The 72,089-nt window shown below is 38.0% G+C and overlaps 4 protein-coding genes and 1 pseudogene across 6 annotated transcripts; all 5 read right to left on the bottom strand.

Moving 5' to 3' along the window:
• Positions 1 to 26,620: 26,620 nt before the first annotated feature.
• Positions 26,621 to 28,500, bottom strand: LOC137734127 (UDP-glucuronate 4-epimerase 3-like). The gene has a single exon (XM_068473416.1). It carries the CDS (start codon positions 28,282 to 28,284, stop codon positions 26,986 to 26,988), a length of 1,299 nt encoding a protein of 432 aa, XP_068329517.1. The 5' UTR covers positions 28,285 to 28,500; the 3' UTR covers positions 26,621 to 26,985.
• Positions 28,501 to 36,549: 8,049 nt separating this feature from the next.
• On the bottom strand, positions 36,550 to 40,283 carry LOC137733951 (3-phosphoshikimate 1-carboxyvinyltransferase 2). 2 transcript variants are annotated; one of them, XM_068473172.1, is made up of 8 exons: positions 39,650 to 40,283; positions 38,905 to 39,149; positions 38,562 to 38,715; positions 38,253 to 38,461; positions 38,044 to 38,161; positions 37,619 to 37,829; positions 37,157 to 37,218; positions 36,550 to 37,071 (listed from the first exon to the last, which is right to left on the bottom strand). In XM_068473172.1, exons 1-8 carry the CDS (start codon positions 40,001 to 40,003, stop codon positions 36,853 to 36,855), a joined length of 1,572 nt encoding a protein of 523 aa, XP_068329273.1. In that variant the 5' UTR covers positions 40,004 to 40,283; the 3' UTR covers positions 36,550 to 36,852. The 2 variants fall into 2 exon arrangements, with proteins under 2 accessions (XP_068329273.1, XP_068329272.1); XM_068473171.1 differs by having other exon boundaries at positions 38,247 to 38,461; positions 39,650 to 40,280.
• Positions 40,284 to 42,064: 1,781 nt separating this feature from the next.
• On the bottom strand, positions 42,065 to 46,039 carry LOC137733312 (transketolase, chloroplastic-like; annotated as a pseudogene).
• Positions 46,040 to 47,535: 1,496 nt separating this feature from the next.
• LOC137735359 (DNA repair protein RAD51 homolog 3) lies at positions 47,536 to 53,052 on the bottom strand. Of its 2 annotated transcripts, XM_068474781.1 has the most exons (10): positions 52,881 to 53,052; positions 51,475 to 51,573; positions 50,438 to 50,560; positions 50,234 to 50,267; positions 50,079 to 50,149; positions 49,758 to 49,984; positions 49,359 to 49,490; positions 48,710 to 48,776; positions 48,351 to 48,522; positions 47,536 to 47,688 (listed from the first exon to the last, which is right to left on the bottom strand). In XM_068474781.1, exons 1-10 carry the CDS (start codon positions 52,990 to 52,992, stop codon positions 47,670 to 47,672), a joined length of 1,056 nt encoding a protein of 351 aa, XP_068330882.1. In that variant the 5' UTR covers positions 52,993 to 53,052; the 3' UTR covers positions 47,536 to 47,669. The 2 variants fall into 2 exon arrangements, with proteins under 2 accessions (XP_068330882.1, XP_068330884.1); XM_068474783.1 differs by lacking the exon at positions 47,536 to 47,688 and having other exon boundaries at positions 48,021 to 48,522.
• Positions 53,053 to 68,260: 15,208 nt separating this feature from the next.
• Positions 68,261 to 69,571, bottom strand: LOC137734271 (uncharacterized). Its single transcript, XM_068473565.1, has 2 exons — positions 69,131 to 69,571; positions 68,261 to 68,749 (listed from the first exon to the last, which is right to left on the bottom strand). The coding sequence occupies exons 1-2, from the start codon at positions 69,569 to 69,571 to the stop codon at positions 68,261 to 68,263; spliced, it is 930 nt and encodes a 309-aa protein (XP_068329666.1).
• Between the last annotated feature and the right edge of the window lie 2,518 nt (positions 69,572 to 72,089).

The raw sequence follows: 72,089 nt of genomic DNA, 5'->3' as shown, positions 1-72,089 counted from the left end.
CAGGATTTTATAGACGTTTTATCAAAGATTTCTCGAAGATTTTAGCACCCCTATGCTGACTCCTACAGAAGGATGTGCCATTTGTGTTCGATGAAGAATGTGAGACCTTCAATCACCTCAAGGAGATGCTCACTTCGGCACCCATCATAGTTCCACTAGATTGGAGTCTTCCTTTTAAGCTTATATGCGATGCCTCAGATTATGCGTTAGGCACTGTTTTGCGACAAAAGAAGGACAAACAGCCGCATTCATCTACTACGCTTCCCAGACCTTGAATGACGCTTTATTGAACTACTCCACCACTAAAAAAATACTCCTTGTTGTTGTGTTTGCTTTAGATAAGTTTATTTCTTATTTACTTGGAACTAAAGTCATCATTTATTCTAATCATGCAGGTTTGAAATATTTACTCACAAAGAAAGAGGCCAAACCAAGGCTTATTCGATGGATGCTTCTTCTCCAAGAGTTTGATATCGAAATCCGAGACAAGAAATGAAGTGAAAACGTGGTGGCTGACCACTTGAGCCGTTTGGTACATGATGAGGAGCCATTACCCATCCCAGAAGCATTCCCAGATGAGCAGCTACTGTCTATTGAGGTAAGTGACCCATGATATACCAATTTAGTGAATTATTTGGTGTCTAAACAAGTTCCAAGCACTCTAAACAAGCACCAACATGACAAACTTAAAAAGGATACACGATTTTATGTGTGGGATGACCCGTACTTGTGGAAATATTGCCTTGATCAGATTCTTCATAAGTGTGTGCATGAATCTGAGTTTAATTCAATTTTAACTTTCTGTCGCATTTATGCATGTGGGGATCATTTTGGCACTCAAAGAACAACACTTAAAGTTCTGGAATGTGGATTTTATTGGCCTACTGTATGTAAGGATGCTAGAACTTTTTGCATAACCTATGATTGTTGTCAAAGAACAGGGAATATAGGTCCAAGATACCAAATGTCGTAGGCCCCAATCTATTCTGTTGAAATTTTTGATGTTTGGGGTATCGATTTCATGGGTCATTTTCCTTCATCTCATGGTTTCAATTATATTTTACTTGCAGTTGATTATGTATCAAAATGGATGAAGCAAAGGCCACCCGTACTAATGATTCCAAAGTGGTTGCAGATTTTGTCAAAACTAACATATTAGCCAGATTTGGAATGCCAATAGTACTTATAAGTGATGGGGGTTCTCATTTTTGCAATCGAACCATCGAGTTCCTGCTTAAGAAGTATAACATCACGCATAAGGTTTCAACACCTTATCATCCTCAAACAAGTGGGTAAGCGGAGGTTTCTAATCGAGAAATCAAGCAGATTTTAGAAAAGACAGTTAGGCCAACTCGGAAAGATTGGAGCTTGCATTTGAATGATGCACTGTGGGCATATCGTACAGCCTACAAAACACCAATTGGGATGTCTCCTTTTCGGCTCATCTATGGGAAACCATGCCATCTTCTAGTTGAGTTAGAACACCGGGCTCATTAGGCAATCAAGACGTTCAATATGGACATAGATGCAGCTGGTCTTCATAGGAAACTTTAATTGAATGAGCTTGAGGAGATTCGGAACGAGGCTTATAAGAACGCTTATATTTACAAGGAGAAAACGAAGGCATTCCATGACAAGATGATTCGTAGTAAGACGTTCTCTATAAGGTAGAAAGTGTTGCTTTTCAACTCCTACCTTCGATTGTTTCCAGGTAAGTTACGTTCTAAATGGGTTGGTCATTTTGTTGTTACTAATGGATTTCCTTATGGTGCAGTCCAAATTCAAAGTTTAAAGGCATGACATGAATTCAAAGTGAATGGACACCGTTTGAAGCCTTACTATAACTATTTTAAGAAGCATGTCGTGGAGGATGTACCCCTCCATGTCGTTGGCCCTAGTGAAGTTTGAATGGAGGTATCGTCCGGTTGAAAGACGTTAAAGCAAGCGCTTCTTGGGAGGCAACCCATGCGTTTAAATAAAGAAGACCTAAGAATCTCCGACTCCAAAACCAGATTTGCGTTCCTTAACCCTACTCTTTATTACTTTTACTTTGCCATAATTGTCATGTTTGTTAGTTGTGTTGTTTGATTGTTTGCGTGTGAGTTTACTTTTGAAACATTGAGGACACTGTTTGGTTTAAGTGTGAGAGGGGTAAACAGAATGCTTTCCATGACTTATTTTCGAATTTTATCACCTATCACTTCTAAAAGTTGTTACTCACTATTTTTAAGTGTTTTTATTGTGTTTTGAAGTGTTTTAATGTGTCTTATAACAGAAAATCCGAAAATTTTGAAAAAAAAATAAATTGAAAAAGCTTGAGAAAATACCAAAAAAGAGTCTTTTTTTTTTTGTTTGTTTGTGTCTTAGGGTACCTTCCAACACAACGATGAGGATTTGGTTTTTAATTGCATGACTGTTAAAGAAAGTTACAAACATGGGTGGAAGTTTGATATGCTATTTGGTATATGCTTAGATGTAGTTGTCATTTACAAATTCACATGTAATCACAAAGAAAAAAAAAAAAAATCAGTTTTTGTAACATGCTTAGAGGAAGAAACTCAAACTAACACTACAACCCTGAAAGACTTGATCCTATACCTTGTTTAGAGAGTTATTAATCTTGATATTTTTGTTTTCTAAAGTCATTGCATGATCTCATTATTTCTTTGCTTGGTTGCTACTTAGAAAGCGTTTTCATCATTATAGATCCAAATACTAGAAATCATGCTCGTTTCATTTAAAGCATAAAATTGATTGCATAACATATAACAAGATGAAGTTGTTTAGTTAAACCAGAGTCAAAAAGTCGTACCCTTCGCATATGTATTGTAGGTTTAATCCCGTTGAGCCTTATTTAGCATATTTTCTTTGTTAGCCACATTATCCTTACCTAGCCTAGAATAGGACTATTCATACCCTTGTTCTTAAAGGATAGTGAAGCATGAAAAAAAACATGAAAAAGAGAAGGAAGAAAAGAAGAAGAAGAAGAAGTTGAGAAAAGAAAGGAAAAGAGTTGAGAAATAAGTGAGAATAAACTCACAAGTATTGGTTGTTGAAGAAAGGGTCCAAAAAGTTGAATCTAGCCCTAAGTGTTGTGTGAATCTCCCATGGGTGTTTAAAGTTGATTTCTTCATTCAAAAGTGAATTCTAAGTATTGATTTCATTACTTTGCTTACTATCGCTTTAAGAACTTTTGTTTATCCTTACCTTTCGTTAGCCAATACCCTAACCCTGATTACAACCCTTAGACTTCTATCTTGATTGTTATGTGTTTCAATATGTGGAGTTTGAAATTGGTACAAGCATATGGTATCCCTGGTTCTCGTTTCTAAGTAATGACATTCCGTTCATGAGATCATATAGATGTTTATATTAATAATTCCAGAAAGTGCTTTCTTTGTTGTAACATATGTGAGTGCTAGTCTACATGTTTACATCAATCTTCTCACATATACTTAGTATAGGGAGTGTAGTCAGAAATCGGTGTGAAAATAGTGAGTAAATCCAGTGAGGAATTGAGGGATTCTTTAAGGCATATTACTACATTCAAAATGTTGTTTTAATTGATTAAATGCGAGCTAGTGAGTGGTGACTGCGATTAAGTATGAGCTCCAGGGTAAGGAGAACTAAAATCTATGTGAGTGGTGATTTTTAACATGTCATGTTTCATTGGAAATCCCTGAGGCAATTGTTGGAAGGTTTAGGTTGTGTTTAGTTAGGTTGTGTTTAGTTTTTTTTTTTTTTTTTTTTTTTTTTTTTTTTTTTTTTTTTTTTTTTTTGCTTAGGGACTAGCAAAAGCTAAGTGTGGGAGAATTTGATAGGAGCAAATTTATACGACTTTGTTAGCTTGTTTCTTTGCATTTAGTAAGTTAGTTTCTATTTATTAGAGTGTTTTAAGCCATTTTCGTGTGTTGGTAGGTCCAAATGGCAAAAGTGGCAAGAAAAGGCAATTTGGAGCATTTTGGAGCAGTTTTGGACTTGGAATAGATAGCATAAGTATGGAGCATGATGGATGGACGTTTTTGGTGACAAACTTTGCACCTTTGTGGGCTATTTTGTTTCTCCGAGTTGCATTGACCCTTCTTTCTTGCGTTTTATGCTTCACCTTTTATTCCTTACTATTTGTTGTGCTTCATTATCAATTTCTTCCTTTGTCTTACCATGACAAAATGGGGGAGAAAAATTTTAAAATTTAAATCACTTTCCACAAGAGTAACTTATGTTGACCATGCAATTTGTAGTGCCATTTTTAACACGAGCTTATGTTATAATAACCCATGATGAATCTCACTTGTCTCTTGCCAAGAAATGTATGTTTACTGCATGAGTTGTTACTTGCTCTTCTCTTGTCATTGCATGATTTATTGAGTGTGGGTAAAATGTGAATCTAGTTATAGGTTTGGGTTTATTTCGTCAAGGAAAGCCAAACGGGGAGATTGTTAAGTACTAGGTTTAATGTTTGGCTTTCCTTGTAAAAAAATTGTAAATGTTACTACATATGCTCATAATTTAGAGTTAAGGGTTCAATGTTGATCTGGGATTTCTGCTGGAATTAAATCGTCAAAGAACCAGCCATCTTTACTACAAAAAGGTTTGAATCATACATTTGCATATGCATGTCAAGCTTTTTTTTTTTCAAAATTCTTTTGTCTAGTGTAGTTGTCTAGTCAGAATTTTAGTCTATTTTCCAGCTGTCTAGGCATGCAAAATAAGACAATCCACATGGGCTATCTGACACATTTTCTTGTGCATGGATCTCTCACCCTTGATCTAGGAATGTCTCTTTGGCTCGTGACACGTGTCTCTTTGTTCCCTTTTTCTGAAACATTCATCTCCTCCATTATAAGGGTTTTCAAGGTTTCATTTGGTCCTTGGTTAGGATTTTCATATTTTCACAAAAAGAGTGCAGTTAGCCTAGGGCTACTTCTTAAGCTTTTAAACCGAAACCCTAGCCATAAAACCATCTCATGAACAAACACCCAATCACTGCATATTAGGGTTGCATTGTTTTAATGGTTTTGCATTAAGCTTTTGGTCCAAACCTAAGTTTTCATATCCTTCATAGACCAGTCTCTCGGATTCATATTAGGTTCTTCTTCAACTGTTTAATTAAAGAACCTGACTGGTCAGTTGAATCCAAATCTCTTGTGCATATCATAAAATCATATCACATCATTGATCGTGTTGATCACGGTACCACAAGGTGATGAGATTAGGATAAGCTACCACTTCGTGAAAACCGAAAGAATCTGTCTCGTGTAAGGCCAGATTGCACAAAGGTAAAGCTGTTCCATAGATAGGGATCTAGGAATTGAGCTTGTGTGGTCTTTGTATGAACCCTTGTTTACACTAGTGGATTGGACTCAGTGAAAAGTTCCCGGTTTTTTAACCCAGAGGTGGGTTTTTCTAGCCAAAAACTTGCTTATGTTCAATACTTTACAAAGCTTTATTTATAACCTTGTTGGAGCTAAACATTGTAGGGTTCGCTAGTGTGGACACTTTATTAATCAAGTGAACTTTACTCAAGTACTAAGACTAAAAATTAACTGAAGTTCACATTTGATAGGAGCATATTCATGCGACTTAAATGGCTTGTTCTCGTGCATTTACGTTATGTTTCTTTAGTTATTTTAGTACTTTAAGCTATTTTCGTGTGTTTGTAGGTCCAAAGGGCTAAAGGAGCAAAAAGATGCATTTTGGAGACTTTTGGAGCACTTTTGGGCTAAGGATGGATAGCTTATGCTTGGCGCCAAAGTGTTGGACGAAATTGAAGACCTAATTGAAGACCAAAGTGTTGGAACCTTGTTCCCTTTAGTTTTAGGACAGTTAAACCTTTCCAATTCCCTTATGCCGTGCATCTCCACAATCCCATTCATCAACACATGCATTCACATGCTTTCACAACCTAATCCACATGCACATTCATCCACCTTTCTCCCAAAACCGTACACATGCATTCATTATTCATTCACTTTGCATTCCCATCACTTATCATAACCACTTATCACTTATCATAATCACATATCAATCACTTATCATAACCACTTATCACTTATCATAATCACATATCATACACTTATCATCACCACTTATCACTTATCACTTAACATGCACCCTAGATTCTAATCAGCCACTCCACATGCATTTCCAACCTAATTCACATGCATTCCATCCCTTAAAACATTCCACATACACTCATAATCATTCACACATTGCAGCCACATGCATTTCCCTTTTCATTTCCAGATTGTCCCCTTGCACATGCAGCCATATATTCATTGCACATGCATTTCCACCCACATGCTCTCCCATTTCAGATTGCATTTCCATTCACACACCAACACATCCCTTTGTGCCGTGCAATAATCATTCAATTCAGCCATTCCACATGCTATTGCAGCCACATGCATTTCCCTTTTCATTTCCAGATTGTCCCCTTGCACATGCAGCCACATATTCATTGCACATGCATTTCCAACCCACATGCATCCTTTAATCATTCAAACATGCAGCCACATTCCCTCCTAGCTGTCATGTTCCCCCCATTTCACCTATAAATAAGCATCCATTGCAACCACAATTCACACACTCTTCCATACACATTTCAGTCACAAACACCAACCATTTCCTTATTGCCGTGCCTTCCCTATTAATCCAAACACCATCTCCATTCACACACCAAATCCATCCCTTATTGCCGTGGCCTCCCCCTTCCATTTTCACCACTCCCCAAACCATTCACACCATCAAACTCACCTTAGACCTTATGCCACAACGAAGAGGAAGAGAAGAGTGCCTAAACGTTCATACAATTCAAGTTTGAGTTGTTGGAATGTTTAGGTGTTTCTTTGATTTCAATGTTTAAATTCAATTCTCTTTGTTTTGTACGTATGAGGAATGGAAGAGAAGAATGCCTAAACGTTCATACAATTCAAGTTTGAGTTGTTGGAATGTTTAGGTGTTTCTTTGATTTCAAAGTTATGAGGAACTAAACCCCCCCCTTGGCTAGGGGGGGATTCGAAATATATGTTTATGCTTGCATTTTGATTTGATTACTTCTAATTGCGTTTCATAAGTTATGGATTCAATTTGTTTAACTGTTTGATTGATAACTTATTTATGTATGTTTATTGAGAGTGCACGCTTAATTTTCATGCATGAATATGACGCTAGAATATAAGTGAGTTTCACCTAATAGTTACGAACTTATATTCACAAGTAGTGGAGGTTGCTTATAAACAATCGCGTTAAACAAATTCTTGGCATAAGTTTCATGCAATCATAGTAACGAATGCCTCGTCAACACTTATAATTTTCATAGAGCGTAATGATTCTTGCTTGTACCTCTTCTATGCATTCATGTTGAGGACTTGTGGGGAATGTTTTGAATTGTCGCATGCATCATCCAATTCAATAACGTTAGGAAGATTTGAAGGTTAATTAGTGCATCACGGTTAACTTGGGGTGTTGAGAATTCATGGTTTATTGAAATGCAATTGGAAATCATTTTATTATGCAAGTGTAACATGTGTGGAGATGAACCCCTTAGCTAGCCTTCCATCCATATTTTCATCACATTCATCTTTACTATCTGTTTTTACTTACAATCTGTTCTTTTAGTTTAAATTCGTCAAAACCTAAATCCCCCTTTACTTTCTTGTCAAATTAGTTAGAAATCAATTTAGTTTGTATTTATAAGTGTTGTGATTCAATTTGTTACATAAATTCGTCCAAATTCACCAAAGTGCTCAAAACTGCCCAGAAAGTGATTTTAAGGCAGTTTTGAGTGTTTTGGGTGATGTTTGAGTCTTTTGGTTTGTTTTAGTGTTTTAAAGTTTAGTTTTGCATTCTTTGAGTCTAGTATAGTGTTTCATATTGTTATTTTACGTTTTTGAGTCAAATCCAAGTGGTTAACAATCCCTCCTAATCCCCGGTCTAGAACGATCCCTACTTATACTTATACTACAATTGTCAAAAAGAGGGTTTAATTTGTGCGCATATAAATCTCGCATCAACATTGTTAAGTTTTAACCTTTTAAGTTTGTTTGATTCTAAGAATCTGTATTCGGTTGACTAGTTGGTTGGCTAGTTAATATAGTTGCTTTTAAGTTTTTATTGTAGGGTATTCCACCAGGTACCAATTTCACATGACTTGCTTATGTTGTTTTGTTATATGAAAGTTTTACTATTTAAATAATTGCAGTATAACCTACTACTGGAGAGATTCTTCAGTGTGATTGGTACACAGGGTGGTATACTACGTGTCACTACACAAATAGTAGGATATGTGTGTTAAAAAGTTAATAATTTAAAAAATAAAATTTCTCACCACTTCTATAAAAACATGTAGTGTATCACTCACGTTCCGGTCACAATGAAAAATTTCTCTTACTACTGAACAACTGTTACATGTTTCAATACACATAAGGGGTGGCAGTACAAAGTATGTTCATTGCGACAAACAAAATGAGAACCACTTCTCATAGTGATCAACTTTTTCCAATCCATCCCACAGAGAATCAAACTCCTCTTCCTTGGTAATACAAAAAATGCTTGTTAGCCAAAATAGTTCATAAGATTTGCATAACACATCACTTTGGTCTCTGAGATTGAAAATCAATAGAAATTGTCATTGAGATTGTCCACCATCCATTATTTTGGTCATTCCATCAAAAACTTCATTAAGTGTCCCAAAGCTCTTGGCCGAAGGTTTGGGCAATTTTCAAAACATCGTAACTCAATCGTTTCTTAATCAAATTCGACCCATATATATTAAAATGAAGATAGGAAAGTGTACAACAAGATTATACCTATTTGGAAGCCCAATAGTTGCCATAGTTGGCCGGAAAATAGCCTGAAAGGTGACTGATTCACGGGAAAACTAGAAAAACTCGCTGGAAACTAGGTTAACTTTAAATGTTTATAACTTCTTCAATACTCAACAAAATTGAGTGCTTCAAAAAAAAAATCATACTTCTCGATGATAAAAAGAGAATAGCACCTTTTTCGATGGCTAACTCTCCGAGGTTCCACCGGAAAACGGCTCGAAAATGGTTGTCATGGTCTCAAGTTGGCCACTTTTGAGCCGTTTTCCGGCCAAACCATGATGAATTACTTGTCAAAAAATGTACCATTATCTTTTTATCGTTTAGAAGTATGATTTTTATTTTTGAATCACTCAATTTTGTTGAGTATTGAGGAAGTTATGAACGTTTAAAGTTTACCCAGTTTCCGACGAGTTTTCCAATTTTCCCGCGGACCAGTCACTTTTCAAACTATTTTCAGGCATCTCCGGCAACCATTGGGCTTCTAAATAGATATAATCTTGTTCTACACTTTCCTATCTTCATTTTGACATATTATGAGTCGAATTTGGTTAAAAAACGATTGAGTTACGAAGCTTTAAAAATTGCCCAAACTTCCATCCAAGAGCTTTGGGACACTTAACAGAGCTTTTAACAGAATGATTAAAATAATGGATGGTGGACAATCTGAGGTATCAAAGCGATGTGTTATACAAATCTCAGAGACCATTTTGGCTATAAAGCCTACAAAAAATCATGATCACTTTCATCTACAAGTTGCAAACGACTATTTCATAAACACCTCAGGTACTCTCTAGACCTATTGCATGTCATGATCGACTAAAAAGTTGTGATTTCCAATTTAAATTTGGGTTTTAGTAAGGAAGTCAAAAATCTTTTCTTGCTGTAGAAACAATTCGAGAGTTTTTCTTTGAACGAAAGGCAATGGCTGAACACGAACATAATGATGCGACTGCCCAAATGTTCATACAGACCACCACCTCTCTCAAAAGAAGCTACCGCCATACAACTCAGCTTGCCAAGCAGTTCTCCAAAAGACCGCTTTTGATTCCATAAAAAGAGCCCGACTCGCAGTGACAAAAGCTCTTTTCAGTAAAGAAGACAATTTAAAAGTTTAAGCTGCAGATAATAATTTACTCTTTATACTAATATTTTTGTATTATTCGATATTTACTGACCCTCTGCTTTGCACAACTTCCACTGCACAAACTCTACAGGAAACAACAACCACAGGCATTACATCCTCTTCCCTTGAAAGAGAGTACGCATTCTTCCATTTTCATATTATTCATTTCACTTTAGAGTAATCTTCAAATTGAATATTCCATCTCAATCTGCATCATTTAAACATGCACAATTTCTTTAATGCAATTAATCAAAACACATAATAATATCTAACACAAAAAAAACACAGACAGATATCAAAACATAAAAAACATCGTTGCGTATTACATTGATTCACAAGGTAATTATTAGGATTTTCTGAACATCATATGACTCACTTTAATCATACAAAATTAATATTACACAATGGGTTTTTTTATTAACACCCCACATGTTGTTGAATACACCCCACTTAAAAATGTAATACTAAAGAACTTGTAACTCTAATATGAAATGATTATTCGAGCCCTCATAGCTGCTCTTACTCTCAATTGTAGAACAAAACCCTAAAAATACAAATAAGTTGATGAAAATATATCTTTTGATGAATGGAACAAAAAATCAAGTTTTGCTCCTCGTTCATTCGTTGGTTTTCACATTCAAGAAATTATTTAAATAATGGAATAACAATTTGACTTTTTGCAAAGCCCTGCTCTAATTGGAATCCAAGAAATAGGAAGAAAACTGGAGAATGTTGAAAATTTTAAGATGTAATTAAATGTAATATTCTTGTGGCTATTTGATAATGAAGGAATTCAATGTTTTTTGGCTGGTTGGAACTTACATGACCTTATAAGAACAATTCCTACCATTTGTTCATCAGGCTTCTTAGAATCCAACGTGATTGTTCAAGAAAATTTGATGGATGTTTATAAATCAAACGGCAAGATAGAGATTTTATAACAATTTAATTCATCTTTCTTGTTTTTAAAATGTGGATTATTCCTTTTGTTTGAAAGAGATGAAGAGTTTGATGTGTGGTTAATTAGTTGATGATTGTCGGGGGTGTGTGAGATGTGAGGTGTAAGGGTAGTATTGGAAAATATGTGGGATGAAAAATTTAATTTAAAAAGTAAATGTGGGGTGTAGGGTGTAGTCAACAAAATGTGGGATGTTAATAAAACAAGCCTTGCACAATAATCTAAAATAATAAAAAAATGTGAGAACCACTTGAATAGAGGAATTAATTGTATTTCATTGTTGTTCTCCATAGCAACTGGGGATCAAAAAGCACCAAATTTGATGACTTATTTAAGGGAAAGACGAAATAAGAGCATGCTACTGAAGAAGTTGCAACATATGTGGAGGAGACCTCCGTTGATTGTGTACAAACAAAATAAGAGTCCAAGGGCAAGGTAAGGAAGGGTTTGGAGATATTAACTCTTCTGGAAAAATAACTCTTTACTAACCCATTCAACTCCTATATATATTTTGCATCATACGTCCAAAAAAAAAAAAATATATATATATATATATATATATATATATATATAACACACACATACATACATACGTATAGGAATAGGATCAAGGGACAAACATTTTGACAAATATTTTTACACTTTTTTTAAACCTTTAGATTACAAAACATCCAATGGTCCATATTCATTCATAAAATAACATGGATGCTTAAGTGGATTTTAACTAATATTAAACATAAAAATAAAATTCAAAAAGCATAAAATATGGAAGGTAATTAAAAGTAAAATTAAAAAGGAAGAAACCCTAGTTTTAAGTGTGCAAACAAGAAAGGACGTAGAACTCCCTTTATTCGAAGTATTGTAACCTCCATCTCCCTCTTAGCCGATGAAGACTACAACTTTCATAGGAATTGATATGAAATTTTGATGCCTTCTACAATGAATCAAGCTATTAGTCTCTTGAATCTTCATTACGTAAGTAAAACATACGAAACCCTAAATTGTATATTATTGTTCATATATGTAGGGTGATTAAATTAGGTTTTGCAAAATCTTTTTAGTTTTGTCGATTTAGGTCATTGATGATTTTTCTACTTTTCTTAGTTTTTCGAATCAAACAAACAACTTGATTTCATTGGTATGCAGTTTCAATTTTTTTATTTTTATTATAGCAATTTCGTTTCCGCTTGATTTCATTGGTATGCAGTTTCAATTTTTTTATTTTCAGTATAGCAATTTCGCTTCCGCTGAGTATTTGTGACATCCCGTCCCGGAAATATCGAAAACGTGCATGTGAAATGACCCTTTTACCCCTAGCTTGTTTTCGTATTATTGTTTGGTGGTTTGTGTGGTGTTGGCAGGTGTTGGGCCACACACACACACACCCTCTCACACTCACTCTCTCTCTGCCTTCCTCCCTGTCTCTCCCGTGTTCCCATTTCCCTTCCCCTTTCACTGTGTACGTACGGACAAACCCACAAACACCCTAAACACTAGCAAATCGAGGAAACTAAGAGCACAGTTGTGATCGTGAAGTTCGTGGAAGCAAAATCGTACCATTTTCAGTTAAGAAATCCGTCGTTTTCACGTCGATTCGACGATGTCCGTTTTGAGCACTGTTCATGCAAGATTAATCTAGCTCGTTTTTGGGTTTTTGAAGCTCGTAGGTGGCTTAGTGAGGTCCCAAGGAGTCTCGGAGTGCTTCGTTGGACGAGTTTGGACGTCGGAATCGTGGTTTTCGAAGTTGGCCGGTTTTTGGATTGTGTGGACAGGTATGATTGTGTGATTTTTAGCCCTTAAAACTTGTTTGGATGTGTTCTACTAGTTTAGGGCTTCAATTTGGTGCAAAAATCACGAAAAATGGTTGAAAAACGAGTGAGAAAACACGGTTTAAAGTTTTTCCAGTTTTTCGGCACTGGAGCCTCGCCGAAGGTTCGCCGGAGAAGGTGATGGAATATTCCTGACGCCGTTAACGGAATCTGTCAAAACTGACGGAATATTCCTAACGGCGTCAGTTGACGCCGTCAGTGTGCACCGCATGTGCCTGCGCGCGGCCGGCGCGTGTGGCCGTGCCTTGGCCGGCGCGTGTGGCCGTGCCTTGGCCGGCGCGTGGGGGCGCGTGCGGCGGAGGAAAATTTTTCTAAAAATATGGTTGTGATCCTGAGGTTGTGTAGAGCACGTTGGTATATTCATTTGTCCAATTTGAGCAATGTATGAGAAGTTATTACGAGAAGTTGGTTATGTACTTTTAAATTGACGTTTTTATAGTTATTTCGCATATAGGTGACACGTATCCTGAGGAAGAGCGTGGTCACTCGAGGCAGGGGGGCTACGACCCTTCCACATATCAGTGAGTGGGATTTTGGTTTTCCGTATATACCTATATACTATATTTTCCCAGAAATTTAATTAATGTTTATTACTTATGCCATGCATCACATCATCATTATTCATGCATCGATGGTTATGTTAGTAGTTGCATATATATATACATATGCATATTGGGTGCTGTGGACGCACAGGTAAGTGCCAGGTAAGTGGTATTCGTATTTATATTCAGTAGCAGTTTGAGATGCTTAGAGAGCTCATAACCTGCACCCCCGGTGTTAGTGCTCCCGCCCAGAGTAGGGCACAGTCCTTCACATGATGTTCACCTCCCGCACCACACGCTCAGCCTGGATCCAAGTTAGGTGCACAGTCCTGTCGTACAGACCACTTTAGGTGGTTCCGACTCGTAGGTAACCCGCGATTATTCGCACAGCCTTCACGTGATCGTAGCACTAGAGCGTATATATATATTACACCCAGGCCTGTCGTACAGACCACTTTAGGTGGTTCCGACTCGTGGGCAGGTTCAGATATTGAGATTGAGATTTGAGCTCTAGATACAGCCGTACAGGTCACGTTAGGTGACTCCGGCTGCCAGATTACATGATATTGATATGTTTATACCTGGGCACTTGCATATCATTATGAGATTTCGGCATGGCATATTATCGAGCACATGGCATATATTTGAGCATGTTTGGCATACCTATACATACGTATATATGGTTATTTTCTGGAAAGTATACAGGTTTTACGGCGAGGGGTTAGAAAGTATTTTTATAAATGGTTTTCGAAAGATTTGTTTTTGCCCACTCACGCTTTGTTTTGCGCCCCTCCAGGTTCTAGTTGCTTAGCTGTTTCGGTGGTTTCCCAGAGGACTCTTCATGCTTTTCTGACAGATACTCACCAGCGTAAGGTCACCTTCGGGTGTACTTTTGTCGCATCTTTTCTTTGGACTGCTGTAGACTTGCTCTGAAATTGTGTTTCACTTACGCTAGCACTTGTTTTAGTACTTTGTATGCTAGTTTTTTTTTTTATTATTCGTACTTTTATATTACTACTTTATTAGCTTCCGCACGTGCACATGGCTACGTCACCTTCGTGTGACGGCCAGCACGCCCTGATCTCGGTCGGGGTGTGTTAGTTTGGTATCAGAGCTTAGGTTTGGCAGTCCTGTGTCTGTGTGAGTATTCTAATGGTTTTGGTGTCTTCTGTCAAAATTATGCCGCCTCGTCGGGAACCAGGTCGCTCTTCTGAGTCTAGTTTCCCCGATGTTGCTCAGTTAAGGGAAGTTTTTGCTACAGCCCTTCAGTCAGTATTGCGCCCTCCCCAGAGGACTCCTCTGGAGACTATGTACAATCTAAAATTGGATAAGTTCAAGGGTAATGAGGGCCACGAGGGCGCAGAGCGATGGTTAGAGCATATCGAGAAGACTTTCCGTGTATTGCACAATCAGGGGAACCTTCCTATTGAGAGGTGGGTCGAGACGACCTCATGGTTTCTAGATACGGAGTCTGCAGCCTGGTGGGAATAGGAGCTTCGTCGTTTGACTCCAGTCGAGAAGACTGATTGGGACGTTTTCAAGGAATTGTTCAAGAGGAGATTTGTGCCCCCTGAGTACATTGACCGTAAGAAACAGGAGTTCACGGAACTGAGGCAGCGGAAGATGACAGCTAATGAGTACTATCGCAAGTTTACTGATTTGTCCCGTTACCATGCTGACGTTGCTGGTAACCCAGCAGAGATGCTTCGTCGTTTCCGCCTAGGTACTAAGAAGAAGTGGCGTTCGATGGTGACTACTGTCCACAGCGAGACCTACCAGGATTTCTACGAGATATTGTTGAGAATAAAGGACTCTGAGAACATGTCGAGCGACAGTGATGAAGAAAAAGACGGCAATCAGAAGAAGGATGACAAAGGAAAAGGTCAAGCGTCGCTCGGGCCCCGTCAGACTCAGAACTTCAAGAGGGGTGGAGCTAGTTCGAGTTCTTCTAGCGGTGGTTCAGTACCTCTGGACAGGGACGAGGAGGTAGATTTTCTGGTGGCGCTCGAGGCCAGAGGCAGGGCGATGGTGGTCGAGGCAGAGCCCCTGTTTGCCGCAGGTGTAACAACCGTCATTTCGGTGAGTGCAGGCGTGGCAGCAGTGGTTGCTTCACGTATGGGCAGATGGGACATAGGGCAGCGAATTGTCCCCAGGGTCAGCAGCAGAAACCGCAGCAGACTTTTATGCCACCACCTGCGCCGATCCAGCAGATCCAGGGTCCGAGTAGCTACGGCCAGACGGGTCGAGGTGGTGCTTACCACTATCAGGGTGATGCTGTCCCTTATGCTCCGGGGCAGTATCAGTATCCCCAGGATCCCTATTCCCAGGGTGGCTATCCTCAGTATTCTGGCGGTATATGCCGTATCCTCCAGCTCCAGCAGGTGGTTCTCAATGGTACCAGGGAGGACAGTATCAGCAGGGAGAGATTGCCACTAGTAGTGCAGGGTCTTCGAGACAGTCGGGTCAGCCCAGTCAGGGGTGTGGTGCTCAGGGACGCGGTGTTCAGGCAAGCAGAGGTCACCGCGGACGACAGCAGGGACAGGGGCGTCTTCATAATATTTCTCTGCAGGATGCTCAGAACAACCCAGACTTAATTATGGGTACGTTAAACATTCTTGGTTGTTTTGCTAGAGTCTTAATTGATTGCGGAGCTACACATTCCGTGATTTCTCATACATTTGCTAAAGTGACGCAACCTCGCCCCACACCTCTAGGGTATGATTTAGAGTTCGCTATGCCTAGAGGAGAGAGATGTGTCGTAGATTGTGTGTACCCAGGATGTCCAGTGATAGTTGAGGGTGTTGCTTTGTCAGCTGATCTTATCCCGTTAGATATTGTTGACATTGATGTGATTCTGGGCACGGATTAGTTGCACTTCTATCGTGCCAATATTGACTGTTACGGGAAAGTAGTTACATTTCATCGTCCTGGACTACCTGTGGTTACTTTTGTGGGTGAGCAGAGTGGGGTGAGACATGGCGTTATTTCGGCCTTGCGAGCGAAAAAGTTGTTGTCTAAGGGTTGCCAGGGGTACCTAGCTCATGTGGTGCTAGATGATGCCGCTCCCAGTAGAGTTGAGGATGTGAGAGTGGTCAGACACTTTCCTGATGTTTTTCCCGAGGATTTACCTGGGTTACCCACAGATCGAGACGTGGAGTTCACTATTGAGTTGCTTCCAGGTACTAATCCTATTTCTTTGACTCCTTATCGTATGGCTCCCGCGGAGTTAAGAGAGTTGAAAGTTCAGTTACAGGAATTGGTGGATAAGGGGTTTATTCAACCTAGTACTTCGCATTGGGGCGCTCCAGTATTGTTTGTGAGAAAGAAAGGCGGAACTTTAAGGCTGTGTATTGATTACAGGCAATTGAATCGGGTGACGATTAAAAACCGTTATTCGTTGCCACGTATCGATGATTTGTTTGACCAACTTCGAGGTGCCTGCGTCTTCTCCAAGATAGACTTGAGGTCTGGGTACTATCAGCTGAAGATTAGTAGGGATGATGTCCCTAAGACGGCATTCAGAACTCGTTACGGTCATTACGAGTATCTGGTTATGCCATTTGGGTTGACGAATGCACCAGCTGCTTTCATGCATTTAATGAATCGAGTGTTCCAGCCATACTTGGATAGATTTGGTATTGTCTTCATCGACGATATTCTGGTGTATTCTAAGTCGAAAGTGGAGCATGTTCGACATCTTACTTTGGTGTTGAAGAGATTGAGGGAACACCAATTGTATGCTAAGTTTAGCAAGTGCCAGTTCTGGTTAGACCAAGTTGCGTTCTTGGGGCACATCATTTCTGCTCAGGGTATTTTGGTGGACCCTCAGAAGGTTGCAGCTGTGGAGAGTTGGGAGCAACCGCGAACCGTCACTGAGGTGAGAAGTTTCCTTGGTTTGGCGGGGTATTATCGGAGATTCGTTAAGGATTTTTCGGTGATTGCCTTGCCACTGACGAGATTAACGAGGAAAGATGTTAAATTTGAGTGGGATGATAAGTGTGAACAGAGTTTTCAGCAGTTGAAGCATTGTCTCACTCATGCACCAGTTTTGGCACTCCCGGACGATAGTGGTGATTTCGAGGTTTATAGCGATGCTTCCTTGAATGGTCTGGGATGTGTATTGATGCAGCATGGTAGGGTGATTGCTTATGCTTCACGGCAGTTGAAACCCCATGAGTTGAATTACCCTACGCATGATTTAGAGTTGGCTGCCATCATCTTTGCGTTGAAGTTGTGGAGACACTATCTTTACGAAGAGAAGTGTAGGATCTTCACAGATCACAAGAGTCTTCAGTATCTCTTTACTCAGAAGGAACTTAATCTTCGTCAACGGAGGTGGATGAAGTTGCTCAGCGATTACGATTGCACGATTGATTATCATCCTGGTCGTGCAAACATAGTGGCTGATGCACTTAGCAGGAAGTCACAGGGCCGCATTAATGCGTTGTACGCTAGTCGTATTCCTCTTTTGGCGGACTTGCGTGCTACAGGAGTGAGGTTAGAAGCAGAGGATCGAGATGTGGCATTACTTGCTAATTTCCAAGTTAGACCAATTCTAGTTGATCGGGTGCTTGAAGCTCAGGTAGCGGATGGGAAGACTCAAGAATTAATTCAAGCTCGAGATCAAGGAAGGAGGCGAGACCTCAGAGTTCATGATTCGGATGGCATGTTGATGCTAGAGGGTAGAATGTTCGTGCCTAATAATGTGGAGTTGAAGAAGGAAATTCTTGATAAAGCGCATATCTCAGCTTACGCCATGCATCCAGGAGCTACTAAAATGTATCATACCATTCGACCATTTTATTATTGGCCGGGTATGAAGAGGGAGATAGCCGAGTATGTGAGCAGATGTGCTATTTGTCAGCAAGTTAAAGCGGAGAGGAAGAAGCCGTTTGGGTTGTTGCAGCCACTTCCTGTTCCAGAGTGGAAATGGGAAAATATCACTATGGATTTTGTGTACAAGCTGCCGCGTACACATAATGGCTTTGATGGCATTTGGATGATCGTTAATCGGCTCACTAAGTCGGCACATTTTATTCCAGTGAGGGAGAAGTTTTCTTTGGGCCGATTAGCGGAGTTGTTTATTTCGAAGATTGTGAAGTATCATGGTGTCCCTGTGAGTATTGTCTCGGATCGTGATCCACGATTTACATCGAAGTTTTGGGTGGCTTTTCAGGAAGCTTTGGGCACGAGACTACTTTACAGTACGGCGTATCATCCACAGATAGACGGACAGTCAGAGAGAACTATTCAGACTTTGGAGGATATGTTGAGAGCTTCGGTGTTACAATTTGGCGATGCTTGGCACCAGCGGTTGGATCTGATGGAATTTGCTTATAACAACAGTTTCCATTCGAGCATCGGCATGGCGCCATTTGAGGCCTTGTATGGTAGATCCTGTCGCACACCGTTGTGTTGGTCAGAGGTTAGAGAACGAGTTCTAGTGGGCCCAGAGATTGTCAAGGAGACTACTCAGAATGTTCAGGTGATTAAGTCTAACCTGAAAGCAGCTCAGGACAGGCAGAAAAGTTTAGCAGATCGGCATGCTACGGACAGAGTGTATGAGGTCGGAGATTGGGTATTTCTGAAGCTTTCACCGTGGAGAGGTGTCGTGCGGTTTGGAAAAAAGGGAAAGTTGAGTCCCAGGTACATCGGACCATACACGGTCACGGAGCGAGTTGGTGAGGTAGCTTACAGGTTGGAGTTGCCTCCGGAGTTGGCTAGAGTGCATAACGTTTTTCACGTGTCTATGCTCCGACATTATGTCGCTGATCCGTTTCACGTGATACCTCCTTAACCGTTAGAGATTAATCCAGATTTGACGTATGATAAGGAACCGGTGACGATCATCGATTGGAAAGAGAAGGTTCTGAGGAACAGATGGTGAACTTAGTGAAAGTTTTGTGGAGGAATCATTCAGTCGAGGAAGCTACGTGGGAGACAGAAGATCGGATAAGGGACTTGTATCCTCGGTTGTTCTTTGATCACTAGGGGTGGTAATTTGGTTGTTTTGAATTTCAGGACGGAATTCTATTAAGGTGGGTAGGTTGTGACATCCCGTCCCGGAAATATCGAAAACGTGCATGTGAAATGACCCTTTTACCCCTAGCTTGTTTTCGTATTATTGTTTGGTGGTTTATGTGGTGTTGGCAGGTGTTGGGCCACACACACACACACCCTCTCACACTCCCTCTCTCTCTGCCTTCCTCCCTGTCTCTCCCGTGTTCCCATTTCCCTTCCTCTTTCACTGTGTACGTACGGACAAACCCACAAACACCCTAAACACTAGCAGATCGAGGAAACTAAGAGCACAGTTATGATCGTGAAGTTCGTGGAAGCACAATCATACCATTTTCAGGTAAGAAATCCGTCGTTTTCACGTTGATTCGACGATGTCCGTTTTGAGCACTGTTCATGCAAGATTAATCTAGCTCGTTTTTGGGTTTTTGAAGCTCGTAGGTGGCTTAGTGAGGTCCCAAGGAGTCTCGAAGTGCTTCGTTGGATGAGTTTGGACGTCGGAATCGTGGTTTTCGAAGTTGGCCGGTTTTTGGATTGTGTGGACAGGTATGATTGTGTGATTTTTAGCCCTTAAAACTTGTTTGGATGTGTTCTACTAGTTTAGGGCTTCAATTTGGTGCAAAAATCACGAAAAATGGTTGAAAAACGAGTGAGAAAACACGGTTTGAAGTTTTTCCAGTTTTTCGGCGCCGGCGACGACGCCGGAGCCTCGCCGGAGGTTCGCCGGAGAAGGTGACGGAATATTCCTGACGCCGTTAACGGAATCTGTCAAAACTGACGAAATATTCCTAACGGCGTCAGTTGACGCCGTCAGTGTGCACCGCACGTGCCTGCGCGTGGCCGGCGCGTGTGGCCGTGCCTTGGCCGGCGCGTGGGGGCGCGTGCGGCGGAGGAAAATTTTTCTAAAAATATGGTTGTGATCCTGAGGTTATGTAGAGCACGTTGGTATATTCATTTGTCCAATTTGAGCAATGTATGAGAAGTTATTACGAGAAGTTGGTTATGTGCTTTTAAATTGACGTTTTTATAGTTATTTCGCATATAGGTGACACGTATCCCGAGGACGAGCGTGGTCACTCGAGGCAGGGGGGCTACGACCCTTCCACATATCAGTGAGTGGGCTTTTGGTTTTCCGTATATACCTATATACTATATTTTCCTAGAAATTTAATTAATGTTTATTACTTATGCCATGCGTCACATCATCATTATTCATGCATCGATGGTTATGTTAGTAATTGCATATATATATATATATATACATATGCATATTGGGTGCTGTGGACGCACAGGTAAGTGCCAGGTAAGTGGTATTCGTATTTATATTCAGTAGCAGTTTGAGATGCTTAGAGAGCTCATAACCTGCACCCCCGGTGTTAGTGCTCCCGCCGAGAGTAGGGCACAGTCCTTCATGTGATGTTCACCTCCCGCACCACATGCTCAGCCTGGATCCAAGTTAGGTGCACAGTCCTGTCGTACAGACCACTTTAGGTGGTTCCGACTCGTAGGTAACCCGCGATTATTCGCACAGCCTTCACGTGATCGTAGCACTAGAGCGTATATATATATTACACTCAGGCCTGTCGTACAGACCACTTTAGGTGGTTCCGACTCGTGGGCAGGTTCAGATATTGAGATTGAGATTTGAGCTCTAGATACAGCCGTACAGGTCACGTTAGGTGACTCCTGCTGCCAGATTACATGATATTGATATGTTTATACCTGGGCACTTGCATATCATTATGAGATTTCGGCATGGCATATTATCGAGCACATGGCATATATTTGAGCATGTTTGGCATACCTATACATACGTATATATGGTTATTTTCTGGGAAGTATACAGGTTTTACGGCGAGGGGTTAGAAAGTATTTTTATAAATGGTTTTCGAAAGATTTGTTTTTGCCCACTCACGCTTTGTTTTGCGCCCCTCCAGGTTCTAGTTGCTTAGCTGTTTCGGTGGTTTCCCAGAGGACTTTTCCGGCTTTTCTGACAGATACTCACCAGCGTAAGGTCACCTTCGGGTGTACTTTTGTCGCATCTTTTCTTTAGACTGCTGTAGACTTGCTCTGAAATTGTGTTTCACTTACACTAGCACTTGTTTTAGTACTTTGTATGCTAGTTTTTTTTTTATTATTCGTACTTTTATATTACTACTTTATTAGCTTCCGCACGTGCACATAGCTACGTCACCTTCGTGTGACGGCCAGCACGCCCTGATCTCGGTCGGGGTGTGTCAGTATTAATCCAATCCATGGTATCACCTTTTTTTTAAATTAAACTTTTTTTGTTATTTATTAGGGTTCATTTTTTTTAAAATGAAACAGGAGAATTCATCCAAGGCATTGCAGGGAGGGAGATGGAGGTTACAGTATTTTCATTTTTTTGTTTCTCATATTTTTTTTATTTTTTTACGCTGTGTTCAAAGTTTGATTATTGTTTTTTTTCAATTTTATCCTATTATATATTAATTTTTAATTTAGATTAGTGTCTTCTTTATTAGTTATAATCCGCATCATCATCCAAGTCATTTAATTTTAAAACTCTCCACATCACTCTTAATTTAGACCGTTGAATGTTATAAAATCTAAAGGCTAAGGAAGAGTAAAAATATTTGTCAAAATATTTGTCCCTTTTTGGCACATGTCGTACTTTCCGATTTGTTTTCTTATATATCCTAATGTTTTGATTGAAATTTAACAAATCATCTACGCTAGCAGCCCTCTTTGTCAAAATTTTGTAGTAACCAAATGGAAACCTCTACAGAGAAAAATCTGAAAGAAAAAATTGATTTTTCAAAAGCCCCACTTAAATAAGTGACGAGCCTCAAGAACAGTGAAGCAGAAAATTAAGTCATGAGAAAGAGAGCATGTCATTCAGTCTAGTGTACATAGGCTTTCAATGTAAAGTTAGTAGAATAAAGATACAAACTGAAAGACTAATGAAAGTGAGCAGTTTTTGAACTGTATATAGTTTGGACTTAGAAGTCTGTCATTTTTGTTCTGCATAAGCTCTTAATGTCAAGTCAGTAAAATATAGACATAAAGTGAAAGACTGATCAATGCGGGCAATTTTTGAAATGTATAGGCCCTTTTGGTTGTACATAGGCTCTTAATATATATTCTACTCTTTCAATAATGAACAAAACTATTATCAATTAATGTTTCCAGCTAATCATTTATCATAACGGTTTTAAAACCTGCAACACCGCGCGAGTATTCTAGCTAGTCTAATCTAAATTACGAGAAGAAAACTCTAAAGTTGAGTGCAAATCAGAAACACACTGCCTTGCTTTAGTCAATTTTGCTAAACATAATGTTCCATAGTAGGTCGACAATTGAGTGTGATTCCAATAATATATAGTAAAAGGAAGAGAAGGGAAAAAGGAAACTAGATCGTTGAGTTGTGAGTTGTTTACATTTTGGCAGTGAGAGGTATGGTTGTGGCTGCTGTACCCTATGCGGTGCAAATCTTAGGAGGATTTATAGTTCAGGAAGGGAGATTCTTGTGCAGAATCAGCGATAAAGTGAAGATTTCACAAAATCGACTACAGTTACTGCGGGGCTTCCTAGGAGAAGCAGATGCAAGACAACAAGACGTGGAAACAGTTCGCATTTGGGTTGCAGAAATTAGAAATGCTGCTTACGATTTGGAGGAGATGTCACAGATTTCTACCTCGTATTTGATTGTGATTTGATCATGGTATTAAGATAATTCTATGAGCAGAATTTTTCGACATTCATTCAGTTTTTGAGTGCTTTAAATATACTTGTTGGCCAGGATGAAGATGGCTAACCTGCATTCATTGCTTGGTGTACAAGAAAAGGGAGTATGCAGAGATTCTCCTTGAGTTGCTCCAAGTTGCTCGTCCGAAAGGAATTGAAAGGAAACAGAATCTACTTTACGCATCTCTGCTGTTTGGATTGATGGCCTTTCAGATGAAGAATTTAGTGGAAGAATCGAAACAACTCTCTTGGAAGGTTGCAGATTGCCGTTTCTGTATCATGGTAGTGCAAGAAACACAAGGATTGTTAAGCCTACTTTGGTGAGGTTGTGGGCATTTCAGACAAGATGAACTTGGCTGAAGGTTTCGACGGTGATGTTACAGTCGACTAATTCGAGGAAATAGAATCACGGCCTCACAGAGGCCCTAGCATTTGAGTTTTCCTTTCCCTTTTCGACGCCATTCAATGGTTGTTTCGGGTTAATAAGATGTAGTAGTTTGCAATTCCCTCATCAATTCGGTGTTCTTGAGCATTATTTGGTTGTTTGTCGATGTGGGATTCCTCACTCACAGCAATTCCGCCCATTTGTTTTTGTTTTGTGGTAGCCTTGGTAATAATTTTCAACTAACGATCAATTACAGCTCTTATTTTTAACTGGTTTGACTATGGAATATTTCAGTTGCTATATTGGTTTGCTTGATTTTTATTATCCTTTTGTGCTGCGTCTTTCTTTTCGTTATAGTATACGGTTTTAAACTCTGAATCCAACCTACTCATACTCATCTCTCTACTCACCATGCTAACTCAAGTGGCTTTTTGTGGTGCGTTTCTTTTGGAGGATTGACTTGAAAACATAACTCGCTAGATTAAGGTATACTGAAGAAAGAAATAGAGGACGAGTTATAAGCGTTGTTCAAGTTTGAAGGTAGAAGATGAAATATTTATGAAGAAAAGTATTCCCTTCAACACGATCAATTTTAGGGGGATTTTTTTTTAGGTTTAGTATGATATTCATTCGTAGAAATTGGAAAGATGTACAAGAAATGAGAATGGGGTGCAATTACATAAGCCTTGACAAAAATCTGCCGGGAATTTCAACCCGGTCGAAAGGGAAGTGAGCGTCCCCAATAGACATCACCATTTTCTTTTTTATGCTTTGAAACTAGTGAGTTATCCTATCCAAGCAAATCATCTCTAACAAATGCGTACTTGATTCTCATTTTTTATTTTGGAGTAATATCATTCATCACTAAAAGTGCCTCCATTTATTGTCACAAACATTATAATCTAGTGTCATTAATTTCTATTTTGTTGTATAGAATAGTAGCCCCTAATTGCCGTTACTAAATTGAGACGGGTATTTTGTTCTCTTGTATTTTGGTGAGGAAAATGAAACTTCAGTTTCTTAAGATAGGGTTTAGGGAACAAAGAAAGATAACGACTTTTTATTTTTCAGGAAACAAAGAGAAATTCTGTTTGGTTGATGAGAAAATCAACTGTACAGTGACATCTGGTTTTGATCATTGGTATCGTATCACAGGTGCCTGAAATTAGGAGCTATGTTAGCGTCAATTGTTTAACGATGGGCCTCCTAACAATCAATTATTCACGACCGTCCATACCCGCACGAATGACAGAATTTACCTAAATCCAACCAATGTCAATTCAAGAAAATCCATATTGGAGCCAAATGACTGTCTGGATTTTTGAAATTACTTAGGCTTTGCTGATGTAAAGGGATCCTCTCCTGATCCCTTCCTCCTATTCCACCAAGTTCGAAGATCCAGGCCACTGAAATTTGATCCAACGGCTACTAACAGAGGCCCATTTTAAAAGTTATAATAACTTTAGCCGTTTGATTAAATTTCAATGGTCCGGATCCCCAGACTTGGTGGATTAGGAGAAAGGGATCCGGAGAGGATCCCTTTCCTTGCTGACAAGTTAAATCAGGCGCACACACCCAACACAATTTCTGAAAAGTGTCCAAAATTCAGGCACATCAAATAATTGAATTGTTAAAAGAGGACGGCCCCTCTCCAAAGAACATATAATGAAAGGCAATAAACGTCTAAATATGCAAAACAAACTAACAACACATATAAACATATGTCGAATCGGCATAGACGAAAACTCATTACCTTTTGAAGCTTATTGTTCCGTTCAACACGTCAAATGATCCGAGACAGGAAGGAAGACAACTATACGCTTTGACGCTTTCCCACTCTTTCCCACTTGTTCCTTTCTGCATGCTCTGCCAAAACTTGATAATTTTCTCTTACCCAACACGTGTTATGCTACCGCACTTTCAATCCGGACTTTATTAGACGGTTTCTTGTTGAATGTATGCTACAGATTAACAGTGTTGATAACATAACATGCCAGATATCTGAGAAAAAAATATTACCCCTTCTCGAATTTCTTTCAAAATAATCTTAATGACTCAGTACTCCTGCAACTTATTAGCCATCCAAGACACAAACTACTAGTTTATAATAGAATGCAATCTTTCCCAAGCATGTAAAGACAGTTTAACAAAGAGCCAAGCGTATTCTTGACGTCTTCTGGAACTAAAATTGCTAGAGCATGAGATTGATCACAAGAAATAAATGAATTGTAATGAAAAGCAAATCAACGTTTTTCTGACAGAGCACTGCCGTTACACATTTTACTTATGCACACATTCTTCTTACCCTACTTGCATTCCGGAAAAGTCCAACCATGTTACTGAAATTGAAAAAAAAAAATGTCCAACCCTGTATTTGGACTATGGAATTACCATCTTTGCCATAACTCACTTACTAAAACAAAGACAACATACAGTTTACCAAAACTATATCATGCACAAATAAGGAAATGTGGATAAAAAAAAGATGAAAGAGTTACTTGAGGTTGTTTTAAGTTTTTAATATACGTAAAATGCCAAACGGGACTTCCAAAATCAGCCAAAGGAGGAAAAAGAAGAAAGGTAAAGTCTGTAACAAAAGAATTTGACAACAGAAGAAAGATATATAAACAAATGAATAGAAGTTTTCACTTTCCACTTTTTTATGTACTTCTACATTCATCGTCTTTCAACAAAAGAAGAAAACCAAAAGGTTAACAAGAACCCTAAACGAGAGATAACCAAATGATAGAGAGATTCAAATCTAACTCAGAGTAACAATTAAAAGTTCTTTGGCTAACTGATGTCATTTCCAAGGAATACAGTAAATGAGCACCCAAATTCATGATATAGAGTATAAAGCTTAGCAGAACATATAATTTTAGCACCCCAAATATCATGTGTATTATTGACAATATAAACCAGAAAGTAAAGGAAAACTGAAATGCAAACCTGATATGCAAGAATGATCTGTCATTAACTCTAAGCACTAAAAGGGGGAGCAGGATTAGCCTTGCAGTTGCGCTACATGACGTACTTAAGCTTGTTCTAAAGGTCAGAGTGCAGGGCGACAAAGTCAGCTGCAAAATTAACCATAAAACTGCAGCATAGGAATTGATGGACATCAATTACAGACATTAATTACCAAAAATACAATTTATGAAAAACAAATAACATATTGCACAAAAATATTGGGATTCACTTCATACAGTAGTTAGGATCCAAACTATTGTGCGCTATTTTATTGATTGCTTGGCAATGATATACGTTCACCAATTAGCATATGCTCTATCAGTCATGAATTCTACAACGCCATAGCTCCAACAATTACATTCCAACAAAAAAAGAAAGAGATGGTCCTCAATTTCGCTCAATACAGCATGGAAGTGCTTGGAAGACAATCTCCCACAACCACAGAACTTCTTCACCATAGTTCACAAGGTTCCTCCTCATATGGCATTACATCATAATGATATATAGAAAAACAAAACAGGCACTGACAGAAACGTTAAAAACAATCATAATATTTATATTCAACAAGAATTCAAAGTGGTCTACCGCACAATCAAAAGAATTTTATCATCCAGAGGCTTTCTTCCCACCAGAATAGTAACTGAGGTACCACCGTACAAATTTCTTCAGCCCTGTCTGCAGATCCGTTGTGGGCTTATATCCAAGTTCCCTCTGAGCCAAACTGATGTTTGCGTGTGTAAACTGAACATCCCCATTACGTGGCAACTTTGTTATCTTTCTCTTAGCCTTCACCTTCAAAAGTCTCTCCAAAATGGTCACAAGATCCGTAACTGGAACAGGCGATGTATTGCCCAAATTGAAAACCCGCAATTGGGCAGGCCCCTTCTTCTTTCCCCCACTCCCAGTACTCTTCTCGGCGGTATCTAATGATGCCAAGCATCCCTTCACAATATCATCAATGTAGGTAAAATCCCTTGCAACCGTTCTATGATTAGCCCCCTCAAAGATTGGAATGGTCTTACCCTTCAATATATCCCTTGTGAAAAAGAAGTACGCCATATCAGGCCTTCCCCACGGGCCATAAACAGTAAAGAACCGTAACCCGGTAAGGGAAAGGCCATGGATATGGTTGTAAGTGTGTGCAATTTCCTCACCGGCTTTCTTCGTGGCGGCATAAAGACTAGCCGGCTGGTCAGTCCGGTCTCTTTCCGAAAAGGGTACCTTAGTATTTAATCCATAAACAGAACTAGAACTTGCCCAAACAATTGCAGGTTGTGGATTTGCATTTTTACAAACTTCAAGAAGATTAACAAGACCAGCTATATTACTATGAACATATGAGCCTGGGTTTTCCATGGCATACCTCACACCAGCTTGGGCAGCCAAATGCATCACATGGGTGAACGCCACCACCTCGAAGAGCTTGCTCAGCAAAGGGGCGTCGTTTATGTCGCCTTCCACAATGAACACCCCACTCCGCTCCAAAAGCGCCTGCCGAGCCCTCTTCAACGAAGGGTCGTAGTAGTCATTGAAGCAGTCCAGACCAAGGACCCCATCACCGCGGCGTTTGAGCGCCGCCGACACGTGGGTCCCGACGAAGCCAGCAGCACCGGTGACGAGGACGGAGATTCCGTGGCGGGACCGGACTTTGGCGGAGGACCTGACCCGTTTTTCCCAGGCGGGTCCGCCCCAATTGTAGGTTCTGAGAGAGCGGCGCGAGGGATCGGACGGCAGAGAATTGGAGGATGGCGAGCGAAAGAAGAAGATCAAGATCAAGCCGAGGAAAACAAAGGACCAGAATGTGAGCTTGGCGAGAGAGCCGTGCAAGCGGAGGCGGTGAATGTAGGGCGACTTGTCCATCTTGAACTTGCCAGGCGTCGGCGGACTGTTGTCAAGGTGGGACATTTGCTTGAGCTGGGTCACCTTCAATGGCGAATGTGAGCAAAACCCAGGTCTCGGATTGCTGAATTTCGGGCGGAAAGCTTGGATTGGGGTCTGGTTTAGGGTTTGACGAACTTGGTTCCTCGAGATTTCCTCAGAAAACGGCGGTGGCGGCGCCGGCAGTGGTGGCAGTGGTTGCAGAAAAGAACAAGTGAGCTACTCTTACCTCTTTTCCATGGTCTGATTAGGTAATGGTTAGGACCTTTGGGCCAACATAGGTTACTAGTATTTATTAGGCCCACTGCTAATGTTAAGCCCACTAACACCAATAAACCCTAGCTATAAAGTTGAAAGCTTTTAATTTGGGTTAATGATTTGGGATTAATCATTGTTTAGAGAGAAGGAGAGGAAGTAGAGGAGAGAGATTGATGGAGATGAGAGGACAAAGAACTGCAATATTTAATGGAGATCAAACAAGACAAAAATAAAAATAAAAAAACTGTTTAAACTTGATTAAAATCTGTTAATCTGATGGTGGTTTTCTGCAAAGATAGCTGGTTTTGGTTTTTTTTCTTTTTTTTCTTTTTTTTTTTTTCCTTTTGGTCAACGATAAATTTGTTAGATTAGAAGTTAAATTAAGGAGTCGACGGGATTCGAAAAACCCACACCGTGGTACAAGAAATTAAAAAAAAAAAAAAAAAGTAACTGGTTTTTAGTTTTTTTTCCATGTTGAAATAAATTCCCTTCAGAAACATCCTATGGAAAAAATAAGGATTAAGTACCTAAAAGTCAAAACTATATTTATGGGTAAAAAAATTAAAATATGTGAGAAATGTGGGGATGGGGAATTGCAATTTTTTCATAGACTAATCTGCAATTAATCACTACAATAATTAAATTACGCAGGGATGCCCCTTAATTAATGACCATGTAGGATCATGGGTGTTTCTTATTCTAGTTTCTCCACCTTGGACTATTTCAATTTCTTCATATATCTTCAAAGGGTTCACTCCAACTATATTATTTATTCAATTATTAATTATTTAATCTTGAGTACAGGTCACTCATTATTACTGTCTGATGGTATTTATATTTACTTCTATGTGAGAGGTATTAGGTTCGAACCTCGTGGATAATGAATTCGATATCAAATTGGATTGATTATTGTGTGGCTTAGCCGAACTCTCCCTCCTATAAAATATATCATTATACTCGAAAAAATATATAAAAAAATAAAAAATTCTCAAGTCTCAAGTACAAAATTGTAAGGTCTAAAATTTAGACAACTCTCATAAGAGGTGTCTCCAAAATCTAAGACTATCTCCAATGAAGATGTCAAATTTTATTTTTATAGCTCTCATGGCAAAATAATATTTTGTAAAGTTTCCCATTCCAACCGAGATGTCAATTAAAATACTCCTCAAAAAGTTGTTTTTTTTTTTTTTTGGTCAAATTATATGTAAAAACTTTAGAGTACGGAATTTAATTTTTATAGTGTTAATAACAATTTCAAAATTAATTTCATGTATTATATATAGTTTAAGTAAACTTGTAGCCTAATGGACATGTGAGGCGATAATTATATCACATCACATACCAAAATTTGTCCTAAGAGTGAAAGCAATGTGGTGAGTGGTCACATTGTTTTAGCTTCTAGATACCTTTGATCAAGTCATTAACCAAAACAAAATAAATAAAACCCAATCTATTTTTCATTAAGATATACAAAAATAAATATACATAGAAAATTAACAAAAAATTCATAGAAAATAGTATAACTCGATTACAAGTGTCCAACACTTTAAAGTATGTTGCACCATATAAACACATAATGATTGTAATTTGTATTTCAAACTAGTCTTTACATATTTCTTTAAATTTTCCATTTTGTTTTATGTGGTAGGTGAGCTTACAATTCCATCATAACCACACACTATTTTATGCAATTCCAGATTGATCCGGCAAAGAAGCCTCCCTGTCGTTATCGTGCAACCGAGACTTACCTACATCACGTCAGTAGTGAAGTAGACATAAAGAACTGCATCTCAAGACATACACGTACAAGTTTCAGATTTATCAGGGAGATTATCACTTCTTTTTTTTGTGTTAAAGTATGAAAGATACTTTTCTCTTGCCTAAAAGAACACATTTCTTTTTAGACACAAATTACAGTTCGATACACATGCATAATCTTTTTCTTTTGTGTTTATAACGAGTTGTTTATGTATATATGTTAGACTGTCGTTTGCTCGTAAATACAAAGAAAGAGACACTCTCAAATGTGGCTAGTACTAAGTAATGGTAGGATTGCTTGAAATGAAAGCCAAAAACATCATTCCAAGAAGTGTTATTGGTATCTTACGGTGCAATTTATGGCAGGCTAAGGCTAGCAGCATCATGTGGGTTGGCGTAATAGTGTCATGTGAAAGTTAACATCATTGCAGGATAAAAACCCGAACTGCATTACTTGACCCAAAAAGCTCATTGTCCCCTCAACCCAAAATGAAGAAATCACACCTATGTTTGTGCCCCACCTTTCATACAACATACTTTTCATTTATGATAACAACTATTTTGGTCTTTCCAACCCCTTTTTATCTGCCTTCTCTCTTGGCCATTGCCACTAGGGAATACGTAAAGAGTAAACTTTGAGAACAACTTAGGTGGGAACTTCTTTATCATGTGACAAAATAAGTGGCGGATACTGTTCAGTTAAAACACAATTTATTTTACTTATGATTTAGCTAAGTTCTTTAACATGTGTTATGCTAACTGGACAACGTTCGCTACTCATCTTGCATAGTTAGTGACTTGATTATAAACCGTTGCTCAGCATACAGATACCAAGAACACTGCATTTTGTACATCATTGCAAACGTAAGAAGGAAATAAATTTCTCAGTTATCAATCACCATCTCCATGTGAATCTGATACAAAAGAATACAGGGTTAACACGTGTTGTTAGTCCTTTTTATTTGAATAAGCTGGCATCATGTTCCATGCCCTCCAAGTTAATCCAAGTAGCTGGACATGGACATGGACACGTCACTAAATCTACCCCCAACTTGCAGTTTACTATTATGGCTCGTTTACGTAATCGTAATTAAAATTGGAGGAATTAGATTGAGGAGAAATTGGATTGAAGAGAATCAAAATCCAGATTTCCATAGAAGCTGTTTACTAAAATGTTCTGAAATCGGAATAGATATGGCAGTGAATCCATTAAACTGTTTACTAATTCAACCGAATCAGAGTATAAAACATTACAACTACTAAAATGCTCATGTCACAAATCAAATATTTTATGATGATTTCTTTTAATACAATTTTATATAATATAATAGTAAATAAAAAAAAAGTGATTTATCTATGGCTGTAGAAGACTACAACCGCATTTCCTTCTTTGGTTCCCTTCCTCTCTCTGTTACGGCCATCCTTTGATTTTTTTTTTTTTCCTTTTTTTCATCTCTTCCTTCCTTTGATTTTTTTTTTCTTTTTTTTTTTTTCCCTTTTTTCATCTCCTCTTTCCTCTCTTTGTTTCTTGCTCTTTCGTCGGTGCGAGTTAGATATCAGGGAAATCTCGGTGTGGGTTAGAACGTCAGATTCGGGAATAGTTTGTCAGAATCTCGAATTCCTGCAACGGTGCAAGAACAGATGAGCTTCTGACGGCAGCTTCAAAGTTCAATCTGGTACGGTGCATGTGCAGATGGAGGGGTCTAGGTGCTGAAGTTGTAAGGGAGTTGGCGAGAGAAAAACAGATGAAGGGTTGGGCTCTGAAGTATTTTAAAGGTATTTTGGGTAGGAAAGTATGATTCCGGATGGAGGCTTTCACCCGGAGTAGGATTACCACCTCCATCTCAGTAATCCAATTCCTCCAAATTCTGGAATTGAATTTCTATTTTCTAGTAGACCCCACCATATTTTCATTCCCAAAATGTTGAGTAAATACTGGAATCCTTTCAATCGGGAACGATTCCCTTTCATTTCATCTCAACCTCGGTTGCCAAACACGCCATTAAAGGATATTGCAACCATGCCCTACCCAGGATCCAGGGCTGTGTTCCTAAGTCGAAAAGGGATCCTCTTCGAATCCCTTCCATCAAATCCACCAAATCTATCAATTCGGACCTTTAAAATTTGATCTAACAGCTAAAAACAGGGGCCCCTTTTAAAGTTATAATAACTTTAGTTATTGGATCAAATTCAAGGGCACGGATTGAAAGATTTGGTAGATTTGATGGAAGAAATTCGGAGAGAATCTCTTTTCCGCCTACAAACTTATGTACTATGCAGGGCCAAACGAAAAAGTGCTTTTGGGTGGACTATTAGTTGAGTTTCCCTAAAACATATCTGATGGCATTTGTCCTATAAAAAGGGGAAAGAGATCATCTCTGGATCCCTTCCATCAAATCCACCAAATCAAGGGATCCGGGTTTTTGAAATTTGATCTAACGGCTAAAAATAGGGGTCCTCTTTAAAAGTTATAATAACTTTAGTCATTGGATCAAATTTCGAGAACCCAAATTTGACTTCATGGATTTGGTGGAAGGGATCCAGAGAGGATCCCTTTGCATAAAAAGGTACCTAAAAAAAGGATTTGTAAAACGAGTTCAGCTGATTAAGAATATTCATTCCTATCTTCAAGTGTCAAATATGAGACTTTGTTTCCACTAGTGTCACTTGTACAAAAAGAAGAAAGGATAGTTTGTAGGTTGTGAGGAGCTTATAGCTGAATTAGTTAAAATATTCAACTATGCACTTGAGAGTCAAAACACAAGAGTTTGTTTCTCTAGTGTGCCTAGGGATGGGTAACGGTTATGGTGGGCGGGTAATCGTTGTTATTTACCCATAACCATGTATATTCATACTCGCATAACTGTTTACCCGTTGGGTAATTACATAAATGGTTATACTCGTACTCATAATCGTTTATAAATGGTTAGTCATGCCCATAACTCTGTACCCATTTAACCATAACCGTTTACCCATTTAACCATAACCATTTACCCTTTTTGAACCTGTCTATCATTTTTTTACCCATTTACCCCTTTTTTGACCCGTCTACATGTTTTTTTTTTTTTTTTTTAACAACTTGAAAATTACAAAAGAGAAATTTATCATAATTTTCGTTTTCTGACAATTAAACACTGTTATAGGTACATTTTAACATGTATCGAGATGCCTAATTTAGTATCTTAGCTAATGCTAAATGAGAGAGAGGCGCTTGGTCCTCTGCTGCTGAGTTGTCTTTGGCCTGAAATGGAACACAGTCAAACTCAGATAACAAAACAAAATGGAAATTGTCAAGGCAATATAAATTGTCCATGTAAATGGGAACCATGCGACATTATTTGAACCAGGTAATCCAAGAGTTTAAGAAAGCACAGTATACAAAAGCACATGCGTGATATAAATGCTCCATGTTTCAGAATGTTTGTTCCTCGGGTAATGAGCGAAACATAGTCCTTCAAAGTTATTATAATACTTGTCCGCCAAAATTAGAATAATCGAAGCGGAGATTTTGATTCATGAGTTATTGATTAATATTCTTTTTTACATGAAACAAACTTTTATTAATGAAAAAAAATAGTACAACAAAGGTGAACCAAGTCGTCGAGGAGAGATAGATGAGCGGCGGAGATGAGAGAGAGGGCAGCGAGGAGGGAGAGATAAGTAGGGGATGGAGCGTTTGAGACTCTGAGTATGGATGAGAGATTGAAAATTTAGGGTTTTTAATTTTACATATATTAAATTAAATGGGTAAATGGATATCCGTTATAACTGCAGGTAATACCCATAACCGATGAATACCCGTTATAACCGTAGGTAATACCTATAACTGCCCATTTAAATTTTACAGATAAACGGTTATACCCATAACAGTTTGTTCGTCTAAACGGTTATCCATATCCATAACCGTTAACTTTAAATGGGCGGGTAACCGCAGTTATCCAAACCCATGGGTATTTTGCCCATCCCTAGTGTGTCTGTATAATATAAAATAAATAAATAAAGGGTGGTTTGCAAATTGTAAGGAGCTTGTATTGTAACTTAATTGTTTAAAAACATTCATTCATATGCTCGGGACTCAAACACAAGACTCAACTTTCCCTATTGTCTCTTGTGTCAAAAAAGAAAAGGGTAGTTTGTAGAATATAAGGAGCTTGTAGCTCAACTGATTAAGAACATTCATTCATACGCTCAAAAGTTGCACACAAGACTGCCACGCTATTGCTTTTCTGGAAAAAAAAAAAAAAAAAAAAAAGTATCAGCAGATCCAAGAACCAAATAGATATTCATTATTTTCGAGGCATTGAGGCAGAATAAGATACAATCCTAGAAACACTAATGAGCTCAACTTAAAAATGTAGACATCCAAAACTACGTGTTCAATGGTTCGTAGACTTCCCAAGGAACTTGAAAATATCAGGGAATATCTCCACAGGCAGCAAGGGAAAATGTCATGCCCATTCTGTGGTCGTTGTACGTGTCCATTGCTGTGGCATTTAGTTTTTCCGGCGTGATCGCGCAGTAATCTGAACCTTCTTCAACTGTTGCTCCCAGCTGAAATTTTTACGTCCGAAAATGTTAGAGAAAAGGTGTAGGAATATCGAGTGCGAGGAAAATCACTAGATAAGAGACTAAGCCTTCTAGGTTGTCCGTCTCCTTCACTCTTCAGATAACCAAAATATTAAAAGTTTAATCATATATAACAATCAACAAAGGTTTCAACAGAGGCGCCTCACGTTCACGGTTCATGTCTTTGTAAAAAGAAATAGAAACTGTTTTGGTGTGGTGCCAGAGGAATGGAAACCTTAGATATACCATATAAATAATTGGACTAGACCATACCGTCTCTTACCGGCAGTTGATCCGTCGGTGAAAAGAGCAACTGCAGCGAGACTCATGTTGACGCGACGTCAATAGCTTTCAAGTGTTTTCAAGAACTTGTGGATGAATGTCGTTGAGGCCCTGTAACGGTGACAATATTCTCTGTCCAGTTAACTTTAGCACCCATCTTTTCAAGAACTGCAGCAAACTTCAGTGGTTCGACTATATATTGAATAAAACGTACTTTTGACCCCCTCGGACGAAAAGAAATCCAAACAACTATCACTATGTTACACTGTGACACCAAAGCGTTTCATCACCTTCACAGTCATCTCCACAAAGGGACCAGAAACCAGTCTACCAATAATCTCAATTTCGATGTTTCCAAGGAGCCACCATAAGCAAAGAACTGAAGAAGTCAAGCATACACTACTGATCAGAGAGCTTCACCTGTAAACAACATATAATAAGGTGTGGGTTGTGGATTAAACCGATGAAGTTTACTGAGACTGCAGACCAAAATAGGAGTGCACGGCAGCAAGTTTTGTTGTATGGTTTTACATTTCCGTTTGATCAAAAACTTACCAAACAACAACTATTAACATAGAAGATAATGCAAACACAAAGTAGTCGGATATATGCTGCCCTTTTTTCGAGCACCGAAGGTCTTTGAAGGGTGATGGCTGCTGGTCAATCAGTGAGCAAAGCATCCGATTTGTTTCCTGTTTGTGTTTCCACACATTAATTTTCAAAGCTTGTGTTTCTGTATATTTTAGCATTGGGTATATTTTGGGCGTGTATTCGGGATTGCCATTGAGAAGGGTGGGAAAAGTGAGATTACTTAAGATTTAGTGATCGGAAGAGACTATGTCGTCTCCTGTGCAATCTTGGGACAGATATAACGATAATAGTATCCATCAAATGGGCTAAAGAATCACACTTCTAGTTCAATACGGAACTCAGACAAACCTCGAATATCTGCCAGCAGCGGCAAGTACAGCAGTCAATGGCCGCACTGCTGTTCCAGCGTTTCCAAGGAACAGTTGAACTTCCTCTCTCGATTTATTTCCCAAATTTTTGTAAACATACCACAGAAAGAGAAGAAAGAAGCAGAATCCGATTGGACAACGACTAGGAACGGGGCAAATTTATAGTGCACGAGATTTCTCTGATGGGATGCAACACTATCTCTGTCACTGTTGACGGTTTCTCTGCTGTGGAAGCTGAAGCTCTAACCGAACGAACCATCCAACTCTCTCTGCGTTATCCTTGTGATTTCTGAACAGCCTAAACGTTGTTCAATTCCAAATCTTCAGATTCGAAAATGCAAACACAGCATTATGTAAAGAAAGACTCTTCAACGGAAAATGCAGAACTGCGCTGAAAATTAGCATGCGACGCAATTCTTTGCACCAAATACTTAACGACAACAGAGCGAGCAAAATGGGGCAAATAAAGTACACAAGTAGTCGTTCCATAAACATGTGTAGACTTTTGTCCAAAGAAAGGTACAAAAGAAGGTCCAAGAACCAAGTCATAAATCACTATTATTGAGTAGAAATCAGATCACAAACCTTAGAAACAATAATGAGCTCAACCTGCAAATATAAAATCATCCAAAATTACAGGGGAATAAAGAGAGATCTAAAAAGGGGCGGCTTCCATCTGCACTGCTTTGGTTGTAGAGGCACAAAGATATCCCTCCCTCCCTCCCTCTCTCTCCCTCCCTCTCTCTACAGATACACATCTTATAACTGTTGTTCAATGCTTGGTGAACCTCCCAAGGACTTCAAAGTAATTGGGGAATGTTTTTCGTGTACAACCAGGATCCTTGATGGTAACTGGAACGTCTCCACAGGCAGCAAGAGAGAAAGCCATGGCCATTCGGTGGTCATCATACGTGTCTATTGCTGTCACGTTTAATTTTTCTGGCGGTGTGATTATGCAGTAATCTGGTCCTTCTTCAACAGTTGCTCCCAGCTGGAGAATCGACTCCAACAAATGTTAGGGAAGCAAAATGCAGGTGTATGAATATCAAGTGTGAGGAAAGCCACTAAAAACTAACCTTTCTTAGTTCAGTGCAAATGGCAATCATCCTTTCCGTCTCCTTCACTCTCCAGCTTGCCACTGATCGATGAATAAGAACTCAAGAAGTCAAAGGCAGGTCTGAGAGAGTTTTCACAAGTAATTTTTGAATAACATGCAGTAGTTTAAAACCATAAGCACTATGTTCGGGTACGCAAAAAGATTAATCTTGAATGATGTATGTATCAACAAAGGCCTCAACCTGGAACATATTCATGCTCACTTCTAACAACTGTCACAAAAAAAGATTTTTCTACTTTATTCTCACCAAAGGAGCCTCTATGTTTTAGCATGGATCCATTAACCAAGAGATTGATTTGTTACTTGTCTATTTACCAGTTCTAAACACCTATATGGACTCCACCCACCCTTTTCCCTTGTTGTCTATTAACAACAAAGATATTATGCGCAAGTCATTCACAGCAAAAAGATTAGACCGTACCATCTCTTATGGCAGTTGGACCATCGGCAAAAAGAGCAACTACAGCAAGAGTCATGGCAACATCTGGCATTTTGTTCATGTTAACATCAACAGCTTTCAACTGTTTGCCTCCGGAAGAGAGTCGTTGAGGTCCTGTAACTGTAACAGCATTCTCTGTCCAGGTAACTTTAGCACCCATCTTTTCAAGAACTTCAGCAAACTTTACATCTCCCTGGATCAAGAAAAAACCAAAAAGGTTGTAAGATGTCATATTTTCTCGAAGTTGATAACTCTTTTTCAAAAACCATCCAAGCAACGCTGCAACAGTTATAAATTTGTAACCAGTAATTACGATTGGGAAAAAGTATTCCCCATCAATCTGAAAGTCTATCATTCATAAACTGGGAAGTGAACAGAATAAGAAAGATGTGGTCACAGAAAAATACCTGTAAACTGCTTGTCCCACAGCCTTCAACAGTGACAGTCCCACCGGTGACAGCAGCACCAGCTAGAAAGTAACTAGCACTTGAAGCATCGCCTTCAACAAATGCATTTCCAGGAGACCTAATACATATATTTATTCATTTTGTTACACACAATGCAATCATATTTCACATAGTGGTTCAGCTATATATCAAATAAAACATACTTGTACTTTTGACCTCCTCGGATCAAAAACCGATCCCAGCTATCACTGTGTTCCACTGAGACCCCAAAGCGTTCCATCAACTTCAAAGTCATTTCCACATACGGAATGGAAATTAACTTATCAATGATCTCAATCTCAACATCTGCAAGAGCCAAAGGAGCTGCCATAAGCAAAGCAGTCAAGTACTGACTACTAATTGATCCAGAGAGCTTCACCTGAAAACAACAAATAAAGTGTGGATTCAATTGATCAAGTTCATCAGAACTGCATGCATTACACAACCACCATTAATGTACAAGACAATGCAAACCACACCTTCCCCCCTGGAAGGCCTCCCTTTCCAATCACACGGACAGGAGGGCAGTTTGTTCCAAGAAAACAATCAGCATCCGCACCAAGCTGCTTAAGACCATCAACCAAGTCTCCGATTGGTCTCTCCCTCATTCGAGGCACCCCATCAAGTACATACCTGAAACAGATTCAATATTACAGGAAAACCTTTTAAAGTACAATATCAGTTTGTGCTATAAAACCATATTTCAAGGTTACTAAAAACATTTAACATCAAAGATTTGGGTACTGCAGAATGTGGTGGAAACAAAAATGCATGGGATGGGGAAGGAATCACACTTCTAGTCAATATGGAAATCGGACAGACCTAGCATGTCCACCAGCAGCAACAACTGCAGCAGTCAATGGCCGCATTGCTGTTCCAGCATTTCCAAGGAATAGTTGCACTTCATCTACTGATTCATTACTCAAGGGAAACCGACCACCACAACCCTCCACGACTGCTCGCTTGTTTACCTTGTCCTCTTCAACATTCAGCCCAAGGGTTTTCAATGCACCAAGCATATAATGAATATCATCACTATCTAATAAGTTGTCAACAACAGTTGTTCCCTGAACAATAGCATAAAAACAATAGTTACTGGGATGTTTTGCCATGCAAAGAAATCTCAAAAAACATGTATGAAGTGAAAGGAAGTCTAATCAATCACTCAACGGAATGATATATTTCATTCTCTTTAAAATGCGCCTTTGATAACATCATTCCAATAACTGAATTTCTTTGTAGAATTTCAATCCACCAAACAGATCCACATCCAATTAGTGAATCGAAAAACATTCACGATCTCATTCGATCTCGTCGAGTACATTTCAGATACCAAAGCGCTCAGTGTTCACAATCGTTTTAGTCAATTTCTTTTTTGAGGTATAATTCTTTTCTACTCTGTAATCTAACAGAAAACTAAATCCTCGAAATCAAAAAACCCAAGAACCAAAAACCACAAAAAGCTCCCCAATTTGTTCCCCCAAACCTTTCAGCAACCAGCAACCAAACAAAGCTTACAAATCACAACTGCATTAATCACATAAAGCTTACATCAATCTTTACATACCTCAGAGAGAGCAGCAATAAGCAGAATCCGATTCGACAACGACTTGGAACCCGGCAACTTTATGTTGCCGGAGATTTCTTCGATGGGTTGCAGCACAATCTCCGGAACTGTCGACGGCTTCTCTGCCGCGGCAACTGAAGCTGCAATTCTAAGCGGATCGACCCTGACTTTACCAACCGTAAAACTGCCCACAGACCCATATTTCAGCTTCAAACTCAAAGAATTTGATGAACCCAGAAAATGTGACTTCAATGTGAGCAAATTTGAGGATTTGGGTATTTGTGGTTTGGAAACATTGGGAAAAACGTTGATGCTTTGAGCTCCATTGCTGCAGATTTTGCTCACTTGGGCCATCTCTCTTCTCTCTTCTCTCTTTAATACCTCTCTTTAGTCTTTTGAGAGTTGTTATCTAAATTGGTGTCTCTTAAAATCGATGGAGGTTTGGCGGAAGGGAAAGTTGGGGGTTTTGGTGAGGATGGGCGTGAGTAGGGATTGAAGTACTCTCTCTCTAACAATTCACCAACCAATTTCTGACACCAGAAATTTAAAAGACAAAATTGACAAAACTCGGAAAGGACTGGTAGGTGGTGTCTTGTCTTTGCGCTTTGAAGGGTTGTACGTTGTGCTTTAAATGGCGTACTCTGCCTTTTTTTATGGAGAAAAATGGGTTTTTGAAGTATTTTATTATTTACTCATTTTTTTAAAAAGGATTTGTGCACTAGTTGGGTTGGCAGGTCTGCGCGGGTGTTTGCTGGGAAAGAACTAAGAGCACGTTTACTACACGTAATGGGAATCAAGGCATCGTATTCCGACTACGGATCACTCATGTATGTATTGATTAAATTTTAAAGAATTAAAATTATGGTGGGATTCACATCAAGTTTGAAATTCAATTCCTCACTTTGGAGGAATTGGATCCCTTGACAGTAAGTGGTATTTGAGTTCCGGAAGAATGAGGGAATGGGGAATCCCTTTTTCATACCCATAATGCCCTCACACAATTGCTGAAATTCCAATGATAAAACCAGCATCTGTGCCCAGTGCTAGTCTGTATCCTTCTCCCTCACTACCACCCTTTTCCTGTCTTCCCAATGCCACATACCCACCATCATCTTCCTAGACAACAACGACAACCAGAAAATAAGATCAAGCAAAAGCTGAAGAAGAACCCATTTTAGTTATTTCTTTTTAACACAATGCTAAAAACCAACATTGGGAACTGAGGGGTTTTTCTTTTTTCTCACCATCACCTCACCACCTCCTTCTTCTTCCACGCGGCCCCCCGCCGGGGGGGGGGGGGGAGGTTACTGAGGGGTTTTTCTTCTTTTTTTAATTTTTTTACTTTTCTTTTAATATTTAAAAAATATTAAATAATTTTTTTTTAGTTTTTAATAATATAACATTGGACCAAATTCTAAAGATAAGGTACGACATTGTCAATTTTAAAAGATGAGGTATGAAAGTATCGTGACATTAATAAATGAGGTAGTTTTTTGTACTTTACCCTTAATTATATCAATTAAGCTTTTGGTGTTTGAACTAGAAAATTAGAAAGAGAGAGAGACAAACAATATGGATAGGTATGGTATGCATTGCTTCTGAGGGCATAAACCTTCAACAACCACAAACTTAGGGGTCACTCATCGTTTGCCCTTCATTGCCCACATGTGGGACCCTCCTCATATATTTCTATTATTACACATAACTTATTGGAAGGTCATCAGAAATGTGAATGGATATGATATGACCCTGCTAGTTTTTGAATGGCTTGAAACAAATATCCATTATTCAGTCCTATTCAGTGTTTAAAGTTTCTTAAATACTATTCATATTTTCGTAAAAATATCCAAAAAATTAGGAGAAGATATGAAAATGAGAGGTGAAGTTAATTTCACCTTGTATCGGAGAAATTCTTAAGTTTAGGTTGAAATAAATTGATATCGTTGATATATCTGACCTATCTGTTAAATATCAAAGAAACTCGCACTGATCTCGATGTTCTAAATGTTGTTCCTATCGAAGTTGGATCCCTTCCTGAGCAAATGGTGGAGATCCACATGACCCAATAACATAGGCCATTGGATTTTGATTCAACGGCTACAATTATTATAACTTTTAGAATGACCCCTTGTTTGTAACCGTTGAATCAAAATCCAATGGTCCGTATTAATAGATCATGAGAATCCCCACCATTTACTCAGGAGGGTATCCAATTCCGTTCCTATCCAATCCAGTTAAGAATACTCACAAAACCACTTTTATGATGGAGATTGGAGACAAACATCTAACTGTTTCTAGCCACCCATCCATTTTTTTACTCCCCAATTGGGCCAATTCATTAATTTGCTCTAGTAAATTTCCCCAAGTGTGAGACAGTCCCATACTTTTCTAAGTTACAAAGTGAAGAAAGTGAGATGGAGAAAGTGAAACTCAATAATTTAACCACAGAGCATTACAAAGCTCAAGATTGGTCCAAGAGGAGTTACAAAATACACGAGCAAGCATCGTCACACCCTAACCCTCTTTCTTACCTATGTTGCTTTCTTTGACAAATTTATAAAAAGCAACGAAGCGAAAAATAATGTTTTTATTATTGAAACAAAAGGGACCGTACCCGCGATATAAATCACAAGAATATGGCCTCTTCACCCTGATGATGATCTCCAACCAAAACGAAATCTGCAAAACAACGAGTTATCTAGCTACTAACTTCTTTTGCTGCTGCAACAACTGCCTCAACGGTGATGCCGTACTCCTTGTATATTTTTCCAGCTGGTGCACTTGCCCCAAATTTATCTATTCCAATTGCCTTTCCTTTGCTTCCAACAATCTTGTGCCACCCGAATGTTGATCCAGCCTCAAGGCTAACCCTAGCTGTTACTGCAGCCGGCAAGACACTTTCCTTGTAGGCATCTGATTGGTCATCAAAGAGTTCCCAAGAAACAAAGGAGACAACTCTAACAGTCTTCCCTTCCTTTCTGAGCTCATCGCCCGCTTTGGCAACAATTTCCAACTCGGATCCAGTTGCCATCAAAATAACATCTGGCTTGTTACCGGAAGAGTTGTCTGATATTGTGTAGCCTCCCTTCTCGACTCCCTCAATGGAAGTTCCAGGAAGATTGGGCAACTTTTGTCGAGAGAGGGCAAGGATAGATGGTCTCTTCCTGTTAAGGACTGCAACTCTGTAGGCCCCAGCAGTCTCATTCCCATCAGCTGGGCGGAGCATCAAAATGTTGGGCATTGCCCGGAAACTTGCCAAGTGCTCAATCGGTTGATGGGTTGGTCCATCTTCTCCAAGCCCAATTGAATCATGGGTCATAACATAGATAACTCCAGCCTCTGACAAGGCAGAGATCCTTATGGCAGCTCTCATATAGTCGGTGAAAACAAAGAAAGTGGCACAATATGGAATCAGGCCAGGGCTGTGAAGGGCAATCCCGTTGCAGATGGCTCCCATCCCATGCTCTCTTACACCAAACCTTACATTGCGCTCTTCTGGGGTATTCTTCTGGAAGTCTCCAAAACTTTTCAGTAAAGTCATGTTAGAGGAAGCAAGATCTGCACTTCCTCCAATAAGACCAGGGAGAACCTTCGAAAGGGCATTAAGGTTTGCTTGAGATAAATTTCGGGTAGCATCAGCTGGGGTCTCCGGAGTGTAAGTCTGGAAAATTGCAACCAAGAGACCTTATAAGATGACTTTCATATGCAATCTTAAACGGATACATTAACATACAAAATTGTTTTATCAAAAAAAGTTAGTTCCACCACCAAACCCAACCCCCACCCAAACCCCACCCCACACACACACACACACTAGACAGCAACCAAATGCAGAGCCCTAAAAAAAGGGGCGTGATATCAATGCCATCCAGAATGTTTTCCCCAACATGTTTGCACACATTTCCAAATAACTCACATATAAAATATTTAAATAAGCTAAGATGCGCAGTTAAAGACAGTTCTACTCACCGGTAGTGCTTTTTCCCAACCAGCAGGGAGCTCACCCTTAATGATGGAGTTCAGCTCTGCAGCTTCCTCTGCGTACTTCTTCTCATATTCTGCAAACTTGGCATTCCATTCAGCTTCAAGTGCAGCACCTTCAGTGGTATGGCGGCTCCAGTGACTAAGATAAAAACAGACAAGATGATCTGTAACTAATGCTAACAGACTAATTAAAGATATAAATTAAAATGGAATGATCCTAACCTTTTAACATCCTCTGGCACATGGAAAGGCTCATATGGCCATCCCAGGTTCTTCCTGGTAGCATCAACTTCCTTGGAACCAAGTGCAGCACCATGAACACTGTATGAATTTGCTTTGTTTGGGGATCCAAAACCAATGGTTGTTGTCACCTAAAAAAATGCAAAGGTTCAACACGACATTGGTTAATATCAAATAAAAATGAACCCTGGCAAATAGACATGTTCTGGGAAAGGGAAAAAAACACTTTCAGCAGATGATGCCAGAATACAAATTGGATAAACCATATTCCCTTTGAACTCTAAAAGGCATTTTAAATCATCCTAGAAAACAAGTAGCATACCCTCTTACTAAGATTTAATGACAAAATTGGTTGACTTGTAATATAATTACCACAAAATATAGACCTTTTGAGTGAATAAATACACTTAATAGAATAATGATTTTCCATCCTATCACATCCAAATGAACTGTACTCAAAAATCGAAAAAGAATGCAGCATATATCTGACCTTAATCAATGTGGGTTTGTCTGTGACAGCCTTTGCTTCCTTAATGGCAGCTCGAATCTCATCATACCCAGTGTTTCCATTCTTCACCCAGATAACGTGCCACCCAAGACCCTCAAAACGAGTGTCAACACTTTCGGTGAATGCAATCTCAGTGTCTCCATCAATGGAAATGTGGTTGTCATCATAGAAGGCTATCAGCTTCCCAAGTCCCCAATGCCCCGCAAGAGAAGCAGCTTCATTTGAAATACCCTCCATTTGACAACCATCACCCAATATTCAATATCTGCATTGAAACAACAGCAAAACTGCTAAGCAAAACTGAAGCTAAAGATTTACATCAAAACAGCAGAAGGTAAAAAACAAGTGTTCAAACGTTAAGGTAGCTATCTTACGTGTAGTGGTCAACGATCTCACTGTCTGGTTTGTTGTAACGAGCAGCCAAGTGCTTCTCAGCAAGGGCCAAACCAACAGCATTTGCAATACCCTGCCCCAAAGGACCTGCATAAAATGAAAATAATCATAAGAATACCAGCTGAAGCTATTAAGTGTTTTCTTTTAATAAGAGTAATCAAATTAACCATCAAAATCAGAACTACTTAATAAAAACCTAACCGGTTGTGACTTCAACACCGGGTGTCTCAAAGTTCTCAGGGTGTCCAGGGGTCTTGCTTCCCCATTGACGGAAACTCTTCAAATCTTCCTCCTACTCGTGGATTTAAAATTCAAATCACCAGTTCACAACCAACATTCAGTTAATTATACGAAATCAATAGGATCATTAACAAAGCTAACGATAATCATATACTCATTCAGTAAAAGCAGAAGGAAATGCTAAACATACATGCAGTAAAACAAACTTGCAGAACCAAATATAGTGTATGTGTGTATAGAGAGAGAAAGCTAGAGAGAGAGAGAGAGTATCAGAAAATTAAGCTCAAAGCTCAAACATTTCTCCAGCAGTGATTCAATTCTCCACCAAAAACACCAAATTCCAATCCAAATTCAGAAAACCCAAATCCATTTTCAAATCAAACACACAAAACTCACAACACCCAGAAAAATGAAGCAGAAAAAACCCACCTTGACACTGTCGTATCCAGCAAGGTGGAGCAGAGCATACTGCAACATACAACCGTGTCCAGCAGACAACACGAACCGGTCACGGTTGAACCAGTAGGGGTTCTTGGGGTTGTACCTCATGATTTCGTCGTAGAGAATATGACCCATCGGAGCACATCCCATGGGCAAACCAGGGTGACCCGAATTGGCCTTCTCCACAGCGTCAATCGCCAAGAACCGGATCGTGTTCACCGACTTCTCAACCAACGACGTCTCTGTGGTCTTGTCCAGAGTCTCGACCGCGGCGGCACGGACAGGCCGGTTCGCACCGAGCCGGCGGCGTGAGAGGCGGGAAGAGGACGGCGATGACGACGAAGATGTAGATTTCAGGCCGGCGAAAGAGGGGAGCGTGAGGGTGGCGGAGAGGGAGACCCGGTCGGAGGTGGAGTTGGAGCCGTGGTGGGAAATGGCTCGGGCCAGGAGGGCCTGGGACAGAGTCACGGAAGTAGACGAAGTCATGGCTTCTGCTGCTGCTCTGTGGTTCTGGCTATGGCTGAGAGAGAAAGAGAGAGTCTCTGAGCGCTGTTGGAGGTTCTTTGGTTTTATCAGATTGGAGAGCTGGGGCTTTGAGCTTCCCGTCTACACAAGAGGACAGGTAGACTGATGGGCTGATCGTCAGATTTAGGGGAGATCCGATCTCCGCCGTTGACTGAGGGTAGGAGTTAGGAAAATGCTCTGCCTTCCATTTTTTTACACTATCTACAAGCAAATTAAGTGACAATATTTGTTTTTGTATTTTTCAAATTTAAGTTTTCGTAACCGTGGTAGTTCAGTAGTTGGAGATGAATTCTAAATCGGTATTCTATAGGTCATGTTCTATATTCAATTCCTAGTACTAGTGAATCGCATGATGGTAGCCAAAGAGAGCCTTTCTAGCCCAAAAAAAAAGTAGATTTCTGTGACGAAACCACCAACTGTTTTTGTTTTTTTTTTTTTTTAAATTAATAAATTTGAATTGTGGGAAATTAATTTTTTATGATTGCTCCATCTTGTTCATAGATGGAGGAATGTATCACATTGGTTTGTCCGATGGCTAGGATTTTTATGGTGACAAATTATTTGGGGATTTTATTTTGCGAGTAAATGAGTGAGACATTGGTAACATTTTATTTTAACAGGAAAGGAGAATGTGAGCAATTGAGTTTATAAATGATATGATCAAAGATATAGTAGAGCTTGTCCTTGTTTGGTAAAAAAACAAAAGCATGGTATGGTATGGTATAGCATGGTATGGTATGAAATGGAGGTTGGTGAAAAGCCAATGATTGTGGTTGTGTGAATATTGGTGGGGCGGTTGTTGGAGAGTAAGGAAGATGAAAGAGTTTGGTGAGGAGGGAGAGACATCAGACCAGATGGTGTTTTCAGATCAATCACAAACAAACATGATATTTTACTTTTTTTACAAAGTAAACTTAACTTTGCGATGAATTAGTAATAATATGATTCAAATTCTCTTTTGACGAGAATCGAATATAACCTCTTACTTACAGATGAATAGAAATAGTACTTGATCGTAGTATTAAGTAGCCAACCATAACTTCTTATTTTTTTAATTTTTTATTTCCTTTGAGTTGAATATTTGCCTTTCAAAATTCAATGCCCCCCCTCCCCCCCCTCCCCCCCCTCCCTCCACGGTTCAAAATTTGCAACTCTTACGTTATCTTATGTTTGACAATGCTAACTTTTTCTTATATTATAATCTTATCTTTTTATTTCAAAATATATAATGTCAGCACATGATGTAGCGACATTGAATAGGAGGTGAAGAACAATAACCCATATTTTCTTATAAAAAATAAAATATTAAGCAGCACTTCGCCGTTGCTACTGCTACTCTACACACGTGGTCATTGTATTTAAACAAAAATAATTAATTCAGTTAAAAAAATATAATTAATTACTTTTATTTCACTTATGTTACTTAGTATTAGTACCGTCTTATTTTTCTTTACTTATAAATAACAAGTCTTAAATTCGAATCTGAATACGGCAGGATGGATACCAAAATTTGTGGAAATGTTTCTAGTCTATATTTAAACTAGAGCCTCTGAACTGGAACTCTTTCTTTATTGGAATCACCCAAAATTTGGTCATGCCATTTAAAAAATTTATGAAGGTGCACATCCCATCCCAGCCTTTGAAGCTTGTAAGGGGCAACTCTTCCAACGCCTTGTGGCACTCTCCATGCTACAAGCAAAGCTTCAACCTGCAAGGGGTCATTCAAGTTTCTTCCATGAGAGCTTGGATATTCAGGAGGTCAAGTGACCCCTCTTGTTCCTCCGTGTATCCGCCACCGACTTCCCCAGTTTTTTACTTGTCTCTTTCTAGAGCATGGGCATAACTCTAGTAGTTTGTAACACTCGGGATCTTGTGTTCAAGCAATAACTACCGACAACCCTCACAAAGTTGTTTTGACACGCTGAGAACCGTTGGCCAACTGTTGATACGTTGTGAGACATTTACATCAACGGGTTATTGTCATTGACGTACTTACCGTAAATATTGAGATTTGGCAGTACCATAAAAACGTAACGATCTAATATAAATAAAACTTCACTACATAGCGGCTATGTTTTCCGCCAAATAGTCAAGGCACTGCAAAGTATACGGTGGTCTGGGCGAAAAATCTGCCTCATCACCGGATGTATACAACCAGTACTCAGGAACCTTCCGCGTTTGGGGGCCATACTGATGTTTTTGTACAAAAAGGTGATCCAGAGAAAAACAGATGAAATAGTACCCTTTCCCCCCCCCCTCTCTTATCTCATCTCTAATAACTGTCGGAATAAATAAAGTAATGACCATTTACTCAAAGAAGAAAGAAAAACACAAACGGATGAACAAACCTCGTCCAATTTGAAATCTCACATTAATTTGATCCGCTTATGGTTTGAAGCAGAGTTCCTAATTCCTTCACTGGTCACAGAAAATGGAGCTGATGCTGATCGGAGAGAGGGTGACTTGTCTAGGTACGCATTTCGTTCATCACCATTCCAATGCAATATGACTCGATTGGTGCAACAATGCGACCAGCTATCACCTAGACAGTATAATGAAACAACAAACTCTCATGAACTTTCGGGGATGCAAAGTGACAACGGAAACTAGTGAAACAAAAAGCTCTGTGGGACTTTTCACAGATGCAAAGTGTTGACGAAAACTAATAATCGACCATTCAAACAGAGTGTTGAAATTCGAGGTGGGAACTAACTGAGAATATAACTTACCGAGTGCAAGACTTAATTGGAATGAGCCTTCTACATACTTTGTGGTTGCTTGATTGAATATGACAACCTACCACATAAAACAAGAGGCAAAAGATTGGAGCCTGACAAGAACAATTAAATTAAATAAAACAAGAATACCAGAGGTTTATTAAGAAGAAAATAATTACGATGGCCCCAAGAAGTACGACCCGAAGAGCACAGTAATATATGATATACATGGCCACAACAGTATTTATATATATTTGTGTTGCAGATTTCACATATCACACAAGCCGTTGACTGCATAATAAGGTTTATGTCAATGACATTGATGGGCATTAAACACCCATATCACACACACAGAGACTATAGCAATCAAATGAGTAGCTCAGTCACTAATTCAGAATAACATATTAGCAAGTTATATATACCTACGAAACACAAGACATACCAATGTCAATATATCAACCATGCTCTGGTTGCTGATAGTAGATCTATCCAAGATCTTCCTAAGTCCTAACAAACTTGTCAAGTGATATTGACACATTTCACAGAAGCTGTTTTATCACAGAAAGAGAAATTAAATATTGAAATTTTACGTCCCTTCCCTTGCATTCAAATTGAGTAAACTAGTCTAGAATTATTTTCAAGAACGAAAACTAATGCTTACTGCCAGGTTATATTTCTTTGCAAGGTTCATCAACTTTAAGGCCATTCCACCAAGTAACCGAGTCCTGAGACCTAAGTCCTCAAAATCTTGGCGGAAGTGAAAAGTAACACTATCAACAATCACAATCTTAACCTGAAAAATATTCGGAAGAAAATTAGTACTTCCAGGGATGACAAATATACAATGCATACAATCATAACAAATGGACACCAGTCAAAAAGATAATATAAAACGAAGCATGACATAAAAGTATTCACAAGAAGCCTAATTAACTCATCAATAAAAAGAACACACACACACACACAAATGCTCATACAAACAAAGGAACTTCCTCGCGTACATGATTCTCTAAGATGTATTAACGCACAATCTAAATCAATATAGTAATGCTGTACCTACATCTTTATGCTCCAAGATGAATTTGTCTAAGTAATTTATCAGGGCAATTTGCTCTGTATAAGTGCAGATGCGGAAATAAAATATGTTGTCCAAGATATCAGTCGGCTGAATATCAACTTGGCAAACTCGATTTTTCTTCTTCAAAAGCTCAGTATAATTTGACATTTCCACAATGGAAGCTTTAGCAATTTGTAGCGCCCTTTCCACCATAAAGCTGCCTTCTGTATCTAAGTATCATACAAGCACCATATTCTAAACACCCGATGCAACTGGAAATTGTTGTCAAACACAGAATAAAGACAGCAAAAAGTTGACACTGACCGACATATACTGCCTTTCCACCTAGGCCACCCAAATCAACTGGAATTTGCACATTCACGGCAAGTTGAATCCTAGAAAGCAAAGTATGCATTCAATTACCTTGAAAACTAATGAAATGAACAGAAATGAAAAATTAGAGTAAAGAAAGAATGTACCCCATCTGTGTTTTACCGATTCCCGGTAGCCCACCTATTTATTTCAAAAAAAAAAAGAAAATACAATAAATCAGTTCCAGGCCAAATAAAAGTTCGCTCCAGTTTGTTGCTCACTGCTCATAGATATGGAATGCAGACAAAAGCATACAAATGGACATCCGTATCGTATGCATTACACCAAAATAGGGTAAGAAAATAGCAAACCAATTTCAGTAACTTCTTTGCAATTAATTCCCCCACCAAGGATGTTATCTAGATCAGAAGAAGACGTAGTGATGCGTGGAAATGACTGCTCTTCATGGAGCATTTCCCAAGCAGTTTGTGCACCTAAAAGGGACAGAACAAAGTTGCTTTGTGAACTTCAGTTTTTAAAATATACAAAAATGGTGGCATAAGATTTATGTTCAAGTAAATGTTCCAAAACTAAAATAGAAACCAAAAGTTGTACTGTAAATATTAATGATTGAAGTTGCAGAAACAAACACAGACAAATCCAAAAGCACAAAATAGTTACATGAAGACTAAAGTCACGGTGATTATTGCTGCACTCGTGATCTAAAAAATATATAACAAAAATGGAGAAGAAATGACAAGTAATCAAAGTATTATATGACTCAGTGATGGTATGCTAGAAGGAAACCAGTAATTGTCAGACCTGTCTTAAATAAGGTTACTGTATGGAAGTAGAAGTTAAATCAATTTCATGGCTAAAACAGCTATCAACCATAGGTGACAAAATAACATTTAGCTGACAGATTTAACAAGTGCATGTCTTGTGCAATGTATCATACATTGCCCGCATGGGAATCATACAGGAAGAACCATATGATCGCCCAAAACAATGGTGCTTAAGGCATTGGTTACAGAGAAAGATAGTGTCTCCACCTCCAACTTCTTAGCTGCAGTTAATGATACCAGTTAAGTCAATTTATTGGCTCTTGTGAGCTTCCTACCGAAGCCATGAGGCCAGTAAAGGAGACCAAAAGGATAAAGACATTCCACTTAACTTTGGAACCAAAAAACACACACACACAAAAAAAAAAAAAAAAAAAAAAAACTGAAAAGCTTGTTTATGGAGAAGTTAGTATATAGCATTTTATATGACATGTTATATTTGTCAAACTGTCAATTTGGATGAAGGATTAGACAAATCTTTGTTTAATTGTATAATTGTATATTCCCGCTTAACAATCTTGAAAGAGAACATTTAACACGTTTGTCTAGGTGAAAGGAACAATTACCATTGACAATAACATTACTCTTATCTGGTTTGTCCAACCCACAATCGAGCGATGCAGCCTTCAGGATTTCAAGAGCTTCACTCTCTGGAATTTTCAGATCTGTTCAACAAGAAAGAATGCTAGAAAACTTCAACCATCACATCTCAAAACTTAATCAAAAAAACAAAAAGGGCCAAAAAAAATATATATGACATACTGCTTATTAGAAAAGTAACACAAAATCCATTGTCAAACTAAGCTTTATAACGCAATCATAGAGAAAAATCTTCAAAACTACATTGTTAAATGCGGTGACATCCAGAACCAATTCAACCCATATACAACAACAACAACAAAGCCTTATCCCACTAAGTGGAGTCGGCTATATGACATCAATCCTAGAACGTCATTGCGCTCAGTTGTAGGATTTAGAACCATCTGCACTGTTTCATAAGAACCTTTGAACTCCTACTGGTTCATTCCATATAACAACAAAGAATATCCCTTTCAAAATGGAAACTCGAAAGTATCGAGAAACTTTTCAAAGTGCAGGGTAATTAAGCGGGTACTCCACATGCCATGTGCAGTGGCGGATGGACTAAGGTGCAAGGGGGGCCAGCTGACCCCTGAACTCCTGCCCACGGATAACTTGGGTGCTGCCCCTTTGAAGATATTGAAGTTGGTTTCATACATGCCCTCCAACAGTTTGATAAAATACTGAAAGAAAAGTGCTCTTCTTATAATACTTTTTAAAATATTACTTGACCAAAACGACATCATTTTAGGCCAAGATAGTTTAATAAAATAAAATAAAACCAACAGCCGAAATAAATAAAAAAATAGTAATCATGTGAAATGCTAATTACATTGCTTTGGTTTGTTCGGTTGTTACTGTTTCAGTTGAGAGTCTTTTCTGTCATAAATATTGTGAAGAGTCCATTGCGTAACCGAATGGGAAATCAATGGTCGAGTGATAACATGATGGTTTATATTGAGAGCAATGTTTTTTTCTTTCTTTGATAATGAAGCTATAATGGAACGTTTTCAAAATATTGGAACTTGTCAAGGACTATTATAATTTGTAACTTGTATTGTTATTGGTTCCATAAGTTATGATATGATTATAGAACTATGATTTAAATTTTACGGTTATTATGTCTCTAAGAAATGTTTGTGAACATTTACATGTGATCCAAATATTTTTTCTTACATCCGCCGCTGGCCGTGTAATAGAAAAATATATCATCTCCTCAACTTATAGTATGACATGCGGAGAGCGGTACTTGGAAAAATCTCTAGAAAGTATGAAGCAGTATTGCGCTAAGAACTCAAAGAGTAATTTCGTCGAACACTCGGCGGGCACTATCGATCTGACGCAAACCCAACTGAAAAAATTACGGAAATTTTACAGCGGAGAGAGGGATTACCTCGAGCAAGGTCGGAGTGGGAGAGAGACGAGAGGGAAGCAAAAGTGGTGTAGCCTGCTGTTATCAGTTTGCCTCTCAGAGATGCTGAGATTGGTAACCTTCCCACTTCCATTCTGTAAACGTAGAAACAGAGGTACGGAGGTTTTCAAAGTAGAGAAACGCTATTCGCTCTATGAATACGCGCCTGCAAGTTGGTAAAGTTACACAAAGGCCACTACAATTTAATTTCGAATTTTGTGAATATAATTCTTGGCTAATTTATTCTCTAAGATTATAGTTGAGTTGATGGAGTAATCTGGAGTCTTATGTCAAATTTTGTATTTATTTTCAAATGTTATTTTATTATTTAAATAGAGTTTTAAATGATTGTTATTAAAAAAATGTTGAAATAAAATTTTATTGGTTAAAATATTAGTGGAACGTGGAACTCACTATTAAAATGAATTAAAAATAAATTTGACATTAGGAAATTTTTTTGAAATATCATATGAACTTGTACACAATTTTCAATTTGTCATATAAATTAAAATTTTAAGCAATGTGTCATACCAACTTTTCGAAATCATTAATTTGTCATCTTATCCTAACTCTGTTAAGTTTTTCATCTAATATAAGTCATGTGTAACATGTGTCTCGCACATGACTTGTGTTTAGGGTTATTTGGGTCATTCTAACACTTCATTTCCCTTTTATTAAGTTGTATTCGACAAAAAACTTTAAGGTTTCTAAAGCCACAGAAGGGGCTGCTGTGACAGCCCGTCCCAAATTATTCGTACCGTAGGTGTGAAATGATGTTTTTGCCCCTAGTGGTTATTTACCATTTGTGTGGTTGTTTTGTTGTTTGGCCGGTTGCATCTGGACCACACATTCACCTCATCCCCATCATCTTCTCCCGTGTCTCTCTCTCTATTTCGAACCTCTTTCTCTCTTCTTCTTTTTTCTTCGTACGGACAAGACCCAAAAACTGTGAAAACGTTGCAGATCGAGGTGGAAAATTATACCTTTGTGTTTGTGAGGACCATACGAGTTCAACCATACCAATTTCAGGTAAGGAATCATTCGATTTCACGTCGAACTAAGAATCCCCGATTTGGTCACTGTTCATGCACACATGAAATGTTGTTTTTCAGGGAATTTGAAGCTTTTAGGAAGCTTAGTGAGGTCCTTAGGAAGCTCGGGGTGGTTCGTTGGAAGGATTTGGACGTCGGGATCGTGAGTTGCAAGTTTGGCCGATTTTTCTCGAATTTCTCCGGCATGATCCCGTGATCTTTGAGGTTTCAAACATGTATAATGTTGTTCTACTCATCTCCAGCTTTCCATTGGTGCAAATTTTATAGAAATTGGTGAAGAAACGAGTGAGAAGTGAGAAACGAAGATTTGAAAAATTCCCAATTTTCCGGCGACCGGCGATTCACCGGAGAAGAAGATGGAATATTCCGTCAGTTTGGACGGAATATTCTGACGCCGTCAGTTAGTTTTAACGGAATCTATTAGGGTTTAACGGAATATTTCTGACGGCGTTAACTGACGCTGTCAGTGTGCCTAGCACGTGGCCGCGCGTGGGGGGCGCGTAGGGCCGTGCCCTCGCAGGCATGTGGAGCTTCGAAAAATTATTTTAAAAATATGGGGATGTTCGTGAGATTGAGTAGATCACGTTGGTGTATTCACACACTCCATTTGAGCATTGTATGAGAAGTTATTACCTAGTTTTGGTTATGTGCTTTAAATTGACGTTTTTATAGTTGTTTCGCATATAAGTGAGACCTATCCTGAGGACGAGCGTAGTCACTCGAGACAAGGGGGTTACGACCCTTCCACATATCAGTGAGTGGGCTTTTGGTTTTCCGTATATACCTATATACTTGTGGTTTTTCCCAGAAAATGAAATGGAATGTTTATATGTTTTAAATGTCATGCATATCGTTTGCCTATTTATTTATGCATTAGTAGTTGCACATATGTATGTTTGGTGTTGCGGACACACAGGTAAGTGCCAGGTAAGTTTATGGTTATGACTGAAAATTAGTGGTTATGTGAAATGCATAGAGAGCTCATAACTTGCACCCTCGGTGTTAGTGCTCCCGCCCAGAGTAGGCACAGTCCTTCACGTGATGTTCACCTCCCGCACCACACGCTCATCTTGGATCCAAGTTAGGTGCACAGTCCTGTCGTACAGACCACTATAGGTGTTTCCGACTCGTAGGTGACTAGTGATTATTCGCCCAGTCTTCACGTGATCGTTGCACTTGAGCGTATTTATTTACACCCAGTCCTGTCGTATAGACCACTTTAGGTGGTTCCGACTTGTGTGCAGGTATAGTTAGTGAGTTGGGGATTTGAGCTCTAGATTCAGCCGTACAGGTCACGTTAGTTGACTCCGGATGACATGTTATTTGCATTGATTGACATTACCTGGGTTACTTACATTTTATGTGGAGGCATTTGACATGGCATATTTCTGAGCATGTTTTCGATATATGTGTATATTCTATTTTCTGGGAAACTATACATGTTTTACGGCGAAGGGTTAGAACTTTTGATAATGAAATGATTTTGAAAAGCTTTGTTTTTGCCCACTCACACTTTCTGGTTTGGTTTGCTTTTTTGGTGGCTTACGAGGAATCCATGGCGTATCTGATAGATTTTCACCAGTGTAGGACCACCCTTGGGTGTGTTTAGTTAGTGTTTGTTCCTTTGGATTGCACTAGGCTTTTGGTGCTCTGAATATTGTTTGTCACACTTACACTTGCACTTGTATGTTAATTACTCTGTTTTGTAGTTTGGTTTTTATTTATTCGTACTTTTGTTATTATCTTTTGCTTTCGCACTGTTCACATGGTTACGTCACCCTCACGTGATGGCCAGCACGTCCTGATTTCGGTCGGGGTGTGTCAGCTACTTTGTACTAAGGAAAAGTAAAAAACTTGTGAAAAGATGCTAAAATGACTAAAATAATCTTGAACACAAATCATGTGTGAGGCACATGATTTATATTGGATGGAAAATATAACTGTGTTAAGGTCAGATGACAAATTAATAATTTCGAAAAGTTGATATGACAAATTGCTTAAAATTTTAATTTATATAACAATTGAAAAATGCATATAAGTTCACATGATATTTCAAAAAGTTTCCTTTGACATTAATATCAAATTTGACTCCAAATTACAAGGTCTTCAGATCCAATCAACAACTAACACTTTGGTTGGAGAAACTTTTGATGTCAAATATACACAGTGACATTCCACCTAGGATTTTGACATCTCATTTGGAGATGCTTTAACCCTGTAAAGATGTTTTTGTAATTAAAAAATGGTAAGAAAAGGGTACTCTATGGATGATAAAAAGGCAATAAAAAAATCTGTCAATTGAACATGATTTTTTGTTTTACTAAAGTGACAATAAATAGACACTAAAATAGACACTTAAATGTTTATTCTCTATCAAATGCATTAGAATATGTGATACGGTATGATAGCGATATATATATATATATATATTGTGGTAAGTTGATCGTCATGAAAATGGGGTGGATGGTAGCGGTACCATTGATGGTGATACAATGGGAGTATGATTCTCTCTCTTCCGATACATGATAGTCAGAGGAGGTGAATATACTTCATTAGAGTTTGAGAAGTTTTGTGAGGATGTTGGTATTGAAAAAAAAAAAATTAACTATGGCTTACGCCCAAAAAAAAAATGGCATTGTTGAGAGGAAGAATCGTACTATTGTAGAAATGGCAAGAACCATGCTTTATGAAAAGAGATTACCTATCAAATTCTGGGGTGAAGCAGTGCGCATAGTTGTCTATCTCTTAAATAGGTGTCCTACCAAGGCTTTGGAGAATAAAACTTCCTTTGAAGAGTTCAGTGGAAGGAAACCAGGAGTAAAACATCTCAAAATGTTTGGTTTTGTATGCTTTACTCATATTCCAACTCAACAGAGGCAAAAGTTAGATGAAACAGGCCAAAAGGTTGTGTTTGTTGGGTATGAGACAAGAGAGAAGGGCTACAGAGTTTTGGATCTAAAGAGTAACAAGATCATTGTCTCTAGAAGTGATATCTTTGATGAATGAGCAATGTTAAATTGGAAAATCATGGAGATAGTCCACATTTCTATGCCTTGGTCAAATACAAATGAAGGTGTGAGTATCACTGAGATTGGAAATGGCTCAAGTGAAGGATCATCTTCTTGTGTCATTGAGTTGTGTCCAAGCACATATGTTGATAATGGTGTTGAAATTGGTACTAGGCGGAATATCCTGCAAATAAAAGTTTAACTTTGCACAGTAGACTAGTCAAATGAACTAGTCAACTAGTTACAAGTTAATCAGTGATATAAAGAACAGTTGCAAGAACAAATCCTAACTGACCAATACGTACAACTAATCAGAGTCTGCCCAAATTAGTTTCACAATAATAATTCCTAAACTTGAACCTATATACATATCAGTTCATTATGTAAACAACATTGACAAAGCAATTATGAATCAAAGTATGCTGGATTGACTAGTCAAACTCATTAGTCAACCAAGTACTGATTCCGTTAGTTAATCAAATGTAAATCTAAGAATCAAACTTAGTTCACTACAAGTTAACCTAGTAAATAACAATTCAGTTCATTGCTCATAGTATGAATGTAAACTAACGTATATCAAGGAACAACTCATAGGATGCATGAAACATATGCAAATAAGTAAGATATGTGGACAAGTTTAAGAGACAAGAAACGCAAGAAATTTTTGGCCAAAAAAACCCACATCTGGGTTAAAAAATCGGGGACTCTCCACAAAGCATCCACACAGGCTCAAATCCTAGATCCTAATCTACGAAGGAGTTTATACCTTTGTGCAACCTTGCCTTACATGAGATTGACTCCTTTGGTCTTCATGAAGTGGCAGCTTCTCTTAAGCTCATCACCTTGTAGCACCGAAATGGTGTCGCCTGTAGTCTTCACAAGATGGCAGCTTCTCTTGAACTCTTTACCTTGTGGCACCGAGAACACCACCAACGAATACAAATGATATGATGATAATGATCAAATCAAATATGGATCCAACGAACGACAATTTCTCCAGTCAAACAGGAACTAACGAGAATCCAAAAAGGGGTCAGTTTAAAAATTTGAAACTTAAAGAACTTGACCACAAAATTAAAACAAAACCGTGAAGAACAATGCAACCCTATTATTCAATGATTGGGTGCTTAATGCATGAACATAGTTTTGTGGCTAGAGTTTTAATAAAGAACACAGGAGGTAGCTCAAAACTAAAAACCACTATTTTAAAAATCCCCACCTAACGTCGTTGAGGCCTCGCCTAGGTGTTAGGCGGTTGGCCACCACCTTGATTAATGTCTAGGCGTTTGAAAATTAAGAAATGATGCTTAGACCTACTGAGGCGCCCACCTAAACTACCTAGGCACCCTCTTAGCTTGCCCATACCCGCCTAGACACCTGCCTAGGTTGTGACTCACTTAGATAGAAAATAGATAACTTTCATTTTGCATTTTATTTTTTTAATAAATTGTAAGAGACTATTTGAACACTTAAAGGAACACACATTATATACTTGGTCCCCATGTTTTCATTATGTTCTAATAGCTCATAATATATATGTCATTCGACTTTGTAATTTATGATGAAATCATATATATATATATATATTTTAAGTATAAATAGATACACAAAATTTAATATATTTAATTAAATCCGCTTAGATCCCGCCTAGGCACTAGACCCCAACCCACCTCCCGACTAGCACCTAGCGTCTTTTAGAACCTTGCTAAAAACACTATTTTTAGAAAATCTAAACTTCCTAGCCAAAACAAATGAGCATATAAAAAGATTTAAACAAGCAATTTCAAAGATAGATTTACTAATATTCATGAAGAACATTATCCAGAAAAATGCTTGATGGGGTTTGAGATGGAGATGAAAAACAATATCTCTCTATAAAGTTAATCTCACTCAACCAAAAAACAAAAGAAACGTATATAACCCGAATAATGGAAAATGTTTGTTTCAGCAGCCAAAGACACAAAGGACACTTGTCAAATGTAGAAGCAATCTAGCAATCTGAGTAGACCAATGATGGAAACTCAGTTTCATATAAAAAGTTTTAGTCACTTATGTGGGCTGTCTTAAATTGCGTGCTCAGCTAGCTGGACATCAACGAGAACTTATGACGAGACAGGGTCACTAGTTAGAGTGAACTCAAGTTTATGCATGAATGCACATGAATGAACAAACCTTTTGTGATGATGATTGTCCTTAACCTATGCCCTTGTGCAAAATCCAACAAGATAAATCCATAAGAGAGTTGTAAATTCAAAGACTACCTAAGAGCATGTGTGGTATCATTTACAACTTTTGACAAGGAAAACCAAACAAATAAATCTAGACTTCACAGGTGCTGATGCCCATAATTTTGTAACTAGCCCTGTGAATCATGGTTGTGGAATTCAAATCATTGAGGCATATGACTATACAACAAAGAAATGGAGAAACTTGAATGAAGTGTTTGCTCAATGTAAACTGAATGTGATTGATCCTGTAAATTACAATGAAGTTGCTCAAGATCATGCTTGGAAGAAAGCCATGGAGGATGAGATACCGATGATTGAAAAAAATGGTACTTGGGAGTTGGTTAACATACCAAGTGACAAACCCATTGTCGGTGTGAAATGGATTTTCAAGACTAAATTGAATTTGGATGGATCAATACAGAAACACAAGGCAAGATTAGTTGCCAAATGCTACACTCAGAAGCCTAGAGTTGAGTTTAATGAGACTTTTGCACTTGTGACTAGATTAGACAGTAAAAGAACTCTCATTACATTGGCAGGACATAAGGGAATGAGAATGTTTCAACTAGATGTTAAGTCTGCTTTCTTGAATGGTGTTCTAGAAGAAGAGGCGTACATTGATCAACTTGATGATTTTATTGTCAAAAATGAAGAGCATAAGGTATACAAACAAAAGAAAGCCTTATATGAGTTGAAACAATCTCCTAGAGCTTGGTATGGAAATATTGATACTTATCTGTTGCAGTATGGTTTTGAGAAGAGTCTTAGTGAAGCTACTCTATATGTGAAGCATGAAGAAGGATAAGGAACACTCATTGTTTCCATATATGACGATGACATTGCCTACACAAGAAGTTGTGCTGAAATGATTCAAGAATATAAGTGTGACATGATGAATAAGTATGAGATGACTGATTTAGGTTTGCTACATCACTTCCTTGGAATTGGGGTTATTCAACAAGAAGGGAGCATATTCATTCACCAGAAGAAATATGCATTAAGCTTACTTAAGGTTTAGATTGAAAAATTGCAAATTTGTGTCAATTCCTTTAACTCCTACTGACAAGTTTAGGAAAGAAGATGCAATGAGCCTATAGATGAAGAATTATACAGGAAAACTGTTGGCCTCTTATACTTGATTGCAACAAGGCCTAGCATTATGTGCTTAGCTTGTGTACTTGCAAGATTTATGCACAGTCCCTCAACCAAGCATCTTGGTATTGCCAAAAGGATTATGAGATATATGCAAAGCACTATTGACTATGGAATGAAATACAAGAAGGGAAATGCAGCTTTACTCATAGGTTTTTATGACATTGATTAGAGTGGAGATGAGGATGATATGAAATCCACTTCTGGTTATGCTTTTAGTTTTGGCAGTAGTGCATTTTCCTGGGCTTTTGTGAAGCAGCAAAGTGTTACTCTCTCAACAACAGAAGTTGAATATATGAATGCCTCCGAGGCCACAACTCATGCTATTTGGTTGAGATTTGTGCTATATGACTTTGGTGAAGAACAAATTGAGGCTACTTCCTTGATGTGTGATAATACTTCTGCTATTGTTATGCCAAAGAACCTATTTTCCACCAGAGGCCTAAGTACATTAAAAGGAAGTTTCATTTTATCAAAGATGCAATTCATGAGGGAATCATTGATCTGCAATACTGCAAAAGTGATGAGCAGCTTGCTGATATTTTCACTAAACCATTGGCTAAAGACATGTTCTATAACTTGAAAGACAAGTTAGGAATGATCTCAGTTAAGACCTTAGAAGGGAGTGTTGGTTAATTAAGGTCTAAATTGTTCTTATTTAATTTCATTAAGCTGTTAGTCCATGTGGTAACAAGTTGTTAGGAATCAATGGCTGAGATTAGCCCAAAGTTACTTAGGCTCAGATGTGAGCAAGTGGCAAGATCTTATATGATTTTATAATGAAGGGTGGGATGAGCTCATTAGCTCTCCTAAATTCTCTCATTGCCTAACATCTCTTTTGGTATTGTTGTGATGAATGAATTAATGCATACAACACGCAGAGCAACATGTTGGCTCTCTGTGAGAATTAATCCCAAGTTCCTTACATCACCATTTTCATTCTCTGAGCTCTATTTTCTTCTTCCAAAATTGTTGCAATCTTATTAAACTTTTATAGATTCTAACAATCAAGAATCAATAGTTGTGCTTTAATTCAAATCTTATTACAGTAGTTCCATAAGTTGTGTGGTCAGGATCTGTAAGTAGAAGTTTCATCTCGCAAATGGGAATAATATAGTATTTACCAAGGTTCTAAAAAACGTTAGGCACTAGTCGGATGGCGGGAGTCTAGGCGAACTAGGTGAATTTAAAATAAATGTTAAATAATATGTCTTTATAAAAAAAAAAAAAAAAAAAAAAAAAAAAGAGTATATATGTAATGAGAGTTTAAAAATAAAAGGTATATAATAAAAAGTAACCAAACAGTTTACATAAACATAAAATTAAGAAATGTTATTATTTATATCCTATTACTATTATTATATAATACTAGCAGATGAGCACACATCCTGTGTGTGTGAACAATTTCATTTTGTTTTTTGTTTTTTTATTAAGGAGTGTGATTAGCTTTTAAAATTTAAAAAAAGAGTATGAGACAATGATGATGTGACAGTTTCTTTTAATATGGACATATTTTTTCTTACTATAGCATTAAATAAGAAAAATAGGGATATGATTGTCATTTTCTCAAGAGGTTCATAATTATTGTTTTGTTTCTTATGTGAACATGGTGTATCAAAAGAGGATAAATAAGAAAAATAGGGATATGATTGTCATTTTCTTAAAAGGTTGACAACGAGAGTTTTCTTAATAATAGTATAGATAAAAATGAAAGTGACCTACGCGAATTAATCTCCACTGCTAGTTTTAGGGTAATTTAATATAATAAGTACAAATCATAAAGTTGGTGAACAGCAAAAGGGTTCATACTTCTACTTGGTGAGCAAGAGCGCGGCGACCGCCCCCTCCTCCGTTGTATTTATTGGAATTTATTATGAGTTGTGTTTTTATTGGAATGATTGTATATTTTTTTTATCTCGACAGTACTCTCTATCTCGATCTAATTTTAATTTTAGCCCATATGCGCACACACAATCACAATTTGGCTTTTAAATGTAAATTATCGTTTTTAATATTTGTATTTTTGGATATTGAAAATTGTATTTTGTTTGGATTAATCCTAGCCAGGTACCATTTGGGTTTTTTAAATTTATTTACTAATTTAATTTTGGCTTTTAAGTTTGGATTTTGGTTTTTAATATTTCTATTTTTGTACAAATTTGATGTAATTTATGAAATTGATGCTTTTTCGAGGGGAGTTTGATGATTTCTGATTGAATGAAAGTTGTGTGGTTCAGAAGATGATAGAAGCTTTAAATTTTCTAAGATTACGTTCTTTTAAAGGAAATTTATCGGTGTATATGTGAAAAAGGTTTTATATTTTTTTGGGCTTATGTCTTTACAGTTATTGTTCGTGGGGGTTTTAAGCTCCTTTTTCTTGACGGTATGAAGTTGTATTTTTGGTGTTCTTATATTATGTGCATCATTTTTGTTTATATGCCAGTGAACTGATGAGCTTTATGTCTTTTGTGGTAAATCATGATTTGTTGTGGTTAATGTTCATGCAAATTGCATCACAGATTAACAATGTGGTTTACACTTGCTACCTTTGCATCCTTTGCATTGTTTTTGTGTGTTACGTTCTTTCTTTTGGTTACGAAGAAATGAAATTGTATGTGGTCCGTGGTCATTCTATGTGATGTCGTGTTCTCCCTGTTTGTGCACATGTTTTTGGATAATATATATTTTTATATTTATAGAATCCAATGCTTGATATGCAGTTAGGTTGAAGAGCATGTTTTTCTGTCTTAGAACAAAGCATAGAATGATAAACTTGTGTGCTGTTCAGTTTTGTTAACTCATTTCTGTTCGTTTTGGTGCCGAGGTTTAAACCTTAAATCCTGGTATTTTTGTTTTTATTTTCGTAAAATGTGTGCTTTTCTTTTCGATTCTTTGCATGTGGATGTGGTCTAAAGATTAAACTTCCAGAGATTATTTGTCGCGTGGGGGTGGCATTGTGGCTTGGTGACACTGCAATTCCATTTGGGATTTGTTATTTACGGAATTATGATGCTTTTTAAGATTTGGAAAACGGCGGATGGCCCGTTTTCACCTCCAACGCTTGGGCCCGCGTGGGCGTTCAAATGACGGTTCTGCTCATCTGGGCTTTGAATCCTACTGGCTTCATTTAGAACGTGGCCCAACAGTTTTGGAATTTGATTTTTCACAAGAATTAGGGGTGGGTGGGTTTTACACTTTTGTGTTTGGTGAGGGTTTCTGTTACATAGAGAGGGAGGGAGGGAGGGGGGGAGTGTTTCTCAACAGTTTTAACGATGATGGAAGCTTTTCAATAAGACCACAAAAACTTATATGGTTGTGAATCTAAAGTGGCTTTGAGTTTCGGTCCTAAACCCTAAAGAGCACATCAGGCATTTGTTTTGCTTTTTTAATTATAGTCATGCGATTATTTGGACGCACTTCAATATGTCTCTCTTTATCTGTTTTTCCTTTTGATTCTCTTTTATGTTTAATGAATGTTCTTAAAAAGGTTGCTTTTCAAGCTTTACATATTTTTCTCATGTCCTCTGTTGTGCATTTCTACGTATATATTGTTGTTGATGTTGTAGTCTATTTGTTATTCAGAGCAAATAAAATGCTGAAAGAAATTGATTTAAGTGAACAAATATCCGAGGAGGAGTTTTGGTAAAAAAAATTAAGGAGATTGGTTAGAGATCAAAAGAAGAACAACTTTGAGGAACTAAACTTAAATTTTCAAACATTGCTCCAAGACTAGGCACATCAATTGCATCCAAAATAGAGAAAACAAGAATGAGTTTACATGTTTTTGGTAAAGGTGTCAATCGAAACAAATTGATTGTTCACACAATATGCTTGCCTCCAAATCCTAATAAGTGGCTAGGTGAAAGAGACTTTGGAGTCATAAATCCTTTTCCTATCTGCTTAAACCCTCCCTTTCGCTCTCAAGTATCAAGGAACAAGTGAGAAATTAATTTATAGGAAGAAGATAGGTGTGTGAATCATATATTTGTATGTTGGCTAGTGTTCTAGTGTGGGACTTTTATCATCCGTTGTATATGTGCAGATGGTGTCGTTCTAAAAATGTGTAAACAAAGTTATGGTCAATCAGTTCAAACCTTTTTATTATACAGCATGCTACATGTTATGCAATCACTTGTTAAACTATTTAATTTGTTCTATTATTTATATTACATGTCACTTACTTTGATGCAATGTTGTTCTCCTACTAACCCAAAAAAAAAAAAAAAAAAAACTACCGCTCTTCTTTAAGATATGATTTGAATCATAAGACAATTTTTTTTATCCTACCGCAACGCACGGACATCAATTCTTCTAGTGTAGTCTAAAAATGTAGATGCAAAGTCCAGTGAATTAGTAAAAAGACCTAATGTGGGATAGGTGTATATTTTCTTACCTGAAATAAGCAAGCCCACTAAAGGAAATTGCAACTCTCTTTCCGTTAACCTAGATCAAGAAAAGGAAATTTAGTGTATGCACTAGAGCAACTCCCATCAATATTTTAAGTGCATATAACAAGCACATACTTTATGCCCCTAAAATGAGAGAGGGAGAGAGTTTGTACATCCCAGTTTCCATTGCATGGTTAGTCAAAATTTCTGTAACAAGAGTATGTGATACACACCAATGATTGGTATGTTATAGCAGTAAGAATGTGAAGGTAAAAGAGTCTTACATTGGTGAAAGAGAAACAGAAACTTTGCAAGGGCTTATAAGAATTGGGTGACTCCTCGTATTGCCAATTGATTTATGGTGGAACCTCAATTTTTTTTCAACAGCTACTAGCAATTTCATGAGCTTTTCGCACACCAACTGCATCACAATTGAATGAAAAATTAGTGCTAATATATACTCTGAGGAATATGGAAGAATTCAAATCTGGTCATTTCAAGGCATTATAAAGACAATGTGACCCATTTCCAGTTTTGAAAGGAAAATCGATGAGCAAAAGAAAAATTACTTTTACTACTTTCCTAGAACCTAAGCCTTGACAATTCCATATAGTTCTCCTGATTAAGGTGCAGCAGTGAGGAGAAGACTTCGAGTTCTTTCTAGTAAAGTTCATCATCTCTTTCATCATGTCAAGCTCACAAGGTTAGTTTATTCACTGTGTCTGAATGGTATGAGACTAACTCTATGTCCTGCTAGAGTTAATATTGTAAAAGCTAGGATTATGACAAGTGTCATTAGATTAGTTGCTATGTTATAAGGTAGTTAGTATTTGTGTAAAGCTATAAATACAAGATGTTGTAATTATTACAATTCATTCAATCAAGAAGTTGAAATTCGGTATAACAAACTTTCCCTCTATAAACTCTCTCTCTACATTGTTGACTTCCTCTGCAAGCTTCATACAAAAGTTATCATGTCCCTTCTTGAAATATTATTGCTGAAAATGAATTATCATCTACATATGGCAGCTATATGCTTAATACTTTTATTTACCCCTTTTTATGTTTTCGGGATGGGTAATGCTCTAGAGACCAAATTTTTAAACCAAATTTTGTAAACCAAAACCAAATGATGTGGATATTGATGATCGGATTATTACTTTAGTGTTGACTAACGTGCTTATTTCTTATTGGTGACACATCATTTGGTTTGCCAATTTGATTTAAAAATTTGGTCTCCCTAGCATTATCCTTTTGGGATATGTAAATATGAGATTTTCTTTAGTGCCAGACATGTAATTGGGAATCCTATTTACTTTTCTCTCTTTGTATGGCAGAGCTCACTCTCTAAAACATGTTAAAAATGTAAATTTTCATTTTCCGGCCAAGATGGGTATTTTATATCCCAGCCATTGGAGTTTTTGAGTGAACTAAAAAAGTAAAATGTCAATTTCAAGGCATTATGTATTTTCCAATAGAAATGCTCTTAATACTCCAAAATGTATTACAAGAACACTATCAATGAAATAGACGCACTATAAAACTACTAAAACACTAGAAATGCACTTTAAAGAACCCAACAAGGTCCCATATGTAAATTCACTCATATTTATTGCATTAATATTTAAGTTCCTCTACTATTTGTAGTGCATCTCTAACAATTATTTTCCTAACTATTTGTAGTCCCCTTCAGAAGTTCTAGAAATCTGGATTCCTAGTATAACATATGCAACTCCCATATCTTTCATATCAAACTTACTAGCCAACATTCTTTTGGTACATTTAATTATCTCATGATTACTACCAATAATTAGCATATCATCGATATATAGACACACAATGACATATCCATCTTGTGTGCTTTTAGTGTAAACACATTTGTCACGCTCATTTATTTTAAATCCATTTGCAGTGTCAAACTTATGGTGCCATGCTTAGGTGCTTGCTTTAAACCATAAAGTGATTTAACAAGTCTACATACCTTTTTCTCTCGGCCATGCACTATGAAACCTTCAGGTTGTTCCATATAAATTTCCTCGTCTAAATTACCATTTAGAAAAGCAGTCTTGACATCCATTTGATGAATCTCAAGATTATGAATTGCTGCTATAGCAATCAACATACGGATGGATGTTATCCTCGTGAATGGCGAATATGTATCAGCATAGTCTAATCCTTCTCTTTGCTTATAACATTTGGCAACAAGTATTGCCTTGTATTTGTCAATAGATCCATTTGTTTTCATCTTCCTTTTGAAAATCTATTTATAACCCAAAGGTTTGTTTCCAGGAGGAAGATCCACCAATTCCTATGTATGATTTTGCATGATGGATTCAATTTCAGCATTAATAGCCTCTTTCCATAATGGAGCTTCTGGAGAAGATATAGCTTCCTTATATGTTTGAGGCTCATTTTCTAATAAGTAAGAAAATCATGTCCAAAAGACGTTGATGTCTTAACCCTCTTACTACGTCATGGTTCAATTTCTTGTACATCTTCTCTGTCTACAAAATTATCATTACTTTCCTTATGACTACTATTAAAGTCATCATAAGTTCTTTTCAAAGAACTTTGTTCTTGTGCAATTTTCCATGGAAATACATTTTCAAAGAATGCGGCATTCCTTAATTCAATAATTGTGGAAATACATTTTCAAAGAATGCACCACTATTTATGGCATAACCAATGACACAATCAATGGTTTTAGTTCTTATTTTAATCTTTTTAGGATCAGGGACCGTTGGCTTAGCGAGACACCCCCAAACTTTGAGAAATTTATAAGAAGGCTTTCTACCTTTCCATAATTCATAAGGTGTCTTATCTAACTTTTTGTGAAGTAATTTATTGAGAATGTGGTTTGCAGAAAGCAATGCTTCTCCCCACAAATTCTATGCTGCCCCATAACTTATCAACATAGCATTCATCATTTCTTTCAATGTACAGTTTTTGCGTTCAACAACTCCGTTTTGTTGGGGTGACTAACGAGCAGTGGTTTGGTGAATAATCCCATGTTGAGTATTCAGAAAAGGGTGCAACATATTCACCTCCCATCGCTTCTTATCACCTTTATCTTTTTGCTAAGTTGATTCTCAACTTCTTTCTTATAATTTGTGAAGCTTTTAAGGCTTCATCTTTGCTTCTTAGCAAATACACATAGTAATATCTTTTGCAATTGTCTATGAAAGTCCCGCAATTCAACTTGAGGGTTACTAGTCAAGGTCAAATAAAATATTTCTTACCTCCTCTTTTTTGCACAAACTTTAAATCATAGATATCACTATGAATTAATCCTAAGGGTTCCATACTTCTTTCAACAGAGTGAAAATGATGCTTTAGTTGACTTTGCTTCCACACAAGTTTCACATTTATGACTTATATCAATATGAAACTTAGGTAATATGTCCATGTTAATTAGCCTACATATAGTATCATAATTTACATGTCCTAACCTCCTATGCCATATATTTGGCGATTCCGCAATATAAGCAGAAAAATTAACTTTATTGATAATTTTGGGTACAACAGTCATTACATTCATTTTGAAGGGCCATCATTGAGATATCCTCTCCCAACATACATTCCACTCTTTGTGAGTACAAATTTATCAGCCTCAAACACCAAACAAAAACCATTCTTGCTTAATAATGGTCCGGAGGCTAAATTCTTTCTGATGTCAGGCACATGAAGCACATCGTTAAGAGTAAGCTCCTTTCCAGAAGTCATCTTTAGAATTACCTTTCCTAGGCCTTGAACCTTGGATGTAGAAGAATTCCCCATGAACAGTTGCTCTCCATGAGTAACTTCTTGATAGGTGGTAAACATTTTCCTATTTGAGCAGATGTAGTGAGTAGCCCTAGTGTCAACCCACCCTTCCTTAGTGTTTCCCACCATGTTAACTTCAGATACCATGGCCACGAGATTTATGTCAAAGATCTCATTGGACAGCCTCTCTTCCTCGGTAATGTGTACTTCGTTACTCTTTTTTTTTTTTAATTGTCTTGGCCTTTGCGGTTTCGACATTCGCTAGCACAATGTTTAGTCTTGTTGCAAACAAAGCACTTGCCTCTGAACTTCTTAGAATTCTCTTGGCTTGAACCTTCACCAAAGTGCTTCCTCTTTTTGTTATTCTTTGACCCCCTTCCACAATGTGTGCCTTGGCTTGCATAGGTTGGCTGTTAGATTTCTTTTTAGAGCCACGATTATTCTCCTCAATCCTTAATCTTATGATTAAATCCTCAAGTCCCATCTCTTTGTGCTTAGCTTGAGATAGCTTTTGAAATCTTTCCAAGTAGGAGGCAATTTTTCTATCAATGCAGCTACTTGAAATGTCTCACTTAGAGACATCCCTTCAACAAGTATTTCATAAAAAAAAAAAAGGTGTGGCTCTTGGACTTGATTGATAACCTTCTTGGAGTCTGTTATTTTGTAGTCAAGAAATTGGCTGACCATGAATTTCTCCATGCCGGCATCTTTAATCTTATATTTCTTGTCAAGAGAGTTCCATAAGACTTTTGCATTTTTAATTGGACTATACACATTGTATAGTGCATTATCTAATGCATTGAGAATGTAATTCTTGCAAAGAAAATCAGAATTGTTCCACACATCTACTGCAACCACTTCTTCTGAGATAGTTCCAAACATTGGCGCATCCTCAGTCAGAAACTTTGCCAAATTCAAAGTGGTGAGGTAAAATAACATTTTCTGTTGCCACCTGTTAAAGTCTGTCCCATTGAACTTCTCAGGCTTCTCACCATGATTGGTGGAAGTTGGGATCCCCACGGGCACAACACTACCAACTGACGTGCTACCCAGTTTGCTAGAAGAATTACTAGTATCATCCATTTTCCCTTAAGAGAGAAAGATCACACAATTTCTTAACACCGTGACCCACAAGATTATTTAAAAAAATTTGGCGTAATAAAATATAACAATTTAACAAAGGATCTTGTCTTAAGTTGTTGGAAATAACTTGGAAAAACAGTTATATAATTTATTATAAACTATTAAACAATACATACACAATAAAATCTCTACAAATGCAAGAAGAACAAGGGATAGAAGAACCTTAAGAGATCGAGGCTAGAATTTGATTCTATAGCCTCAATATAAGATTGTCCCTCACTGGTGCTTAAGGTTTGTGTTGGCAAATGTCTCCTAGGACACATCAATCTTTCTCTTTGCGGAAGTAGCACTCCAATCCACAAGGAACAACGAACCAAAAGTGTTTAAACTTTCTCTTTCTCAGATACTAAAACTACTCTATTTCTATTTGATTTCTGTGTGCAAAACTATATCTAAAATGCTTGACTTGGTAGTCTATTTATAGGCATTGATATGCCTTCTTTTCAAAGGATGCGTCTGTTTCCAAAAGACAAAGGATGCAACCTTTTGTTCAACAGTCATATCCCAACCTTGTGAAAAAGCTGGAAGAAACCTTTCAGGAATTCAAGTGGTTCAAACAAAGGAGGTGTCTGATACAACACATGTATCAATGCCTTTTGTTTAACTGATGTGTCTATCCAAATAGGCAATTATATTCTTGTCTAAATTCAAACAAGATTAACCGGTCAAGATCATTCCATGACCACTTTCATGACAAAATAAAATTAAAAGGAACAGTTGCACATACCACCAAGGCAGTTCAAGACTAACCCAGTTTTTCACTTTAATTTTCATTCACTTGAATATTTAATATTTAAATATTAATAATACTAATGTCCATATATTAAATTTCTAACATCAATACCCAAGTCTTCCAAGAAGGTGAGGGTATCGAAAGCTGCGGTTTTAGCAAAGAGAGCATCAAGGTCGTCAAGGAGCTCTTTCTCTCATGACAGTTCATACTCCATCTGGTTGGGAAAGGAAAGTAGTGATAGATAGGGCTTAGAAATCTGGAAACTAGAGAGTAGTACTGTAGTGGTTTACAAAAGGTTGTGGCGTTGGTCGATACCTCTAGCTAAATGGGCTACGTATGTATGCATAAACTTTCTTTTTCTAGCCTCACATGGTTTCCTACCCTAATGTGGAAACAATTCTGAAAATTAGTGTCAGTGATCACTTTTATTTTAGAGAAAATTAGATTCTACCACTTCTTTTTCACATTTTTTAAACTAAACATTTATATTGTTTTAGGTTTTGATTAAACTTTTAAAATTTTAATTAGGGTGGTTTAATTTATGTCTATAGGACCACATCAACATTTTCTTATTTAATTCATTATCTTTTATTAATGTAAAAGGATATAACTCATTTGCAGTTTATCCTTTAATATCTATTATTAATTCTTAATTATCTTCCTAAAAATCAGAGAATAGGTTTTCTGCTTTTTCGTTTCTCTCACTGAGTTCATCAAAAGAGAGATACACGTGTGAGAAATTTTGCAAGGGAGGGAGAGAGAAAGAGGGAGAGATAGAATAACTACTGAAAATAAAATTTGTTAGGGGAGATAGAGAAATTAGGCATTCATAAACGATGATCTATTTTATTGGCTTACGAATGTTCCGCTATCTTTATGTCCACCATTATTGATGAGGGACCATCTGAATAGTCACATAACATTACAAAAGATAGACCAAGAAGAGACATTAAAAGACCCATCAAGTTTCAAGATTAATTATTCAATAGTTTGGGAACTGGTGGTTATTAAGTTATGCCTAGAGACTAGTTTTATGCCTTTATTGTAATGTTATGTCTTATTTTCTTCCCTATAAGTTTGTTGGAAGGAGGAGATGTATTTAGTTTTTGGAGATAAGACAATATAACTCTATGAGTTTATCAATCAAAGAACTCTATTTGCTTCCAATTGCTTTATTGCTAGCTGCTTCTATTTCCTATTCTCTGCAGGACAACCTGACCTGTATCAAGTGGTATCAGAGTAACTTCTTGGGACCGCTGTTGTCAACCTTTCTATAGACCGATGGTGCAAGGTGGTCGTTGTAGTGGGCGTGGTCTGGGACGCGAAGCTCGTGATTTCGAGAATGAGGATTTGAGAAGACAAGTGTAGCAATTAGCAGAGCGATTAGAGCGCTTTGAAACTCAAAGTCGTCGAGATGATGAACTTCTCTCAGAGGATGATATCAATCCTTACGAGCAGCCCAACGTCAGGTTCAACGATATTGATATGAAGGTTGATATCCTTAAATTTGAAGGGAGGATTAAGCCCGATGAATTCATAGATTGGTTGAACACCATTGAGAGGATCTTTGATTACAAAGACATCTCTGATCACCGAAAGGTAAAGGTTATGGCCATTAAGTTAACCAAGTATGCATTAGCTTAGTGGGAGCAATTGAAGGTACGAAGAGAAAGGATGGGAAAGTCTCGAATTAGCACATGGGAAAAAATGAAGAAGGAGTTGAGG

Source organism: Pyrus communis, chromosome 5 (assembly GCF_963583255.1).
Source record: "Pyrus communis chromosome 5, drPyrComm1.1, whole genome shotgun sequence".
Taxonomy (NCBI): Eukaryota; Viridiplantae; Streptophyta; class Magnoliopsida; order Rosales; family Rosaceae; genus Pyrus; species Pyrus communis.
The sequence above is the reverse complement of the archived record's forward strand: the minus strand, read 5'-3'. Positions and strand labels throughout refer to the sequence as shown.

Coding starts and splice junctions, on each gene's coding strand:
- LOC137734127 (XM_068473416.1), bottom strand. CDS start 28,284: ATGTCCCACCTTGACAACAGTCCGCCGACGCCTGGCAAGTTCAAGATG.
- LOC137733951 (XM_068473171.1), bottom strand. CDS start 40,003: ATGGCCCAAGTGAGCAAAATCTGCAGCAATGGAGCTCAAAGCATCAAC. Junction 39,150..39,649: donor TTATTGCTGCTCTCTCTGAG/GTATGTAAAGAT, acceptor GCTATTGTTCAG/GGAACAACTGTTGTTGACAA. Junction 38,716..38,904: donor GCTGCTGGTGGACATGCTAG/GTCTGTCCGATT, acceptor AATCTGTTTCAG/GTATGTACTTGATGGGGTGC.
- LOC137735359 (XM_068474781.1), bottom strand. CDS start 52,992: ATGGAAGTGGGAAGGTTACCAATCTCAGCATCTCTGAGAGGCAAACTG. Junction 50,561..51,474: donor GAGTAATGTTATTGTCAATG/GTAATTGTTCCT, acceptor TGTCCCTTTTAG/GTGCACAAACTGCTTGGGAA. Junction 50,150..50,233: donor ATCGGTAAAACACAGATGGG/GTACATTCTTTC, acceptor TTTGCTTTCTAG/GATTCAACTTGCCGTGAATG.
- LOC137734271 (XM_068473565.1), bottom strand. CDS start 69,571: ATGGATGATACTAGTAATTCTTCTAGCAAACTGGGTAGCACGTCAGTT. Junction 68,750..69,130: donor AAATAACAGACTCCAAGAAG/GTTATCAATCAA, acceptor ACATTGTGCTAG/CGAATGTCGAAACCGCAAAG.